At 47.2% G+C, this 70796-nt stretch overlaps 2 protein-coding genes across 6 annotated transcripts; both read right to left on the minus strand.

The window, feature by feature from the left end:
• Positions 1 to 6705: 6705 nt before the first annotated feature.
• On the minus strand, positions 6706 to 53094 carry AP3S2 (adaptor related protein complex 3 subunit sigma 2). 3 transcript variants are annotated; one of them, XM_084772454.1, is made up of 6 exons: positions 52914 to 53094; positions 47115 to 47206; positions 46305 to 46416; positions 39084 to 39155; positions 9915 to 10022; positions 6706 to 7558 (listed from the first exon to the last, which is right to left on the minus strand). In XM_084772454.1, exons 1-6 carry the CDS (start codon positions 52980 to 52982, stop codon positions 7430 to 7432), a joined length of 582 nt encoding a protein of 193 aa, XP_084628580.1. In that variant the 5' UTR covers positions 52983 to 53094; the 3' UTR covers positions 6706 to 7429. The 3 variants fall into 3 exon arrangements, with proteins under 3 accessions (XP_084628580.1, XP_084628581.1, XP_084628582.1); XM_084772455.1 differs by lacking the exon at positions 52914 to 53094 and adding an exon at positions 52733 to 52903; XM_084772456.1 differs by lacking the exon at positions 52914 to 53094 and adding an exon at positions 52676 to 52902.
• A 4156-nt stretch (positions 53095 to 57250) lies between these two features.
• ARPIN (actin related protein 2/3 complex inhibitor) lies at positions 57251 to 69473 on the minus strand. 3 transcript variants are annotated; one of them, XM_084772452.1, is made up of 8 exons: positions 69246 to 69473; positions 65584 to 65659; positions 63999 to 64131; positions 62501 to 62707; positions 61944 to 62107; positions 60672 to 60848; positions 59028 to 59091; positions 57251 to 57396 (listed from the first exon to the last, which is right to left on the minus strand). In XM_084772452.1, exons 1-6 carry the CDS (start codon positions 69335 to 69337, stop codon positions 60840 to 60842), a joined length of 681 nt encoding a protein of 226 aa, XP_084628578.1. In that variant the 5' UTR covers positions 69338 to 69473; the 3' UTR covers positions 57251 to 57396; positions 59028 to 59091; positions 60672 to 60839. The 3 variants fall into 3 exon arrangements, with proteins under 3 accessions (XP_084628578.1, XP_084628579.1, XP_084628577.1); XM_084772453.1 differs by lacking the exon at positions 59028 to 59091; XM_084772451.1 differs by having other exon boundaries at positions 59028 to 60848.
• Between the last annotated feature and the right edge of the window lie 1323 nt (positions 69474 to 70796).

A 70796-nucleotide genomic window follows, 5' to 3' on the forward strand; every position in this document is an offset into this window, starting at 1 on the left:
CATTCATCGTGTATTTTAAATAGCTGTTGGGCTATGTCGGAGGTCTCACAGCAAGGCAGGCCCAAGAGTTAGAAAAACAGACACAACTAGGATAAGTGGAGATACTCTGTAGAAAGTGTCCCCAAGGCCTGAATCAAACACAAGGTGGAAGCTACCTCAGGGGACTGCTGTGGGGCGTGTACCTAACCAAACCTTAAGCCTGAAATACAAGGTCCAGGAAGCTTTCAAAGTTGACATTCAAACCCAATGCTTTGGTGTGGAAATCATTGCTCTAACAGGAAAAAGGTTGCACCACAGGCCCACTGTTGCTGTCTCTGGCCTGAAGCTATTTCTGGCAAGGGAGTGTGGCTCAGACAGCCTGTAGCTAGAGACAGGTGAAAGGGTGTCACATGCTCAGTGCTGAGGCTGGAGACTGGTCTTACGGTGGGAAACGCCCTAGCACTGTAGCGATCTCATGCCCTGACTTTGCAGGTCCACTGTGGGAAGACACTTGCCCCTCTTACCAATACATTGGGTAAGAGGTATGCTGACCAACAAAACCACAGGCTTTTTTCTGTGTCTCTTCCAGGACAGAAAATAACTGAGAAACAGCCCCAGATGCAGAGACCTGTGGGTCTCCCATCTGTCACCCTGAAGAGGCAGCAAGGCCAGTCTACTACCCATAGCCCCTTATCCCCCAATCAGTACCTCAACCGTGATCAGGGTCTTAACTCATGATGGTTGGTAAGTCAGAGGGTGTGAAACCAGTACAGGGATCATAGAAACTGTCGCTCAGCGATGGATCCTACCAGGTCTAGCAATATGCAGATCAATCATCTCAAGAAACTGGGCAGTGTCGGCAATCACAGCTCTATCCACCAGACTGTGGTGCTACAGGAAGCTAGCCTGGGACATAGGTCACTCAGTTATGTTTTTAACCGAGGGCATTTCCAAATGGCAATGGTAGCCGGGCGTAGTGGCGCACGCCTTTAATCCCAGCACTAGGGAGGCAGAGGCAGGTGGATTGCTGAGGCCAGCCTGGTCTACAAAGCTACTCCAGGACAGCCAAAGATACACAGAGAAACTCTGTCTCGGAAAGTGGTTTTATTTGGATGAAACCCCATTCTAAGTTGGGGACCACCTGGACCTTTCTGAGGGCCTTGGGGACTGTCTGACAACTGTACCTGGAGCTCCCTTACAGTACTTCACCCATACTTTTTCCTCAGGAGCTTGCAAAACCAACTCTCCATCATACAGAAGACAACTTCCAGCCTGCCCCTCTGGAAGACAGGGTCTTCGTTCATTCCCAAGTACTCCTGGGATGCCAGTCTGATGGCACAGCTGAGTAAAAGTGCAAGCTTTGTTCTTGATCTTAGTTATCCAAGAAAAGTGGGATCCTTGCATGTCCCCACTCTTATTGGGGCTTCAGGCCAGAGCCCATCGCCTGACTCCAGTTCTGCAGAGAATGCCGGTCTCTTCCAGCTGACTTCCTGCAACTCTAGAGCTCCACCCTCTGCTCCATCTCTGGTCCCACCAGTTATTCCTTTGTCTTCAGACCCTTATCTTGAAGGCAGCTTCCTTTCTGAGGTTCCTACCATCTCTCACAGTTTGACCCTGCAGCTTCTCCAGACATGGCGTGGGGTTTTCCAGGGGCTAGGTCGGGGTCTCTGTCTGTCTTCCTGAGGGGCACCCTCTGCATGGCTGCTTCTCTCACTGCCAGTGATGAACATGAGATGCTGGTGGCTCTCTCCTTCCCGATACTACAAACTTCCCAGCAATGGCAGCAGACACAGTCTGTGGGACTCTGTGGTCACAGGTTGGTATGTCACAATGAGGCCCCTTCTGGTAGACAGTCAGTTTCTGGAAGGTCCTAGCAATGTACTTCTCATGGCTGTCCTAGTCAGGGCCCTTCCCACCCCAAGCTGCAACTGTCCAGTCGAGGGGCAGCTGGCTTTGCTGGCCCAGCTTAGAGCTAGGCAGTTCCAAGTAGGAAATCATCTTCTCATAGTTTTCCCCACTGGCACAGAAGCAGGGTGTCTTTAAGAGCGGCAGAGCATTTCTTGGCTTTTGGCGAGCTTAGCTAGGGGTGGGGAGGAAAGATAGGGTACCAGAAAACCTGACGGCCCAAAAGCCACCCTGAGTCAGTGGCTACCAGGTTCTCACCTTGCCAATGTGAAGAAATGTATGGCCACAGAGGGCTTTTTTTTCTTTTTTTACATATACATTATATTATTACATGTATATACAATAAACTACCTACAGCAAGAAGAACCACAAAACAATCATGAATTATATAAATGTTGCATTCATAGTGTTTTGGCTATTTGTATTTGGTAACCTTGAAGAAAACATCTTTCCTATCTTGGTGAGTCTAAAATTCTGAATGTAAATCAATATCTATCACATCGTCATTATCAACTTAAAACACAGAGGATTTTTTAAAAGAAGGTTTTATTATAGTCACTGATAGTTTCAGAGCCTAAGCTGCATAACAGGAGCAGGTTCTAGAAATGAGTTGCCATCAACCACTAGGTCAGGGCTTGTTAAAACCTGGGGTGAGGTATAGGATGAGCTAGATGCCCCACCCACGAGGTGAGCTTGGTCACATCCTTACATACAGCTTTGAGGCAGGACCAGAAGGAACCAGGATTATTCTGGCTTCCCTGGCCTCCAGCGAGGGCATTCCTACAGTGTGGCTTTGGGGTCCCTCCTCTGACTGAGCAGTCTGTTTCCTGTTCTCACTGCTGTTAGACGTTCTCCCCTAATGTGAAGTTGTTCAATGTCCAGACATTCCTCTGGCCTTGCCCACAGTCTGTTTCACGTTCAGCCTTCAGGCACGTCGCTCATTCCAACTCCACACTCTCCTGTCTGCTCACTCTTAAGTTACCTAGGTAACTCCAACTGAATGTGCCTTCTCAGGACGGTCCCCGCTGTCCTGCATCTGCAGCAATGGGCCTCCCCATTCCCACGTCACAGTTCTAGTATGCACAGGTCCCAAGAGACTGTAAGTCTGAACTGCTTTCCCCAGTCACCCACTCATCCACCAATCTGTGCGGGGCAGTACGGATGAGGCGCTGTGCAGAGCAGCTGGGGTACTGCACGAGGCAAGAGGCTGACCCCTGCCCTTGAGGGGTTACATCCTAGGAGGAAACAACTGAAAAACATGGTGTCACAGTGTCTTGGGGAACAGTAAGGCTGAGCAAGGCTGGGAGCTGCTGCTTACACAGCATATGCGTGAACACAGGGCGGACTCAGCCTCTCTGGAGGATAGGACTGTACTGGGCTGAGGTCAACTGAAGCCACATCCTCAGTTTTGAAAGTGAAGATAAAAGACGTGATGTTTCTTATTCCTTTAAACTACAAACATTTGCTGCCCAAAGGGCGGAGCTTGGTGGCTGGGGATAGGCTGTCTTTTGCTGAAGTGCTTTTTTGTTTTCTTAAAATGTGAACTGCATAGGGCTGGAGAGATGGCTTAACAGGAGTACTTGCTACTCTTTCAGAGGACCTCGTTTGGCTCCCAGAACCCCCATGTCAGGCAGCTTACAGCCACTCGACTCTGGCTCCAGGAGATCCAAGGTCTTCTGGTCTCTGAGGGGACTTTCCTACCCCCACATAAAAATATGGGAGGCAGGGGCAGATCTTTGAATTTGAAGCCAGCCTGGTCTACAGAGTAAGTTCAGGACAGCTAGGGATACACAGAGAAGCCCTGTCTTGAAAAACAAAACAAACACATCCCCTCGCCGCTCCCCCCCCAAACCAGAACTAGGTGAATGTTTCCTATTTAGAAAGGAGAGCTGAAGTGAGAACGAGCTCTGGAAAGGGTTAACCTCTTGCATCAAGCTATTTCACACACACACCCCCCCCCCCCCCCCCGCTTCTGCTAGAATGTGCAGGTGACTGAACATGCCATAGCTCCCAAGGTCGAGACTCTGGCCTAGCCTGGCAGCTCCTACGGAGAGCTGGCTCACTCTGCTCATCAGCACACTCAGGGTAGTGGACATGCAGGGTGCTCCGGATGGGTCTCCACACTCCGTCGGGCCACTGGGAAGGTCTCCATGTGCCCATCACTGAGTACTTTTTAAAGAGACATGGTCATGCTAAGGAAAGCCTCTACAGCCCAGGCCACAGATCGTGCCAGGGACCTGGTCTCAGGCATTTCTGAAACTGAGGTGACAGTGAGAACTGCTAAGCTGCTTCTATAGTGGTGAGGAGGGGCTGGTTCTGTCTGTGGCAGAGGATGAATAATCAGGGCCTGAGAGACTCAAGATACCCTCAGTATAACATGTATGGGCATGGTCAGGCTTGGGGAGACGTCAGCTGACACTGGTGAGTCAGGGGGGGAAGTGTCCTTTAAATCTTCCACACAGCAGCCACTGAGTCTGGCCTCCATAGTTCAGATTTGCAGTCAGTCTCCATGTTCCAAGCGTGTGAACAGTCAGGGAAATGCAAAGTGGTGGAGGAGACAGCCTCTCTCTCAGTTTAGAACCAGGCTGGACCCCCTTCGGGCACTTACACAGAGGCCAGGCAGTGAGAGGATCCCAGTTTTTAACTAGCAGCCGTGAGAAAACCCAGGGACACCTCAGTGTAACCATCCAGCCCAGGATCCCAAAGCAAATACAAACCCAGCCCCTGGTTGTATAACTGATGTCTCAAGAGCAAAAAAAAAAAAAAAAAAAAAAAAAACCAAGGACTTCCTCTAATTATTCCACGGAAAAAAGGGCACAGAGCATGGTAGTACCCACCTGTAGTCTCGGCATTTTGGAGGTGAGGCAGGAGGATTGAGAATTTGCGTTCCAAAGTTAGACCTTGTCTCAAAACACAGGAGAGAGAGAGCGAGCACCAGGTCTCGGACTGTCATTGTTGACAGCAGACAAACTAAATGCAAGTCATCAGCAATTAATTAGCTAATTAATCCCTCTGGCTTGACTAGAGGAATTGAGTTTTCCAAGCCCAAACTGACAGACTGTTAAGGGGTGTCATGCAAGCCATTATGTGATGTTGGCTTTGGCAGTCTACAGCACCAGGCCGGTTTTGGGGAACCAAGTAGTTCCCAGCAGACAAACACCTCAACCACCCAGGAAGCCAAGTGCTTCCAACTCATTGGTGCCTTCACCAACAGCAAGCGCACTTCAGGACTCTGTGGCCCTTGTGACAACACTCTGGGTGGCTTCATCGCAGCACAGTGGATGTGCACAGGCTCCTCCAGCTCTTAGCCTTAGAAAACCAAGCCTCCTGTTATCAGTCCGTGAGAGTTGCTGAATCCCCTTGAAGGTCACTTTCCCTGTCTGTCATCTACAGAAGAGAGGGTTGCAGCCTGGGAGAGAGCATCTTCAGCAGAAAGGAGGGGAAAAAGGACTTTGGAGCATGTGTCAAACCTCAGCCCTGCCTGACCTAGAAGCAATTTACCTGATCCAAGTGTTGTCCTTGGCAACAAAATGTGCCTGAGGATGTCTGTGATTAGGGCCAGAGATGTGGCTCCAGTTCAGAGCACTGCCGCTCTTGCAGAAGACCTGACTTCAGTTCCCAGCATCCATGCTTTGGGGGGCTTCTCAAGCTCCAGAGAATTCCATATCCTTCTCTGGCCTCAAAGCATACTCATAAATACACACGTGCACAACACAAATAAAATAAATCTTTAAAAAGGGTCTTGCTCAAGCCGGGCAGTGATGGCGCATGCTTTTAATCCGAGCACTCGGGAGGCAGAGGCAGGTGGATCTCTGGAGCTCGAGGCCAGCCTGGTCTACAAAGTGAGTCCAGGACAGCCAAGGCTACACAGAGAGACCCTGTCTCGAAAAACAAAAAAAGTGGTGGCTCACGCCTTTAATCCCAGCACTTGGGAGGCAGAGGCAGGTGGATCATTGTGAGTTCAAAGACAGCCTGATCTACAATGTGAGTCCAGGACAGCCACCACACAGAGAAACCCTGTCTTGAAAAACCTTAAAAAAAAAAAAAAAGTGGCTTGCTCATGTCGCCCTACAGCAGATGCAAAAAGCACTGGTTTTCTTCCTTGATTCCTACTTCACATCCAGCCACTGTAAAAGGGGTGTGGATGTGCTAAAATGGTAATGAAATAACTAAAATAAAAATGAAATGCTTCAAGAGAATGACATCAGGAATTTGGTTTCAGATCTATCCTCTACCCAACTGGCCACCACTACAGCTCTGACAGAGGACTGAGAGGGAGAGAACAAGACACTGCGGGCAGAGCGCAAGAAGCCTGCTGGGAAATGAGAAATGCTGGGCAAGAAGCGTGCTCCTCCTCGGACCATCACAAGGTTGTGGGAAATGAGGCAGCAGAGGGGGAGGCGCCTGGGCTGCGAGGCTCCCTGGGAAGGCCCATCAGTCCCCTCACCCCGGGCTGAGACCCTGGGCTGCGAGGCTCCCTGGGAAGGCCCATCAGTCCCCTCACCCCGGGCTGAGACCCAGCTGGAGGCATCATGAAGAAGAGGCCCTGCTTCCAAAGCAGTGTTAGCTCCAATTTGGCCACAAGAAGACAACCCAGCACATACTAAGATTTACGGGTTTCCAAAGCTGTAGGAGAATGTCGCTTAAGGAGCCCAGTGTGTTCACTGCGGGACAGAGTAGAGAACACACAGCACTACATGGGCGAGCACGCTGCAGGCCCAGCCCACAGGGCACCCAGTCCAGGCTCTCAGCTCTAGGATCTAGAGGTTAGTGAGGTTCTGAGCATGGGGAGGTCATCATTCACAACAGCGCCACCGAAGCTTCTGCATCCAGAACAACAGTGTATTTTAAACTTGGGAAGAGTCCTAAAACCAGGAGGATTCAGCCTTCACATTTTTAGGAGAAGGTTCTGGTGTGTGTGTGTGTGTGTGTGTGTGTGTGTGTGTGTGTGTGTGTGTGTGTGTGTGTGTGTAGGGTGTCCCCTACTGGCAGGGCTGGTGGCACATACCCAGTGTGTAACTTAAGCTGTGTTCAGCACACAGATGCCTGTGACAACAAAACTAGGACTATGCCGGTGGGGAACATGTGCTCTGCAGCAGCTGCTGCCCACAAAGCTTGGCTATGTAAAGGGATTCTAGGAACAGAGGCCTAGCAGAGCCAACAGACATCTTGCCCTCAACTGCCACTTGTCACACTTGACATCCGAAAGGCTAGCCCCTTCTCCCTGGTCTCTTGCTCAGTCAGTGATTCAGGATCTCAGAAGCCCTCGGTGCTAGGGAGGAGGTCAGACATGATGAGTCCCAGTGCTGGGGCCCTGGGAAGCAGGCGGCTTGTTCCACAGTCCCCAGCCCTGAGGGCGGCTGTGTGTGGGAGGCAAAGGAGCAGTGGCTTAGTGCCCTGCCAGCAGCGTGCACCAACAACCCCCTTCCCATCCGTGAAAGGTTCAGGGTCCAAGGTGCGACTCTAAAGGCTCAACAGGGTCCTGCTTCTGGTCTTGACTGCTTTGCTCATCCTAGGAACTCCAGTTCAGCCCAGCCCTCCACCGTCACACAAACTGGGACAGGTTGGGGACTTTGATGTTGAGGTCGCCGATGTTGATGTTCCTGGGGATCTCGGGGAGGTTGATGTTCTTCACAGCAGACATGGCCCTCGCTGGGGCTGCTGACAGGCCACCCTGGGAGAAGGAGGGGGAACAGCATGAGCGGCTTGCCCAGTGTCATCTACTCAAATCTTAAGCCACATGACGGAGAGGTAAAGAATTCCAAATGGCACACGCAGGTGTTTTCATTTTCTTCCGTCCTCAGAGGTGGTCAACAAAACCCCACGCAGGACAGCTGGAGCCCGTGTGGAGACTGCAGCCTCTGTTCCAATCACACTACAAGGTCTGCAAAGGTGGGCTGTGTCTTACGCAGTTTTATAGCCATGGCAACTTACAGTGCTCATGGCCCGTGGTGGTTGCTTAATAAATGCTTGCTGAGGGTCTCCAAGATGGCCCTAAGTATTGAGGATATTCCATTTACAAAGCAAAACAAAATAGAAACCTTTCTTCAAAAGTCCATCTCACCAGTGGCGCACACCTTTAATCCCAGCACTCGGGAGGTAGAGCCAGCTGGATCGTTGTAAGTTGGAGGCCAGCCTGGTCTATAAAGTGAGTCCAGGATAGCCAGAGATGTTTACACAGAGAAACTCTGTCTTGAAAAACAAAACAAAACAAAACAAAAACCAAAGAGTCCATCTCACAGAAAAGTACAAAGCCAGAGAAATTCTTTAAAGGAAAAAGAATGTGACTTATCAAACTTCTTGCCAACTAGTGTGAGCTGGAAAAGGATGGGCTTTGGCTGTCATGTGGTGACAAGCTGGGAAGCCCTAACACACACTGAGAAACCTGCAGTAACCCACCCTCCAGGCTCGGCCTGGGACTGGAGAGGGGCAAGTGACAAAGACTTCAGGACCTCTGCTCCCTAAGGACAGCACTCACACCCTGCCCTCCCCCTGCATGGCTGTTTCTGCTGTCCCAGAGCCCTTGCCTGCCTCGCTCCCTGAGCCTGGACACTTCCCAGCCTGCACGTCCCAGCACCTGACAACCAGAACTGTGGCTAGAAAAGCTTCCCCAACAGGACCAGCAGTCCTCACAGGAAGCACTCCTGGTTTTGTAGAACAGGTTCCACTCACAAAGCAAAGCCACCGCGGGAGACACTCAGATAGAGATGTCACTGTTCGGCTCCCTCTGCGGCTCCTCTAACTGCTGCTCACTGGAGGGCCGAGGCTGGGGCCAGAGTGGAACAGGCCTGGCCTTACCACACTCTGCCATTAAGCCCAGTAGATGAGGGCTATGGCATTTTCTTTTCCTTTTTCCTTTCCCCCCCCCCCCATGAGACAAGGTTTATTGGTGTAGCCCTGGCTGTCCTAGAACTCACTTTGTAGGCCTTCAAGGCTGGCCTTGAACTCAAAGATCTGCCTGCCTCTGTCTCCTGAGCGCTGGGATTAAAGGGAGGGGGGTCTACCAATGTCTGGCAAGGAACTCTTTGTTTTGAGACAGGGTTTCTCTATGTAGTACTGACTGTACTGAAACTTGCTATATAGACCAGGCTGGCCTCAGACTCAGAGATCACCTGTCTCTGCCTCCCCATTGTTGGGACTAAAGGTGTGTCACTACCACCTGGCCAGATTTGATATTTCCAAATCATCATAATCATAGTTTTGTAAAAGCCTCACTGAAAATAAAGAATCTTGAATTTCTAGAGGTTAAGATACACCACGAGACATGGCTGCTCGGAGATCAGATGCATAGAAGCACCATAAACATGGGCCCTAATCCTATTCCAGAGGCTGAGCCAGGCGTGGTGGCGCAGGTGGCAGATACAGGTGGATCACTGTCAGTTTGAGGCCAGCCTGGTCTACAAAGCGACTCCAGAATAGCCAAGGCTACACAGAGAAACTCTGTCTCGAAAAACAAAAAATGAAAAACAAAACAAAACATATTCCAGAGGCTGTTTGCTCTTTCTCCCATCTGTTTTTGCTAAGCTCTCTAGGGTAAGCTGCCCTACCTGTTTAGTGTTTATACTGGCCTTCAAGTTAGTGTAGACAAACCAAGACAGACAGAGTGGGAACCACCTCCTAAGGTCCCAGAGAAACACAAGCCTACACAGCTTACACAAAGTCACACAGCCCACACAAGCCCACAAAGGATACATAAGCCAAAATAGCACTCACAAGCTCATACAAGTCCACACACACACAAACCCACACAGCACACACAAGTTCATACAAGCACACACAAGTATATATACACACACACAAACCTACACAGCACACAGAAGCTCATACAAACTTACACAAGCACACATAAGCCCACACAGCACACACAAATCCATAGAGCATACACAAGCCCACACAAGATCACACAGCCCACACAGGCCCACACAAGCCCACACAAGCTCACACAAGCTCACATGGTACACAAGCATGTGTTCCTCCCTCTACCTAGTTCTATCTACCCAGCCAGGGCACAAGTATAGCTGCTTCCTTACCTCTGACTTCTCCAACCTGTTCTGAGCTTCCATTTGAGCCACAATTTCATTCATGTTCGTTTCCAACACCATGCCGCCCATCACCACCTCCTGAAGGATGTAGTGCACCTAGAAGAGAGTGACAAGAGGGGTCGGCTGTGCCGCGTTCTGACTCACAACTACCCCCACGCTAGTGAGACCGCAGGGGGTTTCTCCTTCTGGCCTATGGCTTCATGGTCTTTTATCAGTAATGGCAGAGGGGTTTGGTACCTTTCCAGACAATGAAGTGGTGGCTGAAGCCTCCAACTCAGGTCATGCTTGAATTCTGTTTGTTAGCTAGGTGGTCTTTGGCAAATTATCTTTTCAACATTTCAGCTTCCTTCCCCAACTACAGGAATAAATGGCTGGGTGAACTAACTAGATGGAAAACTACATAAAGCGCCTTGGCTGGTACCTGGTACACGCTGGGCTTTACACACGTAGAGATGTTTTTCTATCATCCATTCGGCTGTCATCACACTGGCTGGCTCTAAGTACATCCGGCTATGAGGACCCATCCCCACCCAGGCAGCTGACATAGTCTACGTGGTACTTTCCTAGCATGAAGCCACACTGGGGTCCCATCGCGCAGCAGTTCTCTCAGCAACGCTAAGTCCTGAAACCCTGCTGGCATGGGCGCAGGCGACTCAGCCACTACAGGATGTCAGGAACGCTGCCGCAGAGTGTGGGTGGTGACCCCAGAGGTTCTCACCTCAGCCTACAGCGGTGGCACTTCTCATTTCTTTGCAGTACTGAAGCTTGGACCCAGGGCCTTATGCACGCACTCCCCACCCCCATGTCAACTTTAAAATTTAATTCTTGACTCATATATATCAGATTGACTTTGAACTTGTGATGTAGCCAAAAATGACCTTGACCTTCTGATCTTCCTGCCTCTCCCTCCCCTATACTCACAATCTTCCTGTCTCATTTCAACCTGGAAGTTTATATTTCAAACCAAATCATATCAACAAGACTTTTAATTACTTTCTGTTAAACCAGGAAGGTGGGAAGTACCATCTTCTGTTGTCAAGGAAGTGCAGAACTATGGGAGCAGCCGCAGACGGCCAGAAAAGGCCCTGGGAAAAGCAGGTCAGCGACAGGTGGCTGGGCTTGTGAAGCTCTTGGGCATCACTAGCACAGCAGCTCTATATAAGGGGGACACTAAAGACAAGGCTGAGAGCACAGCCTGAGTCTAAAGCAGGGTGTCCTAGCCTTGAGATGGTGTGTGTGTGTGTGTGTGTGTGTGTGTGTGTGTGTGTGTGAGAGAGAGAGAGAGAGAGAGAGAGAGAGAGAGAGAGAGAGAGAGAGAGAGAGAGAAGAGAATGTTTCAATTGACTGTGTGTGTAGTGCAACTGTTCGTGTGTGTATATTCAGAGGACACCACATATCCTGTTCTACTGTTTGTTTCCCGCCTTAAGACAGGTTCTCTTCTGACCCTGGAGGCAGGATGCCAGCCAGCAAGCTGGAGTGATTCTCTCCTGGTCACCCTCTAGTCATGTGACCATGCCTGCCTCGGTGGTGCTGGGCCCTGAACTCATGTCAGTCTGATCGCTCCGGGCGCTGGGATGAGCCGTTACTGAGCTCCCCGGACACTGCAGCTTCTACCCTCTAAGCACTAGCTGCAGTGTTCCCCTCCAGCAAGGACAACCCAAGGTGCCCTCAGACACTGCTGAAAGCCTCCCCCAGCGGGAAGTCATCCTCGTTAAGACCACTGACCTCCAGGCTCAAGTCAAGTCATTCAGTCTTTGGTGCCAAGAAAATTGAGAAAAAGGCCAGGCGGCAGTGGTAGCGCACACCGGTAATCCCAGCACTTGAGGCCAACCTGGTCTACAAAGCAAGTCCAGGACAGCCAAGGCTACACACAGAGAAACCCTGTCTCAAAAACAAACAAAACAAAAAATCAAAAAAAGAAAGAAAGTTGAAAAAAAGACATATTTGCATGCTCTCATGCATTTGACTGTGTTCTCCAGATTTCGCCCACAGTAAGTTGAAAGAAGGCACTAACACATAAACTGAGATTTGTTCTTTGACCTTGAGGAAGGGTCAAATGGAGTAACCTCTTACCTGTACCCACTTATTAAGTCTTCTTAACCACGTCTCTGTTCTCTCCCACTCTTTTCTTTCTTTCTTTCTTTTTTCTTTTTTCTTTTTCTTTTTTTTTTGAGACAGGGTTTCTCTGTGTAGCCTTGGCTGTCCTGGAGTCACTTTGTAGACCAGGCTGGCCTTGAACTCACAGCGATCCGCCTGCCTCTGCCTCCCGGGTGCTGGGATTAAAGGCATGTGCCACCACACCTGGCCTCTTTTCTAAATTCTATGATTTAGAATTCTATAATTATCTAAATTCTATACATTATCCACATTATACACTAATATATATCTACATGGAAATAAAGTTTAAAGTAAAAGTTTCATATTTAGGCAAATTAAAAACTGTTATGCAAGACTGGTTTTCATATTATTCCTTGGGGGAACTCCATTGCTTACACTTCCCTATCAAACAGTCCTCTGGATGTATTGACTGAATGGAAGTTCCTCAGAAAGCAAAAACAGAATTACTGTATGACTCAACAATTCAATTTCTGGGTGTTCACTCAAAAGACTGAAAGCAGAGATTCAAAAGACATTTATACACCCATGTTCATATCAGCAATAGACACAAAGAACAAAGCATAGAAGCGACCTAAGTGTCCACACCCAGATAAATGGATAAATAAAACATAAAATGTCCATAAAACAGACTATTATTGTGCCTTTAAAAGGAAGGCAGTTTTGATACATGCATACGTTAAAAAAGAAAGTCCCGCCAGGCACATGACTTTAATCCCAGCACTTGGGGAGGCAGAGGCAGACAGATCTCTAAGGTCAGCCTGGTCTACAAAGCAAGTCCAGGACAGCAAAGGTTACACAGAGAAACTCTGTCTCAAACAAACAAACAAACAAACAACTCAAACCAAATAGAAAAGAAAATCCCAAAATTTTCAATTTTACTAATAAAGACTCAGGAACCAGATGGTGGGGTGAAAACCTGCTAGCTCAGAGAGGCAGAGAAAGCACCCAGCTGATCTTCCTACTCAGCTCTTGTCCCAGGAGAGAGCAAAACACCCAAAGCCAAAGGCCAAAAAGTCCCTTTTTCTTCACACTGTCTAAAATACCTTCAACTCACAGGGCATGGCAATGCACGCCTTTAATGCCAGAGTTTAGGAGGCAGAGGCAGGCTAATGCTGAGAGTCGAAAACAAAACAAAAAACAAACAAACAAACTAAAAAAACCAAAAACCTGTCATTTGGTTATTTGCCCTTCTTGACCTAGGGTTAACTTTATTTCTTCCTGTTTACAGAAAGCTTTTGGATTAAAGGTGTGTGCTAGGGCTGAGCCACACCACAACTAGAAACAGGTTTTCACAGTTTATAATCTCGGGGTTCACAATAGGATCAAACATCCTACAACATACATATGTCCAAATAATATAGATAAACCCTGAGGACACTGTGCCAAGTAAACTAAATCTGGCACAAAATAACTATAAGATGGGCACAGTGTGCATGCCTTTAATTCCAACACGCAGGAGGCAAAGGCAGGTGGATCTCAGAGCTCAAGTCCAGCCAGGTCTACAGAGAAACTCTGCTTCAAAAAGCAAATAACCAGCCAGCCTTTAGTCCTAGCACTCAGGAGGTAAAGGCAGGTGTATCGCTGTGAGTTCAGGACCAGCCTGATCTACAACCATGGCAGCCAAGGCTACACAGAGAAATCCTGTCTTGAAAAAACCAAAAACCAACAAACAAAACTAAACCAAATCAAACCAAAAGAAGACATACTAGTGTAATTCACTGTATAAAGCTGCCAACTACATAGACACAGAAAGCAGGATGGGGTGGGGACAGGGGATGTGCTGCAGTGTGCAGTAATGGCTGCGCGCTAATGTTATCAACTCAAAATTCACAATGGTAAGGCTGCCAAACCCTGAACCTTAGAATAAGAAAGAAACCTGTGTTGTAGCACTCATAGTGTTTTATTCTTTTGTGCTTAGCCCACCCAGTGTTTCTGTTGACTATCAACCACGTGACCAAGTCCTTTGTAGAGCTTATTTCACAGTACTTATCTGCATTTGGGCTTTTGTTGTTGTTTTTGATTGTTTGCTTGTTTGTTTTTTGAGACAGGGTCTCTCTGTGTAGCTGTCCTGGACTTGCTTTGCAGACCAGGCTGGCCTCGAACTCACAGCGACCCACCTGCCTCTGCCTCCTGTGTTTGGTAATTGTGATGGTTGGTTTTGAATGTCAACTTGCCACAGCTTAGAACCAGCTGGGGAGAATTGGAATGGAGTAATTGTCTTCACTGGGTTAGTCTATGGCAGTGGTTCTCAATGTTCCTAATGCTACGGCCCTTAATACACTTCCTCATGTTGTCGCGACTCCAATCATCAAATTATTTTCGTTGCTACTTCCTAACTGTAATTTTGCTACTGTTATGGATTGCTTTGGGTTTTTTGGTTTTGTTTTGGTTTTTTTGAGACAGGGTTTCTCTGTGCAGCCTTGGCTGTCCTGGACTTGCTTTGTAGACCAGACTGGCCTCAAACTCATGGAGATCTGCCTGCCTCTGCCTCCCAAGTGCTGGGATTAAAGGCGTGCGCCACCACACCCAGCTGACAGGGCTTCTCTGTAGCCTTGGCTGTCCTGGAACTCACTATTTAGACCAAGCTGGCCTCAAATTCAAGAGATTTGCTTCTTGAGTTCTGGGATTAAAAGTGTGTGCCACTGAGCCCAGCTTGGAGAGAACTTCTCATTTAAACATCATAAAGATACAATTCCCAAAAACCATTCAAGTATATTCTAAATATAAAAAACTAAAAATGAAACTACAAACCCATTTTCAACAAAACTAGAAGGAAATACAAATACTAGACCCCAAACAGTGGCAAAGACATGAGAGCAGGGGCTCAGGCGCAGCTCCCTCTGCTTCACAGAAGGAAAAGAAGAAAAGATGTGACAGACAGAGGATGAGGAGCTGGTGTCCTCAGCAAGGCCTGAAAGAATACACTTCCTGGAGGCCAAACGTCCACCCACAGGAACTAAGCACATTCTTCACTGGGGGAGGGCAGAAACTTCCTTGGACCTAGAGTTGGGACCACATCAAAAAATACAGACGCCTGTGGTATGTGCATCTCCAATGTCCCCATGGCAGCAGAAAAGGCTGTTTTTGCACCAGGGAGGCTCATGGATGCCTAGCTTTATTAGCTGCCTAAAAATGAGGGTAAATGGACTCACCTAGACCTGTCTAACATGGGAACAACAACACCTAGCTTGGAATACACCCCCCAACAAAATTCCTAAAACTAGCTGACACCTGAAAAGCAAACCCTTTTAAAGATGATTATACCAAGAAGTTGACACAGGAAAAATAAGGATCCAGCAGAGAAAACTAGGAAATAGGAAAGCCAGGTGGAAGACTAAGATCACATATTAGAAAATTGATGCTGGGGTGCAAGCCAAAATTACAGCAAAGTGTTGTGAAAAGTTTAAGAGAAGAAAGAGAGGGCAGAAGAGACAGATCAGTGGAATAGCCTGTGCCTGGCATGCACAAGGCCCGAGGTTTGATCCCCAGTACTGCAAATAAAGTAAATTACAATTTTAAAAATGTATTTGGGGGCTGGAGAGATGGCTCAGAGGTTAGGAGCACAGGTACTGCTCTTCCAGAGGTCCTGAGTTCAATTCCCAGCAACCACATGGTGGCTCACAACCATCTATAATGAGATCTGGTGCCCTCTTTTGGCCTGCAGGTGTACATGCAGGCAAAACATTATACATAATAAATAAATATTTTTTTTAAATGTATTTGGAGCTGGGTGTGGTGGCGCATACCTTTAATCCCAGCACTCAGGAGGCAGAGGCAGGTGGATCTCTGTGAGTTCAAGGCAAGCTTGGTCTACAAAGTCCAGGGCAGCCAAGATAACACAAAGAAATTCTGTCTTGAAAAACAAAAACAAAAACAAAAAACAAAAAAAGAAAACATAAACATTTAGACATCACTAAAGAAATAAAGAACAGGGGCTGGAGAGATGGCTCAGCGGTTAAGAGCACTGACTGCTCTTCCAGAGGTCATGAGTTCAATTCCCAGCAATCACATGGTGGCTCACAACCATCTATAATGTAATCTGATGTGCATTGTATACATAATAAATAAGTAAATCTTTAAAAAAAAAAAAAAAAAGAAATAAAGAACAGGTCCAGGTGTGGTGGTGCATGCCTTTAATCCCAGCACCCAAGGAGGCAGAGGCAGGTGGATCTATGTGAGTTCGAGGCCAGCCTGGTCTACAAAGCTAGTCCAGGACAGCCAAGGCTACACAAAGAAACCCTGTCTCGAAAAACCAAAATAAATAATTAAAGAGCAAAAGGAAAGAACTAAGAGAAAAAATGAATGAAACAAATTAAAAGAAATGGAGGGGCTGAGATGTGAGATGGTAGAAACCCTGTCTTGAAAAATCAAAAAAAAAAAAAAAAAAAAAAAAAAGAGGGAGCTGAGACAGCTGAAGGCTGCCAAAAACAGGTGTGGCAAGCATGCAGCCAAGAAACGAAACTGACCCAGGCACCTGTGGAACTGAAGATAAGGGAAGAGCACAAAGAAGGATTGTTAGCGCACAGGGTGCCCTGGAGGATGCTAGCAGAAATCTAGGTAAATACCTGAGAGAACACTGAGAGCTAAAGTTTCACCCACCGGACAGAGGGCGGGAGGGAAGGAAGCCTGACACCTGAGCCATGATAGGTCTATGGAGTTTGCTGGGAGATTGTGTCTCTTAGCAATGTCAGAAGCCACACCCATAGTCTCATCAACATGACTGCCCAAACGTGAGCTGAACAAGAATGAGACCAGGGAACTGGCAAACTGAGTGGGGAAATGCCCACAAGGCCTCACCCTGCCCAAAGAACTACAGGCAACTGAGGAAAGCTGGGTGCGAGAGAGAAAGAGCACACCAGTTGGTTGCTCAGTGCCAAATCGTCAGCCCTGAAAACATGAATGCAAGTAACATTATACAGACTGAGCAGGTTCTATTTAGGTATATGTATATACAAATATATATATGCGTACAATAACAATAATGAAAGAGGCCATGAGCTTGACGTGGAGACGGGTATATAGAAGGGTGCAAAGAGAGGAACGGGAAGGGAGAAATGTTGTAATTATGTTATAATCTCACAAAGAAAAGCAAAAAGGTGAGACTAAGAGAAGGCAGAAGCAAAGGTCAAGAGCCTGACATACAACAAACAGTGTGCACTGCACAAGCAAACCGATCAGTATAATACAGCATCTGTCGGCTCAGTAACCACTTATCATAATGGCATTAACAAAATCTATTCAGAATTGCTTATTGGAGTTTAAGTAAGAAGTGCTATTTGATTTTTAAGATTTCTAAGTTCTTGGCCAATTCAATGGAAGAAGAGTTTATCTGAACATAAAGGTTTAAGATAGTCCCAAGGTTCCTATAGAACAATTGATATAAAAATAAAGCACTGGTGAGAGATGCATCTGAAATCTTAGGAGTTTGCAGACGGCGAGGAGGCAGCAGCTGGGGTTGCCTGAGATTGATTCACATAAATCAATGAGTGAAAGCTGGTGTTGACAGTTCCACACTACTTACAATTTTCTCTTGAATCCCCTATCTCACAACAGCCAGAAGCAGACCACACTAACACGCCAACTCTGCAGATACTCTGACCTGTCTTAGCATGTCTCTGTTCTGGCCCATGCTAACTCCCACTCAGGTATCTGTAGCCCTTCAGTTTTTCTTTTCTAAAAAGCTGTTACATTCTTCTCGAAATCTGGGTTAACTGAATTTCCAATATTTTCTTTTACTATTTTCTGCCAATAGAAGTTATCTGGTTGAACAGAGGTGACTTCTGTAATTCCAGCACTTAGGAGGCTGAGGCAGGAGGATCACAAGGATGAAGATAGCCTGGATTGTAATGAGATGTCTCAAAACCAAACCAAACCAAACCAAATCAACAACAAACAACCAAACAATGCAAGGTATGTGTTCGAGGCATCCACTAGAGGTCATATAAATATCCCAATAACAGGAATGTAGCAGTTAGTACCAGTACCAATGGATAAAACAGGAATAATATCTGGTGTTTGGAAAGTACCAACAGCGCTCACGGAAAATGCTGGGCCTTCAAAGGGGCTACGGCCATACAAAGCTTGACCAGCAGCTCTACTATAGATGTGCACAGACAGAGGGAAAATAAGACTGGAAGGCATCAGAAAATAACAAAGCTGCAGAGTGCTCACACATACAGTATGTGCTCAGCATGCTCAAGGACCTGGGATCCTCTGCACAAAAGAAAGAGGACCGTCCAACCTACTGAGATCTCCCAGTAGGAAGAAAGCACTTTCCCAAATGCGAGCTAGGGTTTGCAATGCTCTTGACTGCTGAGATGTGGGAATTCCCACACCTCGCTACCTTCAACCCATTCCTCATGGTGACCCTGCTAAATGAGTCTGAAAATCAAAAACATTCTTCCAGGCTCAGTGTTCTGACTACCCAGGACTGGGCCACCCAAGTCAAGGAAGTTCACAAGCTCAACATCTTCTCCGTGACTTGACTGAGTGTCTACCGAGATACTTAAGATGGTGCACTGTCCTGTTGGTCTCTGCATGCCTCTTGTCTAATTTGATCCTTTGAGGTTCTGTGTTAAATCTCCTGTGTGTGGTCAGAGCAATGTGCTTACAAAGCATTAGCTCCTAATTGCTGGTGTAAAAAAGAGTCCAATACTAGGCTAAGGTTTGCATTTCAAGACACAGCTTGTTGACCTGGCATGGCCTCCAAACTTAGCCCTCTGAAACTCCACACCAGATAAAAGAGATTAAAATGAGCCTGCTGGTTTCACGCCATTGACATAAGTACAACAGGAAGGACACAGATGCCACTTCAAAGATACAGAAGCCAGGCTGTGGAACTGTTAAGGGTGGAGACAAGTCTGTTTCGATAGCCCTTCCCAAGGACACAGGGTGCCAGAACCTCCAAGAGTCCCATCTCTGGTTGCGTTTCTCAATCGAATCTATCTGGGAAGAGGAAGGGTGCAAGCAAAGCACTGACCGCAGGCTTCTCCTCCAGGGGAGCAGTCTCCAGTTGGCAGTGTTCCAATGCCGAAGCAGTCAACACACACAGAAAGGAAAGCTCAAGAACTCAGCTTCAATCCCTAACACTACCCAGAGTGCGGTGCCTCAGAGCAGCACTCTAGCATCGGCTCTGCAGCACTGTGCAGCTCCCGGTGGGGCTGCAGGAGCCCATCCTGAGCTCTTGGACAGGGAAGCTAGGTACTATCTTCTGGGACACTATCAGCCCATTGGCCACACCACACCCATAGCTTACTGACAGCCACGGAAACCTCTAGACTAGAGTGATTCCAATTCCTTATAGGACAAAATCTTACAAAAGATAGGGAGGCACACACACCTGCCCTGTCACTGATAAGACAGTTTCAGGCATTAATAAAATGCCAACTAAATATAAAAGAACATGCTCACTCTGCTTATGTCAGAAAATCAGGGTGTCACCAGGCATCACCCTTTAATCCCAGCACTTGGGAGACAGAGGCAGGTGGATCACTGTGAGTTTCAGTCCAGCTTGGTCTACAAAGTGAGTCCAGGCAACCAAGACTACAGAGAAACCCTGTCTCAAAAAACCAAAAAGAAAAGAAAAGAAAATCAGGGTGTCAACTTCACAACACTCATCCTTTAAAAAGGAATTTCTAAGCACTTACAAGCCAAGCTTACAAGTTATCCACAAAAGCAGCCAAGTACAGACACCATTTTCCCCTGTTGGCTTAGATTGCTTCAGTAATCTCTATGAAAAGTCTTCAGAGAGTAGGTAGGGAAGAGGCTCCTGGGGGAGAGGGTGGGTCACTCTTCTGTCTGCTGGACGGCACGTGCTCCGAGAGAACCAGAGTAGACTCGGCACAGACTCGGGGGGAGGAATCACTTTGGCTTAGGTTCGGTCTCCAGTTCTCATATCTTCCATATTAGAAAGAAACAGAGAGCAAAGGCAGAGATGGGCCCTAGAGACCCGGTGAGTGTGCCTTTTCCTCTCTGACTACTCTCCTTCCGAAGCTTCCTGCTTTGCCACATCTCAAGACATGCAGAGCACTGCTGATCTCCTGCCCTGGGGATTGCCTTATGTCTCTGTGCCAAAAACAAAAGTATGATATCAGAGCTGACCACTGTGGGTGGCTTGTACCCGTCCTCTTCCCAGATAGTTAGCTTCTAGTGGTAGTGACTGCTGACACGGAGGTTAGAGGCAGGATGTTCTCAGCCTTGACTGGGATGTGAACCAGGGATAGAGGTCCTGGCACCGTGTGTCCCTGGGAAGGGCTTGTCTCCGCCTTCCAGAGGGATTGCTGCAGTGCTCACCATGGAGGACACAGGGAATAGGTATACCTGGTGTAGCAGTGAGTTAATTCTTAAATCACCATTATGTTATTTTAACGGCAACTTCTGAAAGTGTATTGCATCATCCCATGGCTCTAAAATAGGGTGTTTTGTTTAGCACCCGACCCCTGTCCCAGTTAAGATCAATTAATGTGTTGCACTACAATGCTGACATGCCTTAAGAAGCTGAGAAACTTTAAACCCCTACCCAGATCTAGCCAATGGGCAGAACATTCTCCACAGTTGAGTGGAGAGTGGGGTATGACTTTCACATGTACCCTGGTGCCTCATATTTGACCACGTCCCCTGAATGGGGAGACCTGGTGGCACTCAGAGGAAAGATAGCAGGTTACCAAGAAGAGACTTGATACCCTATGAGCATATACAGGGGGAGAAAATTCCCCTCAGGAACAGTCATAGGGGAGGAGAATAAGGGGAAAATGGGAGGGAGGGAAGAATGGGAGGATACAAGGGATGGGTTAACCATTGAGATGTAACAAGAATAAATTAATAAAAAATTGAAAAAAAAAAAAAAGAAGCTGAGAAAGAGCTGTTTGGTCCTAAGCACCAAGACCTACTGCACAGGGGTAATATGTTATGTTCAAAACAGGCACTCAGCTTCACTATCTTTCCAATATGTTGAACATCACATAATACTAAGTGCTGGAAGAGCGATGATAAGATGTGGACCATGTCCTCAAGCACTTAGAATCAAGAAAGATAAAGCCTGTATAGAATTAACTATAATAAAAGAAGATTGCGATTAGTACCATGACCCTTCCAGAATGCTATGTCAGCTCAGGGAGGAGGGCCTGAAACTAAGTGTCCATGCCCAGAAGAGGCGGGGTGCAAATGGCCTAGCAACTGGGTTTTCTTCATGTTCTAGAAATTCCATAGTGAAAGGGTCACCACTCACTGCTTCAGGACTTACGCTCTTTGAGTACTTACACTTGACTTAGCAAAGTACTGCTCCTTACTTTTTTCTTTTAATATGAAACCAATGCCTGTTACAAGTTAGGATTCTCTAACATTTTTAGCTCAGGGGATCAGATGAAGGGCCTTGTGCATGAGCATAAATGCTCTACCTCTGAGCTACATCCTTAATTCTCTAAAAAGTGTTCTGTGGAGACGGCTTACTGGAGTTTGGATCCCTATACAGACATGACATTCAAGGCACACATAATATTCTCTCTCTCTCTCTCTCTCTCTCTCTCTCTCTCTCTCTCTCTCTCTCTCTCTCTCTCTCTCTCTTTCTCTCTCTCTCTCAATGCATTCACTTATGTGGACACATACAAATAAACAATTTTCTTAAATGCTCTAAAGCTGAAGCTGGAGCTCAATGGTAGAGTGCTTGCCTGGCACGTGTGAGCTCATGAACACAGTCCCTCAAGTCCTAGAACAGAAAGAGACAAACAAAGTGAGAAAGGGAGTGGGGAGAGGGGTCAGAAGAGACAGAACCTAGCATGCTTAAGTCAGGTACAGTGGTGTACATCTGTAATCCAGTATTTGGGAGGGTAAGGTAAGAGCTGCTGAGAGTTCAAGGCCAGCCTGGGAAAACAAAAGTTCTACTAGGACTTTTCCCTCTAGTCTGTTATTTGTTTCCCCTCCATGGCCTGTCTGCACTGCTGTTCTCAAACGCTACATGGGTTTTTGTTTGTTTGTTTGGTTGGTTGGTTGGTTGGTTGGTTGGTTGGTTTTTCGAGACAGGGTCTCTCTGTATTAGCCTTGGCTGTCCTGGAGTTGCTTTGTAGACCAGGCTGGCCTCAAACTCAGAGATCCACCTGCCTTTACCTCGATCCACCTGCCTCTGCCACACTACATGGTTTTGAGCACAGAGGACAATCCGGACTTTGTCTTCTTTTCTTTTCTTTTATTCTTTGGTTTTTTGAGACAGGGTTTCTCTGTGCAGCCTTGGCTGTCCTGGATTCATTTTGTACACCAGGCTGGTCTTGAACTTGCATCGATCCACCTGCCTCTGCCTCCCGAGTGCTGGGATCTTGTCTTCTTGAACTCTGTCCTTAGATGACTGTGGGCTAACATGACTCCAGGCCATCTTTTCCCATGTTTAGGGTGCTAAAGCAAGAGAGAACACTACAGGTATAGAAGTGCAGATGCAAGCACCGAGCTGCAAAGCCTGACTCTGCTATTTGTCGCCGTGCAGCCGGGAGCGGCTGGCGTCCTCTCTAAGTCCATTTCTTCACCCGTGAACGGGAAGACCAGAATCTTAGCTGCCTGGTGTATGGAGAAAAAAGACAGTGCAGGAAGAAGACTATTTACACGGCGTGCCGGTCACTCTGGCTGACACAGAAATACTGATGGGGCTGCTTAAACTTAGTGGCTGTCCTCAAAGCCATCCTGTTTAACTCTTCCCCTACACCAGAATCCCGTTTTCACTTCCTGTAGCTCAGAGAAGAGAGGTACTGTACTGTCCCCAGAAGTAGCCATCGGAAACACACTATAGGAAAATAAGAGTGTGCTGTCCAGCAGAAGCCACCGCCAACACTTCTCCATTGCATTAGCTACACGATGCCACAAATCATTTCCATTCCTGGCCTCCCTGTGTCCTGTAGACACAGCAATGGCAATGAAAAGACCCTGTCCTCGACTTGACTCTAGCACCCTTCCTAATCAGAGCAATGGCAGTACAGTCGGGGAAATTAATCGCTTCATTTGATCACCAAGAGATCCCAAATGCAGGTCCACAAAGCTGTCCTTAGGAAGTGACCTCCAATCCCACAGTTCCTGTTCCTTCTAAACCACTGCCACAGAAAAGCCCAGGCCCTCACTCTACTGTCACCCTTTCCCATGCTGCGACAAAGACATACAAAGCAATAGTATCTGAGGACAAGCTCACTGAGCATATGGCTGACCGCAGGAAACGGCAGGAGGTGGAGCTAGAAAGGCAAGCTGCAGAGACGACAGTCACTGCGTGTGGTACTCAGGGACTTTGGGCTCACCGTTTGGTAGCAGTCCCCAAGTATTTCCTACACTCAGGAAAACTCGCTGCTCGATCAGTCTGGGTCATTTAACATTATTAAAGCTTCCAGGAAGGTGGAGGGAAGGAAAAGAAACAGCGCAGTATGCCTGCCTTCTTGCAAGGGTCTCAGTCACTCAGATGGGGTCAAGGCTGAGGAAGAGTATAGTCAGCGGGAGTGTTGTGGAAGCAGAAGACTCACAGGAAGACGGTAAAAACAGAGGCAAAGGCAGCATCAAGTGAGCTAAATAATTACTAACTCCAGCCCCCTATAAGCAAAGGTATGTGGAACTGTACTTACCCGATCCACAGCCACACTGGTTTTATGTGTGACTACAAAGGAAAGTGTTACAAATTAAACTATGACATGCTGGTGACTATAAGACAAATCCTGATTGGAGATGTTAAATCATAACTAGACGTGACCTGCAGAATTGATGAGGCTTGTCAAAGCACTTGTCTACTAGCCCATAAAGTCCTGGATTCCATCCCCAGCAAGAGAAAAAACAAAACAGAACAACAAAAAACCCTACACGGATGAAACATGACATTCCGCTTTAAAACTGAGGAAGAGTGAAGGCCAAGGCACTCTTTAAGATGGCTGCCTGAGCTGTAGACGGACCTGGGAAGCTGGAAGCCCACACAGCCTCTTCCCAAGGGAACACTGGGGCCTCCTGAGCCCACTCAGGCATCTCTAGGAAGAGGTGCCCTGCCCTGAAGCTAGTGAGGACACACAGGGGAAGAGAGAGGCAGATCAAGGGAGAAGTGTGCAACTCCTGGAGCACCAGCCCCTCGCCTGGGTCAGAATGTAACATGGATTTGTGGCACATTTGTGACTACAGATCAATGTCTAAAGAGAAGGGCTAGTCTAGCCAGGGACAACCTGAGAGGAGGATGCCTACGTCCCCCCTTGTCCTCCAGCTGGAAAGGCCCAAGAGGTGAGGCCTGGCGAGCAGGGAGCCCTCTGCTCCTTCTCTGGCTCTGTGTAAGCAACACTGCACACAGCATCAACAAGTACATGGGTCCTGAAAAATCAAAAGGGACACAGTTATGCAGTAATTTGCAAAATCCATGAACTGTGTCACTCTGAGTTTTGTGGGGTACTTCTTGTGGTTAAAGTCCTCCCTCAATAGGCAAGCCCAGGGAGGATAGCTTGGGCATTTCTCCGTTGGCTAATATCACAAACACATTTGAGAACTTACTCTCTAACAAACATGAACCTTAAGTTCTCAAGCCATGGGCAGCTAAGGTCACAAAAGCTCAACAGTGAACAAACGCACAAGTACTATGCGGGTGTCAAGTGGCAGGGACTTCCTTTCAGATTCAACAATGTGCACTGAAGCATACACTGGGCACGCTTTACTGGGCACACATCCACTTGGCTCCCAGAGGCTGTGAAGTTAATTACAATTGCCGGGCACGGTAGCGCCCTGGGAGGCAGAGGCAGGTGGATCTCTGTGAGTTCAAAGCCAGCCTGGTCTACAAAGCAACTCCAGGACAGCCAAGGCTAACAGAGAGAAACCTTGTCTCGAAAAACCAAAAACTAAAAGTAAAAATGAAAAATAAAAGAAGCTAATTAAAGTTTTAGGCTAGGGAAGGGATAATCTGGCCTCTAACTGTTTATTGTGGGAGGCAATCTAGGGGGGGGCAATCTAGAGGAATGGAAGGACACCCCCCCCCCAGGCAGTATGTACACCCGGCACCTTCCTGTAAAGTTAGTCTCCACATTGACCCAGCGTCTCTCCACAGAGGCCGTGCCTCTTACAGTTTCTTCTGTAGCCATGACTTGCAGTGGTGGCTCAGGCTCTTCCTGTGTTTCCCACTCCTCACCTCTTATGCCTTCCTCCCTTCCACTCTGATGCAGCCATGAAATTAGTTGTCTTTTTTCAGCCATTGAAGTTCCTTTACCTGTTGTTCCATCGGCCTGGAATATTCTACTCCAGCATCACATATCTCTTTCTTCTCTTCTTTCTGCTCAAATGCTATCTTATCAGCCACCTTCTCCAACTACCCTACATAAAATATCAGGCTGTGTCCACCTAACCCTTACCTTCCATATTGTGCCCTCTCTCTACAGCCATCACTAATTACCATATATCTTATTTTCCCTTACATCATGGATAGGAATGCTTGATTAGTTCTCCAGCCCTAGAACAGTGGACAATGACTTTCCCAGTAATTGCATGGTCAGCATGTACCAATATATAACTGGAAATATGTGGACAAGACAGTCTGATCACTACTTCACAATACTACCGGGCAGAGGAAACAAGCTGAGTAAGTAGTTAGTATGTTCTAAGCACTTTACATATATGGCTCTCACAGTCAATATCAAGGACTACGGCAAAAGCCAAGTTCATAAGTGGTAGAGTTAGGGATCAAGTCCAGCCAGGCAGGCTTGAGCCTGCTCCTAACTATACCATGAACAGAAACACACCGTGACAGCTGCAGAAACAGTCAAGGATGTTGGGAACCACACAGGTGCCTGCTTCAGTCTGTAAATGGCACAGGTGCCAGTAGAGATTTTGTGAAGCCTTGCTTCCTTGAAAAGCTGTCAGTCTGGAGCTGGGCAGAGCCGGACACTGGTTTGCACATGGTGAGTACGCAGTGCACTACGCCTGGGTGTAAGTGAGGAGTCAGAACAGATGGGTAAGTAAATGATGCCACTTGAGATTCCCAAGAAAAGACGGCCCACTTAAGATGTAAAAAGCCAACCTGGCACGCTGGTATACCCATCCAGGAGGCAGAGGCAGCAGGATCTCAGTGAGTTTGAGGCCAGTCTGCCCTACATATACATCTTATCTCAAAAAACAAGTTAAAGGCTAAGAAAATGGCCAGAAGAGGAGAAAACTACCAGTTCAGTATGCTATGGAACCAAGAACAAAGAATGCTTAAAGGAGAAGAGGACAAGGCTTCAAACTAGCCCTGAGCACACACCCTGCATCCAATCCAGCCTTCCTACTCTCCTGCCCTCCACCCACCACCCCTGCCTTCAGCTCCCCAGCAGACGGCCTTTGGAAAGTGGCCAGGGTACCACTGGTTAGCAAAAGGGGTCAAGGACACCAAGACCAGTGATTCAACATATACAGTCTCAAAATATCTATAGATCTACACTGGATCTGCTGGAGTTTATGCCTAGTTCCCTATCTCTGACCCACTCTTTCCCAACAAGTATATCCTCCCCACTGCCAGCAGATCGTGAGCCTTTGTGTAGCCTAAGTTGGCCTCAAACTTGCAATCCTGTTTGTCTCTGAATACTGGGGTCAAAGGTATGTAACACCACAGTCATCTTGACCCTAGGCTTGTGGTTTTTGTTGTTGTTGTTGTCCTTGTTTGGTTTTTTGAGCCAGAGTTTCTCAGAACAGCTCTGGCCATCCTGGACTCGCTTTGTGGACCAGGCTGGCCTTGAATTCAGAGATCTGCCTGCCTCTGCCTCCCAAGTGCTGAGATGAAAAGCGTGAGCCAACACGCCTGGCTGACCACACACGTTTCTAGTTTTGAAAGAAAAACTGAGATTAATATACACTTTTACAATATACTGGTCATATTTTAAAGTTCTCTAATTCTGTGTAGGAAGGACATGGGTTGAAGTTTCAACTGCTTTTAACCTAAGCCTCAGTTCCTCAAGTGTTACTGGAGAACATCACCACACCTACCAAAGATAATGAGGAGTAAAGTCCGCGGCATAATTCCTGGCATAAGGCAGCTGCCCATCCCTACCTCTCTCCTGGACTCCCGCGCCCTCAGTGACTTCTCTGAGGAAGTTCATAAAGCCTTGGTGGTCATCCTCTACCTCACACTGCGGGGATTTTCTCAGCAGCTTTTAACTCACGACAAGTCACTCCCAGATGGATGTCCAGCACCAGGGCCACTAGACTCGGTCAGCAGGTGCCTCTTGCGCTTCCCTGTGTAGAAGCCCTGACTCTCAGCTAAAAGCTGAAGGCAGTTTGCCATCTATCCTGCCCACCAGTTTCAGAGTCTAGCCTCAGAGACACGTGCAGCTTTTCTCTGCTTCTAGTCAAAACTGCGAACTAAGCACTTACTCCTGGGTACTTACTGTATTATTCCACCCAACCAGGGACGCACCTCCAATATGCTGGAAGGCATGTGCATGTGATGAAAGTGATGCTTAGTTACAAAAAGCCGTGCCTAGTGGGGGCTCCCTCACATCAATAGCACTGTGTCAACTGAGAGTGGCATGTAGTTACAACGCATTTCCAAAAGTATTCCAAGACAAAGCAGTGACTTTGGGTAACCCATGCTTTCAGCTGGACCACAGGCCTCTTGAGGATAGAATATTAGTGTATAAGACAAAGCTGTCTTTAGTTTCATATCTCTGTGCCTCTGTATTTAGCAATGTTCTCCTTGTAAATGCTTAATAAACACTTTTTGTCGGATAATCAGGAGTAAAAAGTCAAAAAACAAACAAAAACAAAACAACCCCACAAATGCTTTCTGTAGGCACCAGTACTTCTCAAGGTCAGAAGTCCCAGGAAAGGGACATCCAGGAAAGAGAAGGTCATTAACACAGAGTCTTCCTAAGGGGGATGCTCCTACTTCTCAGAGTCTGTTACTGAATTTTAATTCCTAAAGTAACCTTAAATTCATGTACATGTACATGTAAGATATAAATATCAAATATACTGTTAGCACTTCAGGAAAGCCATTGTAGGAGCTGCCTCTTCCTAAGTGTTAACCATGTTTTCTTCCTACAAAAATGATTCTCAGGTGGTGTGTACACCTTTAATACAGCAACCGGAGGCAGGTGGATCTCTGTGAGTTTGAGGCCAGCTTTGTCTACAGAGCAAGTTCCAGGACAGCCAAAGCTACACAGGAAAACCCTGCCTGGGGAAAAAAAAATTTTTTTCTGTGGTTTTGTAATATGTAATATAAAGTGTTAATGAATTAAATGTCAGCTTTGCCCCTAAAGAAACAAACTGAAAAAACCGTGGTAGAGTGCTGGGCATGGTGACACATACCTGTAACTCTAGCCTTTGTGAGTAGAGGCAGGGGGATCTGGAATTCAAAGTCATGCCTACCTTCATAATGAGTTGGAGGTGAGACTGGGACACAAGAGACCTTGTTTCAAAAAAAAAAATCAAACTAAATCAGCAACAGTCATTACTGGTATCACCCTTCTTTTGGTACAAGGCAGGACTATGTTTCCCTGGCCCCCTGAGCATGATGTGTAACTTATGTTAACCAATGAAATGACTAGTGGTAGGCATGTCAGTGTAAAAGCCACTACACAAGCGCCCAGGGGTACTTCCAAATGACAGCAGTGGACAGCAAAAGCACTGTGACCACATAATTCTTGAGAAATAAACTAAACCTATTCTAAGCTATCGAGACTCCTGGAGTGATGTACTCCCAAGCCACTGCTGATTCACATGAACAGCAAGTGTAGCAAAGTAATTTTGTTTTTTTTGTTTTGTTTTGTTGGTTTTTCCAGACAGGGCTTCTCTGTGTAGCCTTGACTATCCTGGACTTGCTTTGTAGACCAGGCTGGCCTTGAACTCACAGCAATCCACCTGCCTCTGCCTCCCAAGTGCTGGGATTAAAGGCATATGCCACCACTGCCCGGCCAGCAAAGTGTTCTTAACTAATGATTAAGAAAGATTATTATTATTCCTGCTTAGCCAGCCACTGATGAAACCCTCTTTTAATCCCAGCACTCACCAGGCAGAGGCAGGGGATTCTCTATGACTTCAAGGCCATGCTGGTCTACAGAGTGAATTCTAGGACAGCCAAGGCTACACAGAGAAACCCTGTAATGAAAAACCAAGAAAGAAAGAAAGAAAGAAAGAAAGAAAGAAAGAAAGAAAGAGAGAGAGTGTGTGAGCAAGCAAGCAAAGCAAGTCCTTGTTTCAGAGGTGGCTCAGCCTCTGCTGTGACATAGAAATGCATCTCTGTTCCAGTCTTTAAGGGCATGACAAATCAGCATCCACCATGATGTGCATGTGTGGTTTATTTCACCTGCAATCTATGTAAGGGGCAGCACTGGTACTAACCTTGTTCTTGGTTACTGTCTGGCTGTTAGTCTGTCTTTAGGAAGAGAGTTTCACCTCTATAGGTCAGGCTGGCTTTGAACTCACTATGCTCTCCTGCCTCAGCTACTGTGCTGGGGCTACAGGGTGTCACAACACCCAGCTCCCATCACACATCTTGACAAACACTGAATTTTCTCAAACGTGCTGGACTCCAAATAGATTGCTCTGAAAGGTCAAATGTTGCTGTCTTGTACTTAGCTGCCCTTAACTTCTAACAATGAATTAGTTAACAAACCAAAGGGGCTGTGTGTGAGTTCAATAGCAGGGGCCCTCAGCAGTGAAAGGTAGACAAAGATAGAACTCTATACTGTGGGCAAAGACATCAGGTGCAGTTTGAAAACATCTTGGCTCCTCCTGCCCCCACTTCTTCCTTTTAAACAAAGAGATTAAAAAATGCTTTTCAAAACCCAGTCCGCTGTCCTGAGGGAATGAGATACTGGCCTCTAAAGCAGACAGGCCAACACTGAGGAATGGGGACAAAGTGGACAGATGGTATGTGGGTCTTTGACAATCAAACTACTGTCTTGCTGATGCTCAGCCCTGACCTATAGCTGGCTTCTGAGTGTGTGACCATAAATGCATTCCCTCATTCTTTTTTAAAATGTATTTAATTTTATTTTATGTGCATCAGTGTGAAGGTGTCAGATCTGAAATTACAGACAATTGTGAGCTGCCATGTGGGTTTGGGAATTGAACTCGGGTCCCTTGGAAGAGCAGACAGTGCTCTTAACTACTGAGCCATCTCCCCACCCCCACCCCCATTTTCTCTTTGTTTAGGCAAAAATCTTCACTCTCGACACAGCAGGAATGCAATGGGACACCAGGCTGGATAGGCTTCCCTACTCTCTCATGCATGTCCAGATAAGAAAAGATGGCTAAAGACAGTCAAGTGTGCCAGCTCCTTCTGTCAGAGATGGCCCAGTGTGTCAGCCAGCTCCTACTGTAAGAACTGAAGCTCAAACAGTATATCTAATTCCCCTTCTTCAGTTAACTCGCGCAGAAGTAGGCTTCCCTCACGCTTTTGTTTCCAGAGAACAGTAAGCAAGGCAGAATCCCTGCTTCAAAGTCACTGCGATGTGGAAGGGGCTGCATGAGCCCTGCTGTGGCTAGATCTGTTCCCAGAAGGGCCATTTGACAAACGGAATCCATTATTGCTGTTTATGAGCCTGCAGCTTAGACTTCAGAAGTTCAACCACCAACACTCAGCATTTCCCCACTTCAGCTATCTACCTGGCAGTTTTCCTGGGCTCAGACCCACCCATCAGCACATGGGTCAACCCTATTGCAAGCCAACTGCAAGCTAAAGCATAGACAGAGGACTGGCATAGGCCAGCAGTTCTCAATCTATGGGTCTCAACCCCATTGGGGTTGAACAGTCCTTTCAAAGGTGTCACAGCCATGAAGTTGCAGCAACAGTAATTTCATGGCTGGGGGTCACCACAATACGAGGAACTGTATTAAAGAATCAAAGCGTTAGGTAGGTGAGAACTGCGACTCTAGCCCCTGGGCAAAGCCACTGAATTGCGATGTGAATGTGATGACTCACTCTTGGAAACCCAGTTGGATTCCAATCCCTGCTTTGCTGTTGAGAGGCTACAGATGAGAATGCTAAATCATCCACACAGTTTTCGACACAACAAACTCAATTACCATAATGCCAGTACTTAGGACAGTGAGCTGTGTTTAGGGACTGCTGAAGTATTGAGGAACCAGTTCCTCTGCAAAAATATGGTCCAGATGTGTCTACAGAGTGAATGGCAGGCTGGAGAGATGGCTCAGCCATTAAAGGCTAGGCTCACAACCAAAAATACGCGGCTACCTCACAGACCACAGAACTGGACCCTATTCAGTTACATAGGAAATTTGAGACCAGTATGCAGGGAGAATTTTGGTTTCTTTAAAAACCCAGTTATGTTGTGAATATGTTTTTGTTTCAATCCCAGGTGTGGGATATGGGGCTGCTTTGGATTGACCACATGACCTGGACTAACCCTTCACTGCCCTTGGTGGAAATTCACCACACAACTTTTACTTGTATTTATATTCCTCACTGTTTAAGGCCTCTCACTGAAAGCTAGGGGTGGGATAATGTAACAGAAGTTGGTGTTAATAAGGATAAAACTGATGTTAGTTCCCTGGGAAAAACAGCTATGTGGAAAATTGAGTCTTTCACAGCACCTATTACTTAGAGATACATTTAGATCATTAATAAGTAAGCATGAGTATGAATAAGCATGAGACACAGAAATCTAAAAAAGCCATTAAAGAAAAAAAAACATAGGTATATTCTAGAAGCTGACAAACTATATAACTGAACCATTAGGTTTTCATGTCCAGCCTCAGAAAGAAAGAACTAGTATGGACAGGAAGAGATTTTGATTATACAATTAAATCCTTGGTACCTTCCTGAAGGCAAAGCAAGCAGTTTCAGGAATTCTGATGTTGGTCCATCCTTTTCAGGATTGTAATAAAGATAGGGATCATACTGAAACAAGGGTTTATAACAAAGACACAGAAAGGAACATTTTGGCTCAGTGAACTGTACGCCTTCCTGAACAGACTTGTCAGGTCAGGATTTTTCTGATATTGTAGAAAATCAAAGAACAGACTGCTTTTGCTTAAGCAACATTTGTGTGCTGTTAGAAAGGCTGTACAGTAGTTTAAGAATCAAAGGAAGAGATGGTGGTCTTATGTCAAATATAAAAGAAAATTAGAAGAGGAAAACAAAGAACTAAACAAGAGCCAGACAGATGGGGCTTCTGCAGAAAGATGGAACTGATATAACAGGTAGCAGGAAATCCCTTCTGAGCTATTAACTCTGTACTAAACTTAAGACGAGCCAGACTCAAGTAGTTACCCTGTCTGGCATTTCTGTAACTGTAAGGCTTTACTGCACTGGCCTTAAGGAAAAAGACACTGAGTGAAAAAAACCCTGATTTTATCATAATGTTAATTTTTAGTTCTTATGAACTTTGCTGTTTGGTCACTTTGTTTGATTTATTTTAATATGCTTATGTAATCAAGGAAGATTTTAGAAAAAAATATATCCTAAAAGGCTGTGCAATCAATGATTTAAGTCTCTGAGGAAATGGTTTTGTGTATAAACAGCTCCTGTGAGAGACACAGGTTGTCAGAGCAGGTCAAGCCGTACCAACACGTGCTTCCTCTCTGTTCATCTCTTGTCAAACAAAACTAAAAGGTGTCCTGCGTCTGGTTTCTCCCCCGCCACTCTGGCACCCACCTGCTTCAGGCCCTGTCCTCCCCAGAGGCTGGACCGGCAGGGGTCTCACAGGAGGAGCTACTGCTGAGTCCTGCAGCTGCTGCTATTGCTGGACTGAGATATCCTGACAACGAACACTAGACTTGCTCCAAGGAACTCCACACCCTAATCAGCAGGAAGCAGTCTAACAATATTGATGCCCCCCACCCCCCCCACCCCGCTTTCTCCTCTATCCTTTCTCTCCTACCTAGTGTTGGGGAGTTGGAAGGAATTGGGGTGGTATAGGAAGATAGGAAAAAACCAATAAAGTAGCCAACACCCTGGCTACACCACTATGTTCTACATGAGATCTGTCACACAGAGTAGGACATCAAAACTAGACTGATTTGAAATTTACCATCAAGAGTAGTAGTTTCCTGGTGTGGTAGTATATGCCTTTACTCCCAGCACTTGGGAGGCAGAGGTAGGCAGATCTCTGTGAATTTGAGGCCAGCCTGGTCTACAAAGCAAGTCCAGGACAGCCAAGGCTACACAAAGAAACCCAGTCTTGAAAGAAACAAAAAACCAAGCAAACCAGTTTTGAGATAGGTCTTTTGCCTATATAAGTTAAACAAACAAAAAGCTGGCTATCAAGATATCCCTGGGGGAGGGGTACACCCACCCACACACCCACAAGCACACACACTATATATATATATATATATCTGAGATGGCAAATGCTTTGTGAGGGTGAGGTTCTTGCTGGGAAACACCTTCCGACACAGTAAGGGTGACTAAGATAGGAGTCTGACTCCTTTCATCATCAATTTCAACAACTCTGATAGATATGAGCAGTCATTTCCCAGTGCCAACCCACAGCTAAAAATAAACAGTTGTATAAACAGTTAAGGAGATCTGCTGCAGCAGCAAGACAGAACTACCGTGAAGATAAGACTGCGAGCGAGGGCAGGATTTTTATGGCCATTTACTTCCTTCTAAAAGCCATGTCAATAAAACAGAGCTGGGATCACATTACTGACTGAGCAGACATCCTTACAGATGTTTAAACATTAGAGTGATGAGGCCAGAAGTCACCCAGGAGATGATAATCCTGATATCCTCTCATGCTCTGAAACCCCCAGCCACTAGGAAGAGCAGGGAAGAAACCTCACCCTGGTAAAGAGGGTTTACAAAAGATCCACAGCAAACACTGCACGTCACAGCAACAGAACACTAGAGATTCTGGGCAGCAGAGCGAGCGTGAAAAAAACAAAAAATGAAAGCATGAGCTAGGCAGATCTTCTGTGAGTTTAAGGCTAGTCTGGTCTATAAAGAGAGTCCAGGACAGCCAGGGCTACAGAGAAACCCTGTCTCCAAAAAACAAAACCCAAAAAAAGAGTTTAACACAACCACTGGTCTTGGTATCAACATGTACAAATACAGTGAATTTTAAATAGCAACAATACATTTAAAATTAATACCCCAAACACCATACCTAGATAAAAATAGGTACCTAGGATAAAACTTAACAAAAGCACAAAACGGCTATAGAAATGGAGGTGTAAGAGCTGGTGGCTCATGTGTAATCCTAGACTTGGAGGCTGAAGCAGAGGTGCACCACGGGCTTGAAGGCACCTACACAACAGGCTTCCAGGATAGCCAGTCTTGAACATGCTCCCCAAAAGAAGTGAAGATACACTATGGATGCAGTTTATATTATAAAAATGTAAATTACCTTCAAATATTTAATGAATTTTACATAATCCAAGCTTTACATTTTTTTTACATTTAAATTATACAAACCACATTTAAGGACAGGCCTCATGCCCAGCAGTAGATGGCCAATAGAAAAGGAACTCAATGCTATTTTTGGAGCTTTCTTGTTGTTTTGTAATGTTTATTTGAGCATGTTTTGCCTTATTGGTCATTTGCTTAAATGTTATGATTTTTGATTTTTTGGTTTTATGAGTTTATAGGTTTTATTTGTTTGTTTTGGGCTTTTCCCCTGTTTGTTTGATTGTTTCTTTCTTTCTTTTTCTTGTTTTCAAGACAGGGTTTCTCTGTGTAGCCTTGGCTGTCCTGGACTCGCTTTGTAGACCAGGCTAGCCTCAAACTTACAGCGATCCTCCTGCCTCTGCATCCTGAGTGCTGGGATTAAAGGCGTGTGCCACCACACCCAGCTGCCTGTTTGTTTTCTAAAGAGAGAGAAAGGAGTTGGAAAGATGAAGGAAGTGGGGATAACCTTGAAACAGATGATCAGAATATACTGTATGGAGAGCAGAGCGTGGTGGTGCTACTTACAGAAATATTGAAAATTCTTCCAACCAATCAAAGACAGCCAGACATGACTGGCATGCTGTGATTGGGAAAGCTGCCTTAGATGCACGCTCTTCACTGCTTGGATGAAGCAGCTTGAACCAGGGACTCCCCTTCACCCTTTCACAACAGCAGCTGGTCCTTCCAAGGCTCCCATCCAACAGTTCAAGTACCAGGCAGATACCAGGTATGACCATCTGGCACTCAGCTACAGACTGCCTAGTGCCTACTCTGTGTTGCTCATCACTGACACTGCTGCTCTTACTAAAAGCCTGATAAAAAGACAGCTCTTGGGCTGGAGAGATGGCTCAGAGGTTGAGAGCACTGGCTGCTTTTCCAGAGGACCCCGGTTCAATTCCCAGCACCCACATGGCAGCTCACAACTGTCTATAACTCCAGTTCCAAGGGATCCACCACACTCACACACACACACATACAAGCAAAACACCAATGCACATAAAAATTTTTTTTAAAAATCAGTTTTTCAAAAAGAACAGAGTCCTAGGACAGACAGGGCTGTTACACACAGAAACCCTGTCTCAAGAAACCAAAGAGACAGAGACAGAGAGAGAGACAGAGAGAGACAGAGAGAGAGAGAGAGAAAGAGAGAGAGAGAGAGAGAGAGAGAGAGAGAGAGAGAGAGAGAGAAGGAGGGAGGGAGGAAGGGAGGGAGGGAGGGAGGGAGGGGGGCGCGCACTATGAGAAGGAGTGAGTCACTTCAGCAGAGACTGTCCCTAGTCACACCATACCGTAAAGATAACAGAGGGTGGGAGACCTATGCCTTTTTTTCTGTCAATTAGGAAAGTCCTTTCCCAAGAAAGACCAATGCTTTAGTCTATGCTGAGACATTCAAAATATCACACCTGCACTTGTAAACAGGTAGCACCTATGAAGCAACCCAATCTGTGCAGCATGGTAACCACAAGTAGCACTCAGTTTTTCACAACTTAAAACAATGAGTTGAATGGGAGGAAACAGGGGAAGGGCTAACAATCAAGCTGTAATATGAATAAATTAATAAAAAATGGTAAAAAATAAAAAAAACAACAACAACAACAACAACAAAACGAGTTAGGTGTCAAGATAGCTCAGTAGTTACAGGCACTTGCAATGACCTAGGCCGCAAAGGTAGAAAGAACTGACTGATTCCGCAAGTCTGTCCTCTGACCTCTCCACACACACATGTGGCCACAGAGTGACACTCAGTCTCAAAGAACAAAAACAAAACAACAAAAAACCCAATCCTTTTATAATAATAATAGTAAGGCCCATAAAGACATCTCAATTTCATATTCTCAACGTAACCTTTTGTCCCCTGGATAGTACGTAAGGGAAGTGTTCTCCTTGGTGTAAATCACAAGACAGCAACATCCTTACCTATTGGTAAACAACCATCACTGCGCATGCAAAGAGAGGGGTTAAGAGAGGTCTGAAGTTTCAAAGATCTTTTCAGATGACAAGGGAGGTTGGGCACCACAAAAGCATCAGTGAGTCCCGGATGCCTTGTGAAGCGCCAGCCTCAAGTTGTCTCTAAGGAAGGAATATGTTCTATGATCCTCTTGCCCAGGCTATGACAGAGTCAGAGACAGGCCAATGAAAACACACTCTGTTAACATCCAAACAAGAGCACTCTCTGACTGAGGTCATCTTACAGGAACCAGACTGCTCCCCTAGAGCAGCTAGGACTTCTTTGCACCACACAGAACCATAACTGGGACAAGAGCAACCAGGCCAGGCCTTGACCAGGACTGCTTAGTCACGTCTACCTCTTGTCCTTCATACAATTCTCCTAAGTAAACCCTGACACTATCAACAGAGATGAAAAAGAAGAGAAGCCACTGAAAAATGGCCAAAATATGCTGTGTAATGCTAGCAGCAACGAGGGTAAAAACTTGCTGCCATGATAATAATAAACTAATAAAAAGTATGCCATAGGGCTGGAGACGTGGCTCTTCCAGAGGTCCTGAGTTAGTTCAATTTCCAGTAACGACAAGGTGGCTCATAGCCATATTTAATGAGATCTGGCGCCCTCTTCTGGCAGGCAGGCACACATACGGGCAGAACATTGTATACATAATAAATAAATCCTTAAAAAAAAGTATGCTACAACAATGGCCAGTTTTTCAAAAGGTGTGGGGAGGGGTACTGGAGAGATGGCCCAGGAGTTAAGAGCACTAACTGCTCTTCTAGAGGACCCAGGTTTGGTTCCCAGCACCTACATGATGGATCACAACTATCCTATAACTCCAGTTCCAAGAGATTCTACACCCTTTTCTGACCTCCATGGGCACTGCACACGCATTGTATACAAACAAACATTCAGAAGAAATATGAATACACACAAAATAAATACATAAGCATTTTTTTTAAAAACCTCCTTCCAAAAGCCACGGATCACTGGAAGGTCGCTGGCTGATCTGCCAGTGAATAGCTCTGAAGACAGCATATGCCAGCTGGACAGAATAACACTCCTATCCCCCTGTGAGTTGTCTCCTATTTAACTTGGCACACGAGGACGCAGGCCTCATCACAGTCATGCTAACAAAACAAATCTGAGAACACTACTTGGGTCCATTTCAATGCTGTCTGGCTGTGCTTCCTCAGAGCATCCTACATCTGAACTCAAATGGTGTTACAAATGTCTTAGTCACTGACTGCTCCTCGGCAAAGATACAAGCTTTTGTTTTGTTTTTTAAGATTTATGTGCATGAGTGTTTTGCCTGTGTCAATGTGGACCACATACATGCCTGGTACCTGCAGAGGCCAGAAGAGGGCATCAGATCACCCGACTGGGGTTAAAGACAACTGGTTATGAGCTACTGTGTGGGTACCAGGAGCAAAGCCTGGATCTTGTGCAAGAGCAGGATGCACTCTTTTGTTGTTTTCTCAAGACAGGGTTTCTAATAGCCCTGAGTGTCCTGGAACTCAATTCTGTATAGCAGCCTCACCTGGAACTCACAGAGATCAACCTGCCTCTGCCTCTGCCTCCCAAGTACTGGAATTAAAGGCGTGCCCCACCATGCCCGGCTACAATATGCACTCTTACCCACCAAGCCCTACAGCCCCCCAAATACAAACTTTATTATAACAGAGCTCCTGAGCGCTCATCATTCCAAACCCTTCCTGTCAGCAGCCTATGTCTAGGAAACACATCTCATAACCAACATAAACACCTCAGCTTCAGAGGTGCAGCCAACTTAATTTAGTGTCATAACTGCCATATACCAAGAAGTCTGCCTGCAAAAGAACCAGGAAGAACAGGCCCAGTGATACTCTCTGTGCACTAAAATGATGAACAGATCTTAGCAAAAACAACAACAAAAACCAAGACACACCAGTGCTGGAGGAATGGCTCAGCAGTTAAGAGCACCAGCTGCTCTTTCAAAGGATCTGGGTTGAATTTCCAGCACCCACATAGCAGCTTAGAATCAATCCTCTGTAACTCCAGGCCCAGAGGACCCAATGTCATGTTCTTCTTGTCTCTGGAGGTAGCAGGTACACACTTGTTGTACAAACATACATGCACACAAAACACCCACACACATTACAAAAAAACTCTCAAAACTAGCTAACATCCAACTTTTTAAAAACATGTTTGTTAAAAGCCAGATGTTGACTTTAATCCAATCAGAGGTAGGTGGATCCAGGCCTACACAGAAAGACCCCATCTCAAAAAGAAACAAACAAACAACAAAAAAAACCAACAACAAACCAACCAATAAACAAAGAAGTGGATGGATAAAAACACGTTTGTTTACTCTATCTGTTTATTTTGGGGGTGGGGCACACACATGCCATGGAGCATGTGTGGAGGTCAGAGGACAGTTTGCAGAGGTCAATTTTCTCCTTTCCACACGTGAATTCTGAGGCTCCAGCTCAGTTCATCAAACCTTGGGAAGCAGGTCCATTACCCACTAAGCCATCTCACTGGCCTCTCGGAACTAGTAAGCTTACTAACTAAATAAAACAGGTTCAGACAATGCATGGCCCAGTGGTAGAGTACCTGGTTAGCATGTGGGAGGCCCTGGATTCAACCCTCAGTACTGCAAAATTAATTGACTAGTTGATTAAAACAGACTCTAGAACAGGTCAGAGCAAACGAGGAAGGGAAAGAACAAGAAGGCACACGGTGGCTAGCGATGGCCGAAACTTGCACTTTACCAGGAGCCCCATTCTGGGAGAGGACATACCTTATCCATATGGAAGATCAAATCCAACTCACACACATTTTCAAAACACTTATCCAGAGTCTCCACGAAAACCTAAGGGACAAGAAAAGACATGAGAGAGAGTAGAGCGTCACTCCCTGCTTTACACATGCCACCTGTGAACATAAAAGACAAGCCTGGCCCACACTGCAGTCCTGCTGACCCGGAAGCTGAGGCAGGAAGGGAGCTGGAGACCAGAACTTGGAGACCAGCCTGGGTGACACAGTGAGACCTCAGGCTCATTTAAAAAGCCTGACACTAGGGGCTGGAGAGATGGCTCAGTGGTTAAGAGCTCTGGCTGCTCTTCTGGAGGACCAGGGTTCAGTTTCCAGCAACCACGTGGTGGCTCACACCTGCCTGGAGTTCCAGTTTCAGTGCACCCAACACCCTCATTCAGATATACCAGTATATATGCAGGTAGAATACTAATGCACAAAAATAAAATTAACATTGGGAAAAAAAAGGCTAAAACTGAAGATGCAGGTCTGTAATCCCATCTACTCAGGCAAGAGGATTACAACCAAGGACTGTTTGGCCAACTGTAAGCAACACTATCTCAAAGTTTTATAAAAGTGAAAATAAATAAAAATAATGTATGCCGAGTGTGGTGAGACATGCCTGTAATCCCAGCACTAGGAGAGACAGAGGCAGGTGGGTCTCTGTGAGTTCAAGGCCAGCCAGTCTTGAAAACAAACAAACAAACTAAAAAAAAAAAAGAGGCAGCTACAACATTCTTTCTACCTCACACAAGATCTCAAAAACAAATTGGCATGGTCTGTCTCCAACAGTAGCTGATACCTACTTCATTAATTCCAAGGGTATTGATCATTCCCCCCCACCTTAAGACAGGGTTTTTCTGTGTCTCTGTGTTAGCCTTGGCTGTCCTTGACTTGCTTTGTAGACCAGGCTGGCCTGGAACTCACAGCGATCCACCTGCCTCTGTCTCCTGAGTGCTGGGATTACAGGCGTGCACCACCATGCCCGGCTTTAAACAGGAAGTCTGGTTTTCAATTTAGCAATTCAACCAGCAAACATAGTATGACTTTCTCTTCCCCTCTAAATGTATAGCATTAATGTAATTTTATATCTAGTTAGTTTGTTTTTCAAGACAGTTTCCCTGTGTCATACTGGCTGTCCTGGAACTCACTCACCAGACTAGGCTGCCTCAAACTCAGAGATCCTCACACTTCTGCCTCCCAAGTGATGGGATTACACTACACCTGGCCACCAAGGAGTGCTGTTGCTTACTGTCTTGCTCTCCATGGCTTGCTTGACCTGCTTTCTGCCCTTTTTTTTTTTTTTTTTTGAGACAGGGTTTCTCTGTGTAGCCTTGACTGTCCTGGACTCCCTTTGTAGACCAGGCTGGCCTCGAACTCACAGCGATCCGCCTGCCTCTGCCTCCAGAGTGCTGGGAATAAAGGCATGCGCCACCGTGCCCGGCTGCTTTCTGCCTTCTTATAGCACATAGAACTAGCCCAAGGGCAGTACTGCCCTCAGTGAGCTGGACCCTCCCACATCAATCATCAGGCTTGCCCATGGGCCAATCTGGTGGGACATCTTCTCAGTTGAGGCTCCCTCTTCCCAGATGACCCTAGCTTGTGTCAAGCTGGCATAAAACTAGCCAGAACAAACACACTACTGTTAAGACATAACTAGTCCTTTCTCATCTGTCCATCCTAAGATCTCATAGTAATATTAATAGTGCAGTATGAAATTCTCCAACTTAAAAAAAACTTAGTATTATTTCTCTGTATGAATATGTGCTTGTGTATGTGTCCAAGGAAACCAGAAAGCTGTTGGCTCCCTGAAGCTGGAGTTCCAGGCAGGTGTGAGCTGCCTGACACGGGTACTAGGAATCAAACTTGAGTCCTTTGCAAGAACAACATGTGCTCTTCACCTGTGAGCCATTTCTCCAGCCCCCCCCCCTTTTTTTTACTTTTAAAAGTCCTACAATCTTAAAAATCCAAACACTTTATAAAAGTTCAGTCCCAGCCCTGTGGTGGTAGCACACGCCTCTAATCCCAGCCCTGGGGGCCAGAGGCAGGCGGATCGTTGTGAGTTCGAGCCCAGGACAGGAAAGCTACACACAGAGAAACCCTGTCTCGAAAAACAAAAACAAAACAAGACAAAAAAAAAAGTTCTGTCTCAGCTGGATATAGTGATACATGCCTGTAATTCCAGCACTCAGGGAGGGAGGCAGAGGCAGGCAGATCGCTGTGAGTTCAAGGCCAGTCTAGTCTACAAAGCAAATCCAGGACAGCAAAGGCTACACAGAGAAACTCTGTCTCAAAAAACAAAAAAACAAAACAAAAAACAGTTTAGTTTCAGCCAAGCAGTGGTGCCTCACACCTCTAATCCTAGCACTTCAAGGCCAGCCTGGTCTACAGAGTGAGTCCAAGACAGCCAGGGATACACATAGAAACCCTGTCTCAAAAAATAAACAAATAGGGCTGGAGAGATGGCTCAGTGGTTAAGAGCCTGGCTGCTCTTCCAGAGGTCCTGAGTTCAATTCCCAGTAACCACATGGTAGCTCACAACTATCTATAAGATCTGGTGCCCTCTTCTGGCCTGCAGGCACACATGCAGACAGAGCAATGTTCAAAAATAAATAAATAAACAATTAAACAAACAAACAAACAAAAAGTTCAGTCTTTTTAAAAAACATTCAGTCTTCTTCTATGGGCTGGAGAGATGGCTCGGGGATTAAGAGCACTGCCTGCTCTTCCAGAGGTTCTGAGTTCAATTCCCAGCAACCACATGGTGGCTCACAACCATCTATTTTCATGCCTTCAAAACCAGTACCATACAGATGACTCCTATTCATTACCAAAGCTCTCAGAATGAGATTCTGCCTCAGCCTCCTCTGGAGCCCAGTTTCTGAATGCTGACCCTGAGGAAACACTTCTCAAAGGATTTCACTTCAGTGACACTGGTCTCTTCTTAATTACTGCCAACTTCTTAGCTCCAGCAGGCTAGCATCAATTGTCCTAGCAAAGCAAAGGTTTCATTTTAGTAATGTTGGTCTCTTATTAATCATGGCTGATTCTTCATCTCCAGCTCATCAGAAACACAGATTCCGCCCGAGGCAGGGTTTCCCTGTGTAGTCCTGGCTGTACTGGACTCTCTTTGTAGACCAGGCTGGCATCAACTCACAGTGATCCACCTGCCTCCCAAGTGCTTGGATTAAAGGTGTGCGCCACCAAGCCCGGCTGAAACACAGATTTTTAATTCAAAATATCATATAAATGGCCCTGATAGTCTTTAGCTCCTCTGAAACATCACAAGCTAGGCTGCTATCATCTGCATTTCTCTCAGCATTCTTATCTTCCACACTCTCACAGAACAAGCCACTGAGCTCTGAGCATTCAAAGGCTTTTCCAGCCCAAATCTCAAATGCCACCACAATCTTCTCAAAAAACACATGGTTGGGTCTGCCACAGCAATGCCCCACAACCTGGTGCCAATTTCTGCCTTAGTTAGCAAGGTGTTATTCTATCCAGAGCTCGACTACTGTCTTCCTTGATGATGCCAATATCAAGATGCAGTGGACAAAGGTGTTTGACTTCCTGACCTGGGACTGATAACTGGTACATGGTTTCTATTCAAAACCAAACACTGGAAAATGGCGACCATTAAATATTAATGCTTGAGGACCTAGCAACTGTCCTCCTCAGGTATATACCTGACAGAAACACATGCACGTGTAATGCCAAAACCAGACACAGTCATTACATAGCGGCACGATTTATAACTCTTTGCATTTTAAGTAATACAGTGTTTTGCTTAAGAATAACAGTTAAGCCAGGTGTGGTGGTGCACTCCTAAATCCCAGCACTTGGGAGGCAGGGGCAGGATGATCACTATGAGTTTGAGGCCAGCCTGGTTTACAAAAGGAGTCCAGGACAGCCAAGGCTACACAGAGAAATCCTGTCTCGAGAAACAAAAAAAAAAACAAAAAACAAAAAACAACAGTTCAGGGGCTGGAGAGATGGCTCAGAGGCTAAGAGCATTATCTGCTCTTCTAGAGGTCCTGAGTTTGATTCCCAGCAACAACATGGTGGCTCACAACCATCTATAATGTGATCTGATGCCCTCTTCTGGTCTGCAGGTGTACATGCAGACAGAGTACTCATACATTAAATAAATAAACCTTAAAAAAAAAGCTGTTAAAGTAGGGCAGTGGTGGCATATACCTTTAATCCTAGCACTTGGGAGGCAAAGGCAGGTGGACTGCTATGAGTTTGATGCTATCCTGGTCTATAAAGAGAGCTCCAGGACAGCCACGGCTACACAGAGAAACCCTGTCTCAAAGAAACAAAAACAAACAAACAGAATAGCAGCTAAATATAAGATAGTTTTCAGCCAGGTATGGTAGTACACACTTTTAATCCCAGCACTTGGGAGGCAGAGGCAGGAGGATTTCTGTGAGTTCTAGGCCAGCTTGGACTACAAGGTGAGTCCAGGACAGCCAAGGCCACTCAGAGAAACCCTGTCTCAACACACAAGAGAGAGAAACAGAGAGAAAGAGAGAGAGAGAGAGAGAGAGAGAGAGAGAGAGAGAGAGAGAGAGAGAGAGATTTTTAATTTTTTCAATCACCACACTGCTGCTGTTCTGTGGTGAATCTTTATAACCTAACAATGCAAGTCTCTTAGTACTGGAAATTTTTACCAAGAAAACAGTGATAACAAGATCTGATTTTTCTTACTATGCATTGGAATTTGTCACAAAGCCTCAGAATTCAAATACTGTAATACTACAGAAGAAAAGCATAGAGCCAGCAGGAGGCTCAGCAGCAGCAACACTTATTGACAGCAAGCCTAACAACATGAGTCTGATTTCCAGGAGTCACACAGAAGAGGGAGAACACTGACTCCAACACAGTACTTCTGACCTTGTGCTGGCTGGCTTTACTGAGTCAGCTTGCCACATGCTTGTCACCAGACCCGCTTGTGGGCAAGCCTGTTGGGCATACTCTTTTTTTTTTAACTTATTTATTTTATTTATTGCATATGAGTGCTTTATCTGCAGAAGAGGGTATCAGATTACATTATAGGTGGTTATGAGCCACCATGTGGTTGCTGGGAATTGAACTCAGGACCTCTGGAAGAGCAGGTGGCGCTCTTAACCACTGAGCCATCTCTCCAGCCCAGGTTGGGCATACTCTTGACTGATGATTATGTGGAGGCCCACCTCACTCACTATGGGCTGGTGATCTTGGACTATTTAAGTAAGCAAGCCCTGGAGGGTGAGCCAGTAAGCATCAGTCCTTAGTGGCCTCTGTATCAGCTCCTCCTCCAGGTTTCTGCCCAGCTTGAGTTTCAGTACTGACTTCCCTCGGTGATGCACTGTGATGTGAAACTGTCAGCGGATATAAACCGTTTCCTCTACCCTCTACTAGCTGCTTTTGGTCATGGTGTTTTATCACAGCCACAGACACCCTCATAAGACAGACTTCTAGACCACACCATAGCCCTCACACTCTTGTGCACATACACACACACACACAGTTAATTAAATAATTAAAACACAGACATTTATAATAAAATGATTTTTAAATCACACACACACACACACACACACACACACACACACACACACACACACTTGGTCCTTTACTTTGCCAGGTTTCCCTTCCCTGGGCTCTTGAAGGCTTCCTGAAGGAAGTGCACTTGCTTTTGTATCTAATCCACCGATTCCCCCATTGGAGGCTGCTGTCATCTTTGCCCAACAAAGAGAAGCTGTATTTACTCCAATTACTTTATGTCTTGTCTTTCTTTTATGATTTTGCAGCTTTTGTGGAGGTTTTGCTTGTGTTTTAGACAGGGTCTCACTAAGGGGAACTCACCATGTAGACCAGGTAGGGCCCTGAGCTTGGCAGCTCCTCCTGCCTCTCTTCCCAGAGAGCTGGCACTACAGCATGCACTACCACAGTCTGCCCAATTTTGTAATTTTATTAGAATCAATATTAGGTAATCCATAATAGCTGAATTTTCAAACACTATCCCCAATCACCACGTAATATTTTCTTTATACAATTTTCTAGCTGTTTTTGTAAAACCAGGAAGTTCAATGCTTTCTTGACCTCAAACTCAGAAAGCACGACTTCCATGTGGTGGTCAGAGGGCACCCTCAGATGCTTGAGATGGGGTCTCTAGCTGCTCACCCCTCCTAGGCCAGAATAGCTGGTGTCTGATTTTCTGGTGTCTTATCCACTTTCCCCATCCTGGTAGCTGCTGAAATTACTAGCATGTCAGTCCTGTTGTTTTTTTCTTTCAAATTGTCCCATGTAGTTTCATTCTTAGTCTATTTAAAAACTCTTTGTCTTCAAGACTAAGAGCTCACAAAGGCACTCCGTGCTCTGAGCAACAATCCTGCCTTGGCCTCTTGAGCAGCTGGGATTACAGTACCACAATGCTTGGCTTCCAGCCTTCATTCCATTTTGTAAGAAATACTCAGTGTGCCTTTAAACTTCTTCCTTAAGATAACATTGGCTCTTGGTTTTGCAACTAAAACTGGTTATGAGAGTAGACTAAGGGAGAAGGCGCTGGGAGAGACGGGATGATGCCTGGGGCTTTGCTGGCAAGCCTGTTTTAGCAGAATCAACAACTCCAAGTCCAGTGAAAGACTATCTCAAAAAATAAGGTAGAAAGCAATTGAGGAAGGCACCAGATGTCAACCTGTGGCCTCCACAGTACCTACACAAATACAAGTCCATGTGTCTTGCACACAGAAAGTATAAGATACTTAAACGTAATTTGGTTTCACAGCTCAAAGAAAATTCAACATTGAAAACTAAGGGCAGTAGATTAGGTGCATGGCACATGCCTGTAATCCCAGCACTCAGGGAAGCTGAGGATGGTGGATATATGTGAGTTGGAGGCCAGCCTGGTCTCCAAATCGCGCCCAGGACAGCCAAGGCTACAGAGAGAAGCCCTGTCTCAAAAGAAAAACAAAACAAAACAAAACAAAAAAAAGGGCGGTAAAAGGGCTGGGTAGAAACCACTTTCCAACAGCTAAATCCTGGAAGGTTGCTCAGGTCTTTTCCAAGAGCACCACCTGGTGGACAACTGGCAACTCTTACCAACATCAATGAGACTAAAAAAAAGATCCAAAGAAAGGCTGGTTACTCAACCCCCCCAGCCCCGCCCCCCACCCCTGCGAAAACTCTGAGGTTGCTACCATTACTCTATGACTACACATACCTGGATGAGGTCCAAGATCCCAAGTTCACTCTCTGATGAATCCACACAAAATACAAAGTAGAGGGTAGCATAGTGCCGGTAAATCAGTTTGTAGTCAGAGCCACCAATCAAACTGTGGAAGATGGTAGCAAACAGAACCTTAATGTTAAGTCAACGTATCAAAGAATCCCTGCACCAAAGGAAGGGATGGGTCTCACAAAGAGGGGGAAGGCTGAGCCCTTGCGGCAGGAACTTTCCACATGAACACCAGCTTGAAGCCCCTTGACTTCAGCTCTTGCCAGTGGCTATACATCAGGATGATGGCTAGAGATGGCTCAGCGGTTAAGAGCACTGGCTACTCTTCTAGAGGACCCAGGCTCAATTCCCAGCACCCATGTGACAGTTCACAACTGTCTGGAACTCCTGATCCAGGGGCTTTGACACCCCCCCGCAGACATATATGTAGGCAAAACACCAATGCACATAAAATAAAAACAGATAAAATACATAAAAAGAAAAAGAGCAATGGCTGAAGCCCAGTCATGTGTTTCCCAGAGAATCAGGTGTCTCCCTGAGCAGTGCATGCTAAGGACAGGTTACGGGTCTCGTGCAGAGGTACACATCTTTAATCTTAGCACTCAGAAGGCAGAGGTAGGCCGACTTCTGAGTTCAGGGCCAGCCGGGGCTATACAGAGAAACCTAGTCTTGACTGACATCCCCCCAACAAGAAAAAAAAAAGAACAGGTAGTCACTGACCCCTGAGTGCAATGAATGCCACCCAAAGCAGAGCTGGGGGAGTAGGGGGACGGCGACCTCAAGTTGATGGTTTACCTTCCACCTTCTAAGAAGTTACAGATGTTGTCATCTCGCTTGAGGACCAGATGGAAAGTCTCTCGCACAATCTGCTGTTGAATTTCTTCTGGCTATGGAATAACAGCAAAAGGCAGGGTTAGGGGCAAGTGGAGAAAGTACACCCATCAAAAAGGACAGACATGTAGGAAAGGGTTCCAGGCTAGAGAGATCAGCAGTTAAGAGCAGTGGCTGCTCTTCCAGAGGACCCAGGTTCAATTCCCAGCAACCACATGGAGGCTCACAACTGTCTGTGACTCTAGTTCTGGGGGATCTGACCCCCTCACGCCAATGCACATAAAATAAATTATACACACACGCACACCCTCTAAATAAAATAATTTAAAAAGGGGTTTCACCCTGAGAACAGTTGGAAAAGATCATGTGCAAGCATGGAAAGCAGAGAATGATGGAAAAGAAGGCTACAGGCATTAAGGTGGGCTTATTTACTGAGGTCTTCCAGTCACGAACCATTACAATCTTACAGGCAAGCTCAGATCCAAACAAGGAATCCATAACCTCACAAAGATCCTAAAGTCTTTTTTCTTTTTTTCTGGCCCTCTGACAAACATCCACAGTGGGTAATTAACTCTCAGAGTGCCAGCAGTGTGGAAGGTCAAGCTGTAGTCACGTGCATGTCTCAGGGATAAATTTGTCATCTTTTTACTAACACCAGTACTACATGTAAGATGCTGTTTTACTCACCAACCAAGGGTTACTGGGGAAAACAGAAAATGTATTTACAGATGTGAATTTGAGACAACTGAACAAAACTGCAAATAAACTTTTCTCATTAATAGTCACTTGTAATCTTGAGAAACCTCAACTGTGAACAAACCACTTGATTAAATCATGCTTGATTTCCACATATGAGTTTTAGAACAGGTATGGCACTTTTTTTTAAAAAGCCATGTATGGGGGCTCAGTCCTACAAGCCCAGGTCAGGCAGGATTGTCATTGAGTTGGAGCACAGCCTGGTTTATCTGATGAACTCCAGGCCAAGCCGAATGAAGTACAGAGTGAGTCCCAATCTCAACAAAACCAAACAGCAAAGAGGAGTGGGGAATGGTAGAGAGGAGAGGAGAAAGGAAGCTCACGGTAGTAGAGCATGTCTGTGATGCCAGCACTGGGTAGGTGACAGCAAGAAGAATATGAGACCTGTATAAGGGGGTGGGGGAGTCAGGGGTGCTTTAATAACAGCACTGGAAGAGGCAGGTGGATCTCTGTGAGTTCAAGGCCAGCCGAGTCTACATAGTAAGTTCCAGGTCAGCCAGGGCTACTCAGTGAGACCCTGTCTCAAAACAAGCAAACAAAAAGTATAAGGGAGAAACCAGACAGAATAGGTAGTTAAAACCTCTAGATCAAGCCGGACATGGTGGTACACACCTTTAGTACCAGCACTCAAGGCTGAGGCAGGCAAATCTCTGAGTTCAAAGCCAGCCTTGTCTACAGAGTGAGTTCCAGGTAAGCCAGAGGAACAAAGAAAAACCTGTCTTAGAAACAAATAAACAACAACAACACCCTCTAGATCAGGAGCTGGAGATTTGGTTCAGCCTTTAGAAGCATTTGTTGCTCTTACAGAGGGCCCAGGTTCAATTCCCAGTAGCCACATGATGGCTGACAACCATCAATAGGCCAGTTCCAAGGGATCCAATGACCTCTTCTGACATCCAAGGGCACCAGGGACACATGTGGTACACAAGTATACAAGCAGGCAAAATACTCATAAACATAAAATAAATCAATCTAAAAATAACTTAAACCCTCTAGATTCGTCTTCTCACGTGGTAATGTGGGATGAGTCAGCGAGGGATAATGTTTAAATGCAAGTTCTGCTTTCGTTTGCCTGGGCTTAGCCTGGCATGGTGGTACACGTCTTTAATCCCAGCACTCGGGGCAAAGGCAGGTGGGTCTCTTTGAGTTTTAGGCCAGCCTGGTCTACAGTCATAGATGTTACACAGAGAAATCCTGTCTTGACAAACCTTAAAAAAATTTTGGGGGAGGTTGGGAGGGCCTGGGCTTAGGGACTGAGACTATAGTCCTAACAAGCTCCCACAGACAGCAGTGCTATAGGTCTGGGGACCACACTGAGTTGCACAGCATAAGAAAATGCTCAGCTTGAATTTTCCTTAAGTCAGAAAAACACATTAAAAAACAATCCTTTTTCTCTATACCACTGAACTTAGCTTTGAAATGGTCAGTTATTTAAAAGCCACTGGGGACGGGGACAGCACCCCGAGGACACAAAAACAGGCAACTGACCCCTGAGAAGAAATGGTTGGCTCAGTGTGGGCTCTGAAAGGCTCTCAGGATCTGCTGAATGCATGAATGCAAACTTGCTAATCACTGGCCCTCAAACTGGAACAAATCAATCACTATCTTCCTGGTTTCCATGTGAGCAACACACCAAGCTCACATTTGCTAGGATGTTGTCAAAGATTAACCCCGTGTGCTTAGAAGCACGCTAAGCATCAGCACTTTTTTAAATTGACAAAAACATCTTTCCAACTATAGGTGGAAGCAGCAGAGTGAGGGTGTGGGGGTGTGGGGGTGTGGGGATGTGGGGGTGTGGGGGTGTGGGGATGTGGGGTGTGGGGTGTGGGGATGTGGGGGTGTGGGGATGTGGGGGTGTGGGGATGTGGGGATGTGGGGATGTGGGGTGTGGGGATGTGGGGATGTGGGGATGTGGGGTGTGGGGATGTGGGGTATGGGGGTGTGGTGGAGTGGGGGTGTGGGGGTGTGGGGGTGTGGTGGAGTGGGGGTGTGGGGGTGTGGGGATGTGGGGGTGTGGAGATGTGGTGGAGTGGGGGTGTGGGGATGTGGTGGAGTGGGGGTGTGGGGGTGTGGGGATGTGGGGATGTGGGGGTGTGGGGATGTGGTGGAGTGGGGGTGTGGGGGTGTGGGGATGTGGTGGAGTGGGGGTGTGGGGGTGTGGGGATGTGGTGGAGTGGGGGTGTGGGGGTGTGGGGATGTGGTGGAGTGGGGGTGTGGGGGTGTGGGGATGTGGTGGAGTGGGGGTGTGGGGGTGTGGGGATGTGGTGGAGTAGGGGTGTGAGGGTGTGGGGATGTGGTGGAGTGGGGGTGTGGGGGTGTGGGGATGTGGTGGAGTAGGGGTGTGGGGTGTGGGGATGTGGTGGAGTAGGGGTGTGGGGTGTGGGGATGTGGTGGAGTGGGGGTGTGGGGGTGTGGGGATGTGGGGGTGTGGGGATGTGGGGGTGTGGTGGAGTAGGGGTGTGGGGGTGTGGGGATGTGGTGGAGTGGGGGTGTGGGGGTGTGGGGATGTGGTGGAGTGGGGGTGTGGGGGTGTGGGGATGTGGTGGAGTGGGGGTGTGGGGGTGTGGGGATGTGGTGGAGTAGGGGTGTGGGGTGTGGGGATGTGGTGGAGTGGGGGTGTGGGGGTGTGGGGATGTGGGGGTGTGGGGATGTGGGGGTGTGGTGGAGTAGGGGTGTGGGGGTGTGGGGATGTGGTGGAGTGGGGGTGTGGGGGTGTGGGGATGTGGTGGAGTGGGGGTGTGGGGGGTGGGGATGTGGTGGAGTGGGGGTGTGGGGGTGTGGGGATGTGGTGGAGTGGGGGTGTGGGGGTGTGGGGATGTGGTGGAGTGGGGGTGTGGGGATGTGGGTGTGGGGGTGTGGGGATGTGGTGGAGTGGGGGTGGGGTGGTATATGAGACAGTGAGGCCACTATTTCCCCATTCAACAAAAAGGCAAACTATCAGCTGCTTACATGCCCCAGTTATTTTAACATCCTGTCCTATCTTTTAGTACACTGCAGTTTTCAAAGGACTTTCACTCAAGAGATTCTTAAACAATGAAATGATCTTCAGAGATATACAAAAGGCCAATACGCACAAGAAAACACAGGTGCTCAGCATCCTTAGTCACTATGGAAACGGACATCAAAGGAGATCCATTTTCACCCACTAAAATGCCTTTAATTAAAGACAACCCGGCTAGGACGATAGCTCAGTGGTAGAGCGTTGCCTAGAATGCGAGAGGCTCTGAATTCACTCCCTGGTTCAGAAAACAAAAAAGATAAACATTGTGGGTCAGTGGTGGTGGCCAGCCTGAGCTACACAATGGGATCCTGCTACAAAATAAATAAAGAACACAAATCTATACACATGCTACAATACAGATGAAGCTTGAAGGTGTCTTGGTAAGTAAAGAGAAAGCAGGCAAGGGCTTGCTTAGGGACAGAGAATTTTTGTTTGTTTGTTTGTTTTGTTTTTTGAGACAGGGTTTCTCTGAGTAGCCTTGGCTGGCCTAGACTCACTTTGTAGACCAAGATGGCCTTGAACTCACAGCGATCCACCTGCCTCTGCCTCCCGAGTGCTGGGATTAAAGGCGTGCGCCACCACGTCCGGCCAGGGCCAGAGGATTTGATGGCTAACAGGGAGGCCTTTCTTTGGGGGTAGAAATAAAAATGTGGATTGTGACAGATGACACCAAACTGCATTCAAAAAGTAGCTGTATAGTAATTTGTATCTCAAGAACTTAGAACACAGAAGAAGTTACATTAAGTGCTCTTTTTTAAATGTAATTTGTAAATCCTACTAAAAGTAAGCTATTTAGGGGGCTGGAGAGATGACTCAGTGGTTAAAAGCACTGTCTGCTCTTTCAAAGGATCCAGGTTCAATTCTCAGCACCCACATGGCAGCTCATAACTGTCTGTAACTCCAGTTCCAAGGGATGTGACACACACACACACACACACACACACACACACACACACACCAATACACATAAAATAAAATTTTTAAAAAATTTAAAGGCCGGATGTGGTGGCACACGCCTTTAATCCCAGCATCGGGAGGCAGAGGCAGGTGGATCACCGTGAGTTCGAGGCCAGCCTGGTCTACAAAGTGAGTCCAGGAAAGCCAAGGCTACACAGAGAAACCATCTTGAAAAACCAAAGAAGAAAGGAAGGAAGGAAGAAAAGGTGGGCTGAAGCCTGAATGATTTCTGATTCCATTCCCTCTCAGGTTTAACCAGTCTCTCAGTTATGTTATTTTGAAACCTAACCATGAATAAAATGTTGGGAAACAGGAAGCAAATAACGACACTTAGGTTTTCCCAAAAGAAATGTTTCTTAAAAATTCAAATTTGGCTGAACATTGCTGAGCCATCTCGTGACAGTATCTGCTTACTTAGTTAGTTATTTGGTTTCTTGAGATATGGTCTGGTGTAGCTCAAGATGGCTTCGAACTAGCTGTGTATCTGAGGAAAACTACGAAGTCCTGATCCTCACGCCTCCAGCTCTGAGTTCTGGAGCTTAGAGGTGTGCACCACCAGATCTGGCATCTTTTAATATCTCACCCCCTATCCCTTTTTTTAAAGTGACTTTCTGCAACCTTACAGAGCAAAGGGCAGCTCAACCCTGATAAGTCCCAGCCAATGCTGAAGCAAGTGACTCCAGAAAATAACTTCTCTCCCACTCCTTTGAGAAAACAGAAACTTAAAGGAACCCAAGGACCGGATCATCACGAAACTACTATCATCAATTAAAAAGCAAACAAAATATCAAAACAAACAAAAACAAAAAACCTTAAAGACAGAGGCTTCTGTCATCCAAGATCTCAATGAGGCATACAATCAGTGTACCGTGTCTGGCACTAAGACCCAAGGGAAAGTGTCACAAGGCATAGAAAATCCTGGATCCAGGGAGGGTGGTGGGTCATGCACCGTCCGGGAGCCTAGGGTGCTGCTGAACGCTGCTGTGGGCCGAGGGGAAAGGACGGGCGCGGGCGCTCCGCAGGGGCGTGGCGGGTCAGGCCGCACTCACAAAACGCTGGTAGAAGCGGACCAGCCGCGGCTTCCCATGATTGTTGAAAACCAGTATCGCCTGAATCATCTTTGCCGGTCCCGCTTCTCTCTGCACTAGCTGCTCCAAGAAAGCACCTTCTTCCGCCACAACACAGACACTTCCGGTTGGTGCCTTGCTGAAAGCCGCTCCCGGAAACTTAGCCTCAGTGCCGGGAGGCCCGAGCACCGAAAGGTCTTGCCGCTCAGGAGCCCTGGAGAAGTCGGCGGGCTCGCCTGGGGAGCACCGCTGTGGAAGCCGAGAAGCATGGTCACCTTGACCAGTCTGGTTACCAATCAGAGCCTGGCTAGGACGTGAATCCTGGACTGGGCTCCTCACTCTGGTTCCATCCTAGAGCCAACTGCGTCCGCAATAGGGATTGAGCTCCAGTTTTATGGTCCGGGAGGAAGCTTGCGTGGCTTCTTTGCTTCCTAAGCTTGGGCCAGCAAATGGCTGTGCTTCTAACGAACCCCCCCCCCCCCCGTTATTGCAATGCTGTAGTGAATTAGGCAAAAGTCTCCTCGTGGAAATGGTCAGTCTCTCATTTAGATGGCGAAAATTGAAATCACAATCTTTCATGGAATTCTATTTAAAAGAAACGGTTGGTCGCAAACTGGTACACCTTTGTTTTCTCATTTGTGTATTTGTTTATATGTTATCCTTTTTTTTAAAAAAAACTTAATTTATTGTGTATACAATGTTCTGCCTGCATGTGTGCCTGCAGGCCAGAAGAGGGCACCAGATCTCATCATAGATAGTTATGAGGCACCGGGTTGGCAGTTGAACTTAGGGCCTCTGAAAGAGCAGCCAGTGCTTCTAAACCTCCAGGCATCTCTCCAGCCCTATGTCACCCCTTTTTGAAAAAGGATATCAGCCGGGTGTGGCAGCCCACGCCTCGGGAGGCAGAGGCAGGCGGATCGCTGTGAGTTCCAGGCCAGCCTGGTCTACAAAGTGAGTTCAGGACAGCCAGGGCTACACGGAGAAACCCTCTCTTGAAAAACCACCACCACCAACACCAACAACAAAAAAGAAAGAAAGAAAAAGGATGTCAAAAAAGAGAGACTGACCTTGAGCTCAAGAGATTCGCCTGCCTCGCCTCCCACGTGCTGGGAATAAAGACTTGCACTACCACATGCATGCCTGGGTTTTTAGTACATAAAAATTCAAATGACTATTGCATTGAAGTGTGACAAAATGAATCAAATGTTGGGCAGGAATATCAGAGATAATTCCAAAACAGAGTAACGAGAAGGAACTAGCTTTACCCACCAATCAAACCAATTGGGATAGTTTGAAGTATGTTTTAAAGTTATATGTGTGTGTGTGTGTGTGTGTGTGTGTGTGTATACATGTATACATATATGTATAGATATTTAGGGAGAGGATGTGTGCACCTGCATGCATGTATGGAAGTCAGGGGACAACTTGAGGGGTCAGTGCTCTCCTGCCACATAAGCCCCAGAGATCTAATGTAGATCACCTGGCTTGACAGTGCCTTTACCTCCCGAGCCAGCCCTACCTTACCTTACCTCACAGGCCCTAAATCACAACTAAAGGGAGACGTACTGAACTATAACACAATAATGTGTAGTAAAATAATTTTAAAGATGTCATTTTAAGCCGGGCACGGTGGCACAAGCCTGTAATCCCAGCACTCAGGGAGGCAGAGGCAGGCGGATCTCTGTGAGTTTGGGGACAGCCTGGTCTACAAAGCGAGGCCAGGACAGCCAAGACTACACAGAGAAACCCTATATCCTCGAAAAACAAAAAACAAAACAAAAAGATTTAATTTTAATTACGTGCATCTGAGTGTCTGTGTGCCGGTATGACATTGTATGTTCAGTTGCCCTCAGAGACCAGAAGAGGCTGCCTTGGAGCTGGAGTTACAGGCAGCTGTGAGCCACCCAAAGCAGTGCTGGGAGCAACTCCAGTCCTTTGGAAGGGAAGTAGTTTTAACCACTGAGGCATCTTTCCAGCCCTTGGCATGAAATAAAATTTTTGTTGTTGTTGTTGTTGTTGTTGTTGTTGTTGTTGTTGTTGTTGTTTTCGAGATGAGGTTTCTCTGTGTGGCCTTGGCTGTCTGGACTCACTTTGTAGACCAGGCTGGCCTCGAACTCACAGCGATCTGTGGGATAGATTAAGCTTTGTCACAGGTGGAAGCAGTCTTGGCGGGCTTTACCCTTGGGGCACACCATGAATACCTTGTGAGAGACTGTTTGGAGCCTTCCTGGGCTTGGAATTTAGGAAGCCTACCTGGGAACCCCACCGTGGCTATTGTTTTCCTAATTGACCCTCAAAGGGAGAAGGAGACCGCCCTTTGCATGTGACTGGGAAGGTGGTGGGAAGAAAAACAAGAGGTTGAGAGAAGGCGAGGAGAGAGCGCGGAGAGAGAGGAACGGACCGGACCAGCTCGTGGGTCAGAGAGACACCTAAAGACCTATCCCGTGGAACGGAGACCGGAAGGTTCATTCTTCTGTCCCTTTAACCTTTTTTCCTTCTTGTGTATGCTAGTTGGGTTGTATAATAAAGTTTAATTGTTAATAAACAGAGCCAACAGCGATCCACCTGTGTCTGCCTCCCCAGTGCTGGGATTAAAGGCGTGCACCACCACACCTGGCCCAAAATAATTTTCATAAGTGATGTATGGGCATCATAGTTTGGTTGTGGGAAGGAATTTAATAAATGCTCTTGAGATAACTGATTAGCACTTTGAGAAAAAGCAGTTTAGTTATCTTCCACTTTCATATAAAATAAAGGCACAGTGGATTAAGGAGGCAAGTGGAAAACAAAATAAGGGCGTGGGATATGGCTCAGCAGGTAAACTCACTTGCCTGGTACACCTGACATACTGGGTTTAAGGCCCACAACCCAAGAGAAGAAGAGAACTGGCTTCCAAAAACTGTCTCTGACCTCCACATACTTGCTGTAGCACATGAGCACTTATGTACACACCCAAACAATAACGATAAAAATGTATAACAATAAGGGATGTGACACACGTGGTCAAGTGCTTATACAGAATCCCAGGTTCCATCCCCAGCACTATAGAAAAGCTTGGCATTGGGGCTGGAGCGATGGCTCAGTGGTTAAGAGCACTGCCTGCTCTTCCAGAGGTCCTGAGTTCAATTCCCAGCAACCACATGGTGGCTCTCTCTTCTGGTGTGCAAGAAAACAGAGCACTCCTATACATAAAATAAATAAATAAATCTTTTTTAAAAAGAAAAAAAAAAGAAAGAAAGAAAAGCTGGCATGACAGTACATGCCTGTAGTATTTGGGAGACAGAGACAAGAGGTAGAGGCCCAAATGGAAAGTCACCCTTCAAAGGGAGTAACAAAAGAAACAGATGCAGGGGCCAGTGAGATGCCTCAGCCGGTGAAGGCAACAGCTGCCAATCCTGATGACCTGATTTAGATTCCCAGAACTCGTGATAGGAGAACAAGCTTAAATTGTCTTCTGATGCGCACACACACACACACACACACACACACACACACACACACACAGTAATAAATGTAACAAAAAATTTTTAAAGATTTATTTATTTGTACACTATTCTAGCCAGGTGTGGTGGCACACACCTTTAATCCCAGCACTCGGGAAGCAGAGGCAGGTGGATGTCTGTGAGTTCAAGGCCAGCCTGGTCTACAAAGCAAGTCCAGGACAACCAAGGCTACACAGAGAAACCCTGTCTCAAAAACAAAAACAAAAATCAAAAAACAATGCTCTGCCTGCATGCCAGAAGAGGGCACCATATCTCATTATAGATGGTTGTGAGCCACCATGTGGTTGCTGGGAATTGAACTCAGGACCTTTGGAAGAAAAGACAGTGTGCTCTTAACTGCTGAGCCATTTCTCCAGCCCAAAAAACTTTTTTTTAAAAGAGTAGATTCAGGAAATGAAACATGTTTACTTTCACTATAGATAGAAAAAATGGCCAATTAAAATATATTTAAGACTTTTCACCTTATCAAACATTTGTTCAAAGTCTTCATCCCCAGTTCTGGCAAAAGTAGCATGAAATTGGTTCTCGCCTAATTGGTGCTGAGATTGCAGTCTAAAACCCTTTGGGGAAGCTACTTGGCATTGTAACAAGAATTTTACACACTGTGCCTGGATCCCCAGTGATCTGACTCTGGATTTTTCTAAATAATCACAATTACAGTGTGGAGCCGCCTGTGGTGGTGGTGAGCACCTCTCATCTCAGCACTGTGGAAGCAGAAGCAGGCAGATCTGTGCTTGGCCTACTCGAAATAGTCTCCAAATTGTGACTGTGTGTATTGACAGCGATTATGTAATAATAATGGAAAGAGAAACATCGTTGTACACATAGACATATTTTTTTAAATCCAAGATAATAACAACCATTAACAGGGCAGGATGAAGCTGTGGATCTTTTCCAGTTGTTCAGGGTACCAGGATGAGCCCCCAGGTCCCCACGCAGCTCTGAGCCAGGCCATCTTTGTCCTGGGAAGAAGGTTTTGCCTCAGTTCCTCTAACTGCTAAGCCTGAAAGCTTTTTTTTGGGGGGGAGGGGCTTATTTATGTGGGGGTGCCCATGTGCTACTGTGTGCATCAGTGGTGCAGTCATCAAACAACTGCTGGAGTTGGTTCTCTCCTCCACTGGGTGAGCTCTGGGAATCAAACTCGGCTTCAGGTATGGTGCAAGCACTTTTAGCCTCGGAGCCATCTTGTTGGCCTTTTTGTTGCTGACCTTTCACTCGCATGCTTTTTTGCTTTGGTTTTATGAAGCAGGCCTCAGTCCAGTTCTTATCTACAGAACACTTGGTTTTCCCTTCCCCAGGAGTTGGATTTCAGCCTAGCCTCAGGTTGGCCTCCTGCTAAACAATCTTATGCACCCCAACACTTCCACCCTCCAGAGTCTGAGCATCTTTTTATTTTTTTCAGCGCTGAAGACCAAACCCTGGGCCATGCGCTTGCTAGGCAAGTGCTGGACCACTGAGCTGAGTCCCCAACCCCATGAGCATCTTTCTTGCTCCTTCCTCTCTCCGGAGGCCTGTTGATTCTGCTCTCTAAATACCTCTGGGCATGGGCCCTTTTCTCATGCTCTTCTTTGTCTCTGGCCCTGCTGCAAACCAAACCACACCCACCTCTAACCTGAATCCCACAGCAGACTCCTGCGGAAGCAGCTCATTGCCCCATTTCTTCTCAGCCAACTGAGCTTTAGAAAAGATGAATCAGGCCTCACTGCTCCACAGGGTCGCTAGCTTCAGAACATTAAGTCCTCAAAGCTTTCATGAGTATGACGTTGCCACTGCCCACTCTCCAGCCTCATCTCAAATGCACCTTCCATCCTTTTCTACCCTCTGAACTCCAGCCACAGTGGCCTTACCTTCCCTAAAGTCCAAGATCCAGAGCACATTAACAGGCTGGCCTGCTCCAGGCGCTGCCACAGTGCCTTGGACAGTAAGAAGTCCCAATGTCCCCACCTTCCTGCCCGCCCTGACGGGTAAGGCTACATCATAACCAGTCTGTAAGCCACCCCAGACACAGGACAACAATGACATGATTCGACAGCCTCTTGCCCCTATATCCAAAAGTCTTCTCTTTTTTTCCCCACAAAACAGGGTCTCTCTGTGTAACCTTGGCTGTCCTGGACTCGCTTTGTAGACCAGGCTGGCCTTGAACTCACAGCGATCCACCTGCCTCTGCCTCCTGAGTTCTGGGATTAAAGGCGTGCGCCACCACAATCATCTTATCCAAATGTCTTTTGTGGCCAGGGAAGCAGGGGACAAGGGAAGAGACAAAAGCATTGCCTTTGAAAGCTCTGGACTTGACTCCTGGGTCCTCCACTTAGGAACTGGGAGAGTTGTCTGACCTGTGTGAACCCCTCTTCCTCCTCTGTAGTTTGCACATGGAAGCAGAAGAGTCCAGTGGTCAAAACTGTGGACTTTGATCCCAGCGTTCAGAAGGCAAAGGTAGGCAGATCTCCATGAGTTCAAAGACAGCCATAGCTACATGGACAAAAGAAGAAAAAAAAAAAAGTGGCGGGGGGGGGGGGGGGGATGGGAGGGAGGCACAGGGGCGGGGATGTGGACTTTAGGACTCGGGATGTAGCTCAGTTGGCAGGATGCTTACCTAGTATGCCAAAAGTCCTGAGTGTGAGCTCCAGCACCACATAAACCAGGCACGGGAATGGGTGCTTGCAATCCCAGCAGAAGGGAGGTAAAGACAGGAAGATCAGAAGGGTCAAGGCCACCCTGAGCTACATAGTAAATTCAAGGTCAGCTAGCAATGTCTAAGACCCTCAGGGGTAGGCGGGGAAGCACACCTAGGCCTTGAAATGGCTGCCCAGATGTAAATATTCCTTTTTCTGACAATAGATGCTATTCATAGAGCCTCGAAACTTCAGTCTTATGTATCAAAAAAAGGGCGATAGTCATCATATGTACGTCGTAGGATTGTTGTGACAGGATACTCCAAGAACTTAACACAAGCACTAGCACCAGGGAGAACTCAGTACTGTCAGTACAGCTCACAGAAAGCATCTTGGCATTGCAGTTGACACCCTAAGGAGACTCAGTAAACTCCTCTCTTCCTCCACCTTTCTTCCCAGGATCAAGCAGGGTACATACACCTGCCATGGGGGATACAGAACTAAACTCAGGATGTGTAGACTTCCATTCCCGACTCTGTCACAGAGCTGAGCAAGGGGCACAGTACCCAATGAGGCAGCACTCATGATCAAAGCCTGGAGGCTCTCTTCTAGGATCATGGCTCATCTGGAAGATCATTGACACTGGACAGGAACCCAGTAGTGTGGAGGAATTGTTCCCCCGAAGATTCACTCATTCACAAAAAAGTTCTCTAAGCACAAAACAATAACAAAAAGTTACAAAGGATATAGTTCAGGGCTGTGGGAGATCACTCACCTAGCAAGCATGAAGCCCTAGGTTTGCGTACCAGCACTATTTAAAAATAATAAAATATATATATAAAGTTGGCCCAGTGGAATGAGTCAAGACTTGTGGACAAGCCAGACACAGATGGAAAGGCTGTTGGCCTTCCCAAGAACAGCATCTTTCCAGGAGAGCAGCCACGGAGGTCTGTGCTGGCTAGAGTCCTCTGAAGGAGGAGGGTACTTCCATTGAGAAAATGTCTCCATGAGATCTGGCTGTAAGGCATTTTCTTAATTAGTGGTTGATGGGGGAGGGCCCAGCCCATGGTGGGTGGAGTTATCCCTGGGTTGGTGGTCCTGGCTTCTAGAAGAAAGCCGGGAGAGCAAGTCAGTAAGCAGCACCCTCCACGGCCTCTGCTCCTGTCTCCAGGTTCCTGCCCTGCTTGAGTTCCTGCCCTCACTGCTTTTAAAGATGAACTGCTAAATGGAACCGTGAGTAAAATAAACTTTTTCCTCCCTAAGTTGCTTTTGGTCACGGTGTTTCATCAGAGCAGTAAGAACTCCAGCTAAGACAGAGGTCTAAGGCAGGAAACCCCAGGGCGACCCAGGGCCTAATAGAAGTAAAGAAGCAGTGCGTTGGGTATGGGGCAAGGAAAACTGGGGTCAGGAGAACAGAGGCGCAAGAAGAGGCCAGCACAGGGTAGAAAGGAAAGACAGGAGAAAACAGCAAGAATGGAAGGAGCCTGCTCTCTTCCCCTCAGAGCCCCTCTGTACTCTGACAAGGAACAGTCCTCAGCTATGCACCTTGGTGGACTCATCCAGTACATGTCAGCCACCTAGGGCAAGGAACTTAAACTTGCATCCAAAGAGGGATACACACATACAAAAGCCGGAGCCCGGAGGCCCTGTGTGAGCACTGAGGTCTTGGGTTTGATTTCAGCACAGTGTGTTCCATGGTATTCAGCTCGGCGGACTGATCTCTCCAGGGGTGGAAATCAGTATGGTCACTTCTCAAGGGCGCCATCACAGATGCTGGCAGGGGAGGAGGCAGATCAGTCATCCTGGAGACAGACAGAGCGGCCAGGTCAAAGGATGTGAGTAAAGCATATTTCATAAAAGTTTTATGGCAATCTTCACCCAAGAGTCTGAGCCTGTGGTACCTCAGCCACTGTCTTGGCCTCACCTCATTAGAGCTGGCTCCAGAGCCGGCTCTGCAATTCCACCTTTTCTCAGCTGGGAGCCCAGGCTCTGCACACTCCCTTCTGTGACCTTCTTTGGTCAAAGTCATCATTGTCACCTCTGAGGTGACTACTCCATTATTTATTTATTTGTTTGTTTCTTTATTACGGTGTGTGCAAACGCACATGTGAATCTGTGTGTGTGTGTGTGAGTGAGTGTGTGTGTGAGAGATTCCTTTGCTCTAAATGTTCTATTTGGAGGCTTTAGCAATCAGTAAAAATCTCCAAGTGAAATATCCTTCAGATAAACAACTAAATATAAGTTGGGAACTAGACAAGGTGTTACCGCTGAGCACAGGAAACATTGGTAAGACAGGACTAGTATTCAGTGGCTTTCCAGACTTCCCAGTCCACTACTGTATCACTTCAAGAGAAACATTTTTGGGCTGGTGGATGGCCCACACCTATAATCCCAGCCCTCAGGGAGGCAAAGGTAGGCGGATCTCTGTGAGTTCGAGGCCAGCCTGGTCTACAAAGCGAGTTCAGGATAGCCAAGGCTACATAGAGAAACCTTGTCTCAAGAGAGAGAGAGAGAGAGAGAGAGAGAGAGAGAGAGAGAGAGGGAGGTGTCCCCGGGTCCTTCTGTAATCTCTCCTTCCCACCCTTGCTTTTCTGGGTCTCTGGGTGGGGCTCCACATCCATAGGACAGTTCAGGTCCTCCAGCAAGAAAGGCCAGCGGCTGTCGTCACCCTCTGCTAACTCCGTGAGGGAATCTCCTTGGTGCTAACACACCAGGCTGTCGTCACCCTCTGCTAACTCCGTGAGGGAATCTCCTTGGTGCTAACACGCCCCTGGGACTTACACAGAATTTATCTTGCCTTGCATTCATTCATTCTCAACCTTACTCTGCATGCACAAAATTCCCACCAGGAGACCAACAGTGCCAGGGCCAGGCCCACAGCCGCGCCCTTGACCTACCCACTCCTCATCCTCGGCCCCATCGCCTTGCTCTCGGATCTCCGCCTTGTTCCTCTCCAAAGACTTTTGGGCCATGATGTTGTCTGTCCAGGATGCTCCTGTCTTTCCATCACCAGCAAAATTACACTTGGTCACGGTCCCCAGTTCCAGTTTGGCTAAGGAATCTGAAAGAAGAGACGTTGAGCGGCCTTTCTCCTTGCAGACTAGCCGGGGTAAGGCCGTCCGTTCTGGTGGGGTCCTCTAACCCTGGTTTGACTTGTTCTCTGGTGTGGCCACTGAGGTTCTTGGGGGGACTCTCAAAGCACTAGAGAGCAAGGGTCAGCCACAGGAAGCAAGGAGTTAGATGGTACCCTGGAAAACAGTGTGTCTAGGCTAATAGTCCCAGGGTACTTGTACACAGATTTAGAAGTAAATCTCAAGGGCACAGGTCATGTCCCCATGGAAAGCACACCTGGCCTTCTCCCATAGCTCTGAGCAAAAGATATGGGAGGCCTCTAAAGGGAGGCCAGGGGCCCCTATAGGCTATTGGAACAGGCAAAGCGAGTCACCCTGCTCACCTATGAAAGGGCCATCACCCCGAGTCTTTAGCCGCACTCCAGTCCCCAGCTCCAATTCCATGGCCTCCATCTCTGTCTCAGGCATCCAGAATGCCACCGTCTGGTCTGGGGTGAGGCTCTCTGTCATCTCCAGCAGCTCGGGCTTGTTTACCAGGCTCTTCAGCACCTCCAGGGTGAGCCTGTCAGTGTCTCCCTTAGCTTCTACCTCTGTAGAAAACATGGTGTTAGTGTGCTTGGAGAGGAAACAGTCTCTGAGCACCTTCAGGAGCTGGTAAGGGCACCCAACCTGCCAGGGCTCAGCAGAGAATTCCCCAGAAGAGACTCTGTGGCCTGGACTCTGAAGCCAGGCTTTCTGGAACAAATCTAGGTCCTTCCACAATCTGGGCCAGTGATCTTTCTCTTTGTCCTTGGAGAACAGGGATAAAAATGGTGCCAATCTGACAGCACTAACTTGCAATACAGATGAAAAAAAGTAGAGCTTTTAGCAGCATCAGGCATTGAGCCAGCCCTCAGCAAGAATCTTTGGTTTTGTTATTCCCATCTCAGAGATGAGAAAAGCCAAGACTTAGAGGAGGAGGCAGTATTCAAACACCCACAATGCAATTCTTCCTTCCCACAGAGACTCTGTGAGAAGGGTTCTCTCAGGTTCTAGAACCAGCAGCCAGCATGTGGTCCTGACACCCACTACTGGCCTCCTCCAGGCTAACCCTAGCAACTCCCAGTAGCTCGGGAAGGAATTTTTTTTTTTTTTTTTGGTTTTTGAAGACAGGGTTTCTCTGTGTAGCCTTAGCTGTCCTGGACTCGCTTTGTAGACCAGGCTGGCCCCAAACTCACAGCGATCCGCCTGCCTCTGCCTCCCGAGTGCTGGGAGTCCTAAACCTGCAGGTGGTGGGGCTCAAAGAGCAGTGGCTGTCAGTAAGGTGCTGTCGGCATGCCTGGTTGTTCCCACACCCCAGCACGGTGTCCCCACACCCCAGCACAGTGTCCCCACACCCCAGCACGGTGTCCCCACACCCCAGCACAATGTCCCCACGTCTTGTCTAATAGTTCCGCAGCCAGCACTTCCTTCTCTGCTGTGTGAGTCAAAAAAAACCCTTTTTCCTTTGAAGTTGCTTTTGTCACAGCAACAAGAAAAGTAGCGTGCAGCACAAATAGATTGAGAACCAAAAAGGAAACCCCTGGGCGGAAGAACAGCAACTGCTGGGACCTGGCCTGGTCTCTGCACCCAGTGACAGTAGAGTCCAAAGGCACAGCTGGGGACAATTCTTCCAGACTTCAGAAAATGGAATCAGTTGGGAATGCCAGCCTGGCTCCTGGGACTAAGATGGGACACTGGGGAATTCTTGGGGGGAGAGGGGAGGCAGGAATCCAACAGGGGAATGCTGAAGCCAGAAACAGCATCAAAGCCCATTGTGCTAAGAAGCCACTTTCAGGGATCTCCTGGGACAAGCAGGACAGTCGAACAGCCTCTTGGGGAGGGAGGACCCAGGATACCTACTGTAAGATGACATGAGGAAGCCTGTGTTCACCTTCCTGGTGGCACTGAAGTTCGGCTCAATTTCATTTCCTTTGGGGTCAAACTTACGCCGGTGGATACAACTGGGCCGGATATACAGCACATAGTAACGCACCTGGGGGAGGCAAAGAAAGGATGGGGGGCACTACTTCACTCCGCACCCCAGTCCACCCCAATCCCAGAACACACACACACACACACACACACACACACACACACACACACACACACACACACACACACACACGCACACAGAGCCCCAGGCTGGAAAGCAACTTAGATGGGTTTTCAATGGGCCTTCAATGGCCACAGGGAGTTTGAATCTTCTTTGGTAGGTAAGAAGGCATCCTGAAAGGTTTGGGGCAGCAACAATACCCCCAGAGATGTCTTTCTGGACATGAGTTAATCAGGGCCCAACTGAGGGGCCCCAGAAGGTAGGAAACAAGGCACAAAGCTCTAAGAGGAATGACTAAGGGCCCCTGGGAGGAGGGTGACCATGCAAGGAGAGAAGATGGGAGGGAAACAGAACTGACTGGGTAGGAACTAGGGTACATGGGCCACTGCTTACCAGAGGAGGGGGCAGGAGATAGGGGTTCGGAGGCTAGGGGCTGACATGGCTTCTGTCCTATGTGTCATCAAGAGTAAGGACAGAAGAGGCACATTTGGAGAGGGTCTGTGAACACCTGCCTGTGCCGGGCCAGCTGAGGCAGGCCAGCTCCACATTGGTGCAGCTCTCCTGGGCAGGCTAAGTGGGGACTCCATATTGCTCTGCCCACCTACTGACTTGCAACCTAAGAAGCAGAGAGGGTGACAAGATCTCTGGCCATGAAAACGGTGAGCCAGCGGCAGAGACTGCTGTCATGGAGTGTAATACACAAGCACAGGGTGGAGCCTGGCATGGTGGTGTACGTTTAATCCCAGCAGAGGCAGGAGGGGCTCTGAGTTCAAGGCTAGCCTGGTCTACAGATTGAGTTCCAGGATATAGAAACTCTGTCTCTTAAAATAAAATAAAATAAGCCAGCCATGGTGGCGCATGCCTTTAATCCCAGCACTCGGGAGGCAGAGGCAAGTGGGTCCCTGTGAGTTCAAGGCCAGCCTAGTCTACAATGCGAGTCCGGGCAGCCAAGGCTACACAGAGAAACCCTGTTTTGAAAAATCAGAGGGGGGGTGGGGGGAGAGCTAGTACCAGACAGCTGCTATGAGCACCCATGTTGTGAGCACAACCTGAGGAGGCTGTGAAGCAAAGACAGAGGCCATCCATATAGGAGCTGCGGGCCCAGGTACGGCACGCGGACTGTACATTCAGGCTCGATTGGATCTGATCTATCTTCTCAGTTGCTCTTCCTGCAAGAACCATAGTTCTTCCTCCAAGAACCTGTGGTCCCATCTGTCTGCTACACGGTGAGGCCCTAAAAGGCCCCCTCTCTGCTGGTCCCGCTTGACCGTGGCAATCTGTTCTGTGAGCCCCTCAGGAATGGCCTGGATCTCATGTCTTACCCCAGCAGAGGGAGATGTCATGTGGGTGAGGAAGGAGACCCTGTGAGCGCCACACAGGACACATCCTCACCTTCTGGCCATGGGCATCCAAGATGCTGTGCCGAGAAACATCCACCAGCTCTCCCTCCAGCAAGACACCATCTCCCCTGGGGATGAGAAAAGAGGAAGAAATGCCAGTTCTGGAAAGCCTCACTCAGATTTAATGGCCTGGGTGAGAACTCGTCCTGAGCCAGAAATGAGTCATCCCTGTCATCCCAGTCTCCTTGCCTGGTACAGAGCAAACAACTCATTGCTTCCCCTGTCCCAAACCTTCATGCCTCCAAAGAACCTTCCCAGGCTGTGCGGAGACCAAGATACCCACAGATACCCCAGGAGTTACTGCGACCAGACCCTCAATACTCTTACCCACAAATAAGGAGCAAACAGCTGCCTTGCTGTGCTCCTCTGGCACTGGCCCGAGATCATGAATGCAAAGGTAGCGTAAACTACTAAGTACTAAAGTACTTAGTACTAAGTACTAAATGTAAAGCATGTTTTACAGCGGGGCTTGACAGCACACACCTGTAATCCCTGCACTTCAGAAGGAGGATTGCTGTGAGTTCAAGCCAAGTCTTTAAAACATAGCAAAACGGGGGTAGTAGGCAGGCGCTGGAGAAGTGGCTCAGAGGTTAAGAGCACTGGTTATTCTTCCAAAGGTCCTGAGTTCAATTCCCAGCAACCACATGGTGGCTCACAGCCATCTATAATGAGATCTGGTGCCCTCCTCTGGCACGTGGGCAGAATACTGTATAAATAAATAAAAAATTTTTTTAAAAATAGCAAAATGTTGCAAATAAATGATTTTTTTTTTGTTTCTGTTCTGGTTTTGGGTTTGTTTGTTTTTGTTTTTGTTTTTCGAGACAAGGTTTCTCTGTGTAGCCTTGGCTGCCCTGGACTCACTTTGTAGACCAGGCTGGCCTCGAACTCACGGAGATCCACCTGCCTCCTCCTCTTCTCCCACCCCCCACCCCTAGTGCTGGGATTATAGGCGTATGCCACTGCACCAGACGTGATTCGACTTTTAAAAGATTTTTTTAAAATACGGTATTCTTCCCACATGTACCCCTGCATACCAGAAGAGGACTCCAGATCTCATTATAGATGGTTGTGAGTCACTATGTGGCTTCTGGGAATTCAACTGGCTGGAAGAGCAGCCAGTGCTCTTAACCTCTGAGCCGTCTTTCCATCCCTGATTCGACGTTTTTAGTTAAGTAAATTTGGGGACATGTGTCTGTGCTACAATAAATCATTTTTCCATTTCTTTTTTTTTTTCTTTTGTTTTTCAAGACAGGGTTTCTCTGTGTAGCCCTGGCTACAAGTGTTCAGGACTCACTTTGTAGGCCAGGCTGGCCTCTGCCTCCCTAGTGCTGGGATTAAAAGCATGCACCAGCACACCTGACTTCGTTTTTCCTTTTCATCCTTTTTTTTAAGACAGGGTTTCCCTATGTATCCCTAGCTGTCCTGGAACTCACAAGGCAAACCAAGCTGCTTTGGACTCTCAGATCAACCGGCCTCTGTCTTCCAAGTGCTGGGAATAAGGTTGTAAGGCACTATGCCTGGGTTTTTGTTTTGTTTTGGTTGGTTGGTTGGCTGGTTTTTCGAGACAGGGTTTTTCTGTGTAACAGCTCCGCTCCATACCAGGATGGCCTGGAACTCACAGAGATCCGCCTGCCACTGCCTCCCAAGTGCTGGGATTAAAGGCGTGCGCCACCACTGCCCGGCCACCTGGGTGTTTTTATGTTTAATGTATGTGCAAGTGTGTGTGTATGTGTAAGTAGGTCTGTATGAGTGTAAGCATGTATACAGCTGTGTACTGGTGCTTGTGGAGGCCAGAAGAGGGAGTCAAAGCCCCCACAGCTGCACTGGCAAGCAGTTTTGAGGCCCCTGATGTGGGTGCTGGGCACTGAACTCAGGTCCTCTGAGAGAGCAGCAAGCCCTCTTCACTGGTGAGACATCGCTTGTCCTGTTTTAAAGAACGTTCACGCTCCTGTCCCCATTCATACCAACATGGTCATCGACCCAAGGAAATGTTATTGTCACAGATACAGCTGGAAAACTAGAGACTCACAGGGTCCCACAGGAGTTGAACCAGAGCCAGAACTGACCCCGTACCACTTCCGGGTGATAGCTTTCCCAAAAGCAGAATCTGGGATCCAGGGGCTTTCTTTTTGGAACCATTAGCATGGGAAGAGGGTAGGGCTAATGGAAGAGGGGTGGCCAAGGCTCCTACAGCCCCTATAGACCCTATAGCCCCTATAGACTCTCTATGCCCTTTCTCCTCTCAAATTCTTTCTTAAAAAAATATTTAACTGATAAAGACAGACAGCCCAGACTGGTGGCACACGCTTTTAGTCCCAATTCTCGGGAGGCGGAGACAGGTGGATCTCTGTGAGTTTGAGGCCAGCCTGGTCTAAAGAATGAGTTCCAGAAAGCGGGAGGGAGGGAGAAATGGGAGGATGCATGGGATGGGATAGCAATTGAGATGTAATACGAATGATTTTATTTAAAAAAAAAAAAAAAAGAATGAGTTCCAGGACAGCCAGCGCATGTTACACCCTGTCTTGAAAAAACAAAACAGGGGCTGGAGAGATGGCTCAGTGGTTAAGAGCACTATCTGCTCCTCCAGAGGTCCTGAGTTCCATTCCCAGCAACCATATGGTGGCTCACAACTATCTATAATGTGATCTGATGCCCTCTTCTGGTGTGCAGGCGCACATGCAGATAGAGCACTCATATACATATAAATAAGTCTTTTTTTTTTCCTTTCTTTTTTTTTTTTAAGAAAGAAACAAAACAGAGAGAGACAGAGACAGAGAAACACAGAGAGAAGTATTAGATAAAAACAGGCTATATTGAAGACATTTAACAAGAAAACTTGATACGTACACACACTGTGCAATGGTTCACACAATCAAGTTTATATACGCATTAGATCCTCAGAACCTAGTGCTCCTTTTAACTGAAACTTCTCCACTGGAAAGCTTGAGAAGGACTTTAGATTGCACTTCCTAGATGATTCGATATTTGATTTTCGGGGCCTGGCTTCTTTCACATAGAATATATGTTTGGTGTTTCTGACTATTAATGGAATTGTCCGTGCTACTTATTACCCTCAGCAAAGCCAATACCTCCAGATGCTCCCGCCCTCCGGCTGTTGTTCCTGCCACACCAGGCACTAGTCACCTGCAGTAACTACCAAATGGCTAGAGTTTAGAACACTGAGGTGGGGAAAGGACCGAGGTCAGTAGAAATAGCAACATCGTTCTGGAGTTCCATTTGGGAGTCTGGAGTCCCTCCAGCCGATATGATGGTTGACTGGAGTTTCAAGTTTACCTGTCTTCCCAGTGTGTGGTGGCCAGGGACCCTGGGAAGAGCAAGAGGGATGCCTGGGATGGCTTTGGCAACCCCAGTTATCTGTGCCCCCCAACGCCCCAGATCAATCTCTGAGCAGGACTCAGATCCCGAGTTCGACCTAGGCCTCGAGCCCAGGCCCCAGGGATGCTCCCAGGCCACCGCTGGCAAACAGTTGGGGGACCAGGACCCCTGGGCCCCGACACAGCCAATCCGGGCAGTTCCCATACCCAGTCCACCTCTGACTAGCAATGGGAGGAAGTAGAGGCCACCCCCAGCCAGCAGTGGGAGAAAGTGCAACCCATCTCTGGCCAGCAACGGGGCGGACAGAACACAGCCTACCCCTGGTGCGCGGTGGGGTCCCAGGCTCCCCGCAGTCGCGCGTTCTGCACCGCCTTGTTGCGGAGGGCGCTGTCCTGGTAGATGCGGCTCATTTTCCCCCACGCCGAGGCACAGCAGCTCCAGGAAGCAGCTGGCGCGCGGGGCGGGGCACCTCGGGGACAGAAGCCTGGAGGTCGCTGCGGCTCAAGCTTTCCCAGTTTGCAGATCCCGGAACCTAACTGCCTGCCCTGGGCGTTCCCAGGCGAGGCTTAAAGGGGCCGAGCCTCGTTCCTGACGCCCAGACCTTGTCCAGTGGCTGGGGTCTTTCGGAATGACTTCAGAATGACTACAGTCCTTCAAGTCCTTGTAGTCCAATAACGAAAGGTAGAGAGTTCGAGAGCCATCTGTACTATACAGAAACCCTGTCTCAAAATACACCGATATACAAAAAGGGGCGGGGTGGGGGAGGAAGTCAGGAATTGTAGATATTTTTTGGGTTCGTATCTGGCAGGATATTTTCTCAGGGAACAGGAAGGCGCAGCCACGAGGAACCACAGAGTGGTCTGCAGAGACGCTATCCTTTCGGCCCTTCCCATGGTGCCCGCAGTGGCCTGAAGAGTCCCAGGGACGCGAGAAGGAGTAGGGATGGCTGTCAGATCCGCTACAAGGGAAGTTCCTCAACCTCTGAGCCTGCGCTTCTTCCTCGGCGGCGAAATAGAAATAAAAGTCAGTATCCAGTGATTTGTAAAAACGGAACTCGCCCTTCCCTAGTCTCGGGGACGTAACATTACTTTCCCTGCTACTTCTCACAGACTCTGATCCATCGCTTCTCTAGCCCCACAGTGCTCTTTGCCCCAGAGCGTCTGCAAGCCTTTTATTCTCAGCCTACACCCAGGAGTATCCTGACCCTGAAATGACTGGGAAGTCCGCTTGTTTTATTGGCTCCTTTGTGCCGAACCCTGGTGCAGGTGGCCGCATTCTGGTATGCCAGGTGTGCCCCTGCCTCAGCAACAGTGGAGATACTGAAGAGTTCAAAGTGAGATGTCAGCGTTGGAAGACACTCTCTCTCCCCAAACACACACATTATGATCACACAGAGGTCTCAGTCACTTTGCTTTTAAGGGTCCTTCCTTCTTTATATAAAAAAAATTTTTTTTACATTTTTAATTAAAATTTTTAATTAAAAAATGTTTTTTCAAGACGGGGTTTCTTTGTCTAGCCTTGGCTGTCCTGGAACTCACTCTGTAGACCAAGCTGGCCTCAAACTCAGAGATCTGCCTGCCTGCCTCTGCCTCGTGAGTGCTGAGATTAAAGAGGTGAACCACCACCAGCCCAGCAATTTTTTTTTAAAGACATATTTTTATATTTCCCAAACTGGTCTTGAAATCACTGTGTGGCCTATGATGACTTTAAATTTTCTCCTTACAATACCTCCCAAGAGTGCCAGGCAGTGATAGCACACTCTTTTAATCCCAGCACCTGGGAGGCAGAGGCAGGTTGGTCTCTATGAGTTTGAGGCCAGCCTGGTCTACAGAGCCAGTTCCAGGACAGCCAGAGTTATACAGAGAAATC

This window comes from Acomys minous, assembly GCF_964271855.1.
Source record: "Acomys minous genome assembly, chromosome: 2".
NCBI classification, from domain to species: Eukaryota; Metazoa; Chordata; class Mammalia; order Rodentia; family Muridae; genus Acomys; species Acomys minous.

Coding starts and splice junctions, on each gene's coding strand:
- AP3S2 (XM_084772454.1), bottom strand. CDS start 52,982: ATGATTCAGGCGATACTGGTTTTCAACAATCATGGGAAGCCGCGGCTG. Junction 47,207..52,913: donor TCCGCTTCTACCAGCGTTTT/GTGAGTGCGGCC, acceptor GTTATTCCATAG/CCAGAAGAAATTCAACAGCA. Junction 46,417..47,114: donor AACTTCTTAGAAGGTGGAAG/GTAAACCATCAA, acceptor CATCTTCCACAG/TTTGATTGGTGGCTCTGACT.
- ARPIN (XM_084772453.1), bottom strand. CDS start 69,337: ATGAGCCGCATCTACCAGGACAGCGCCCTCCGCAACAAGGCGGTGCAG. Junction 64,132..65,583: donor TGGATGCCCATGGCCAGAAG/GTGAGGATGTGT, acceptor TGCCTCCCCCAG/GTGCGTTACTATGTGCTGTA. Junction 62,108..62,500: donor GGGTGATGGCCCTTTCATAG/GTGAGCAGGGTG, acceptor CTCTTCTTTCAG/ATTCCTTAGCCAAACTGGAA.